The 61,108-nt window shown below is 42.0% G+C and overlaps 2 protein-coding genes across 2 annotated transcripts; one reads left to right on the top strand and one right to left on the bottom strand.

The window, feature by feature from the left end:
• The first annotated feature begins 780 nt into the window (after positions 1 to 780).
• Positions 781 to 14,064, top strand: LOC141009006 (actin-related protein 2-A). The gene is made up of 9 exons (XM_073481403.1): positions 781 to 928; positions 3,401 to 3,511; positions 5,328 to 5,543; positions 5,645 to 5,717; positions 6,306 to 6,442; positions 6,831 to 6,980; positions 8,908 to 9,053; positions 9,579 to 9,711; positions 12,467 to 14,064. Exons 1-9 carry the CDS (start codon positions 881 to 883, stop codon positions 12,635 to 12,637), a joined length of 1,185 nt encoding a protein of 394 aa, XP_073337504.1. The 5' UTR covers positions 781 to 880; the 3' UTR covers positions 12,638 to 14,064.
• Positions 14,065 to 19,995: 5,931 nt separating this feature from the next.
• LOC141009569 (sprouty-related, EVH1 domain-containing protein 2-like) lies at positions 19,996 to 45,548 on the bottom strand. Its single transcript, XM_073482225.1, has 6 exons — positions 44,952 to 45,548; positions 30,168 to 30,360; positions 29,917 to 30,085; positions 29,625 to 29,689; positions 24,573 to 24,731; positions 19,996 to 24,406 (listed from the first exon to the last, which is right to left on the bottom strand). The coding sequence occupies exons 1-6, from the start codon at positions 44,975 to 44,977 to the stop codon at positions 23,618 to 23,620; spliced, it is 1,401 nt and encodes a 466-aa protein (XP_073338326.1). The 5' UTR covers positions 44,978 to 45,548; the 3' UTR covers positions 19,996 to 23,617.
• Positions 45,549 to 61,108: the final 15,560 nt, after the last annotated feature.

Genomic DNA, 61,108 nt, shown 5'->3' with positions numbered 1-61,108 from the left:
CGCCTCTACAAGGAGTTTTTAACTTGTTATGAAGCAGTGACGAGACAATCGGCAGGAAGATTAACTAGCATTTTCTTTTTAGTTTTTCTTTACGCCTGCAGCCGTGTGCAGACTGAAAAATCCTGCGTTTACTGCACATGTTTCAGGTAATGTTACGGTGACGAGGACGTAAGCCAGTTAAAAAGTAGCAGAAGGTGATTTTTTCTTTAGATAAATTAGTTTTTGACGTTATATTTTGTGGTTTCGACAGTGGAAACATTACCTTTTTTGTCCACAGGGGCCGCCAAAATCAACCGAACGTCAAAGTTCCTTGTAGCAGCTTTAATATTACACATTTTTCACATCATGCACAGACTGACTGACTATCTATTCATTAAAATTGATATGGAAATGCTTCGTATGATGATTTTTCTCTCTCTGTCCTCATAACGCTGCAGATAATTAGCATTATTACGATATTCTACAATGTTTACAATGTTTTTTTATACATAAACTGCTAAATCAAAAATAACCACTTCAGATTTGTGCATGATTTCTGAGGACCAAGACTGTTTTAGGAACTAAAAAATGACATTTTTTAAGCCTCATGAGAAGCTTTTCACTTGTCTCAACCTGAGAAGTTGCACTTATATTGAATTTCTGCAAACGTGCACGTAGCAGGACTTCAGATGACTTTGTTTATAAGTCGGTGCCTTTGTTGTGATTGTAATTTTTAGCCTGTGCACAGCTGAGCATGTGTTATCTTGGAGGGAGTGCCTGTCACTTGAACGCACCGGATGAGCACCCTTCCCTTCCTCCTCTCGGCCGGGTTGGTGTGTCTTCCTTCCGGCTCGCCGAAAGAAAGTTGAGGGAGGTTCAGCGGCAACTGGGCTTTTATATAATGGACAGCCAGGGAAGGAAAGTGGTGGTCTGTGACAATGGGACCGGGGTAAGTTCACCGTTTTTGGTCCGACACGCTATCAATCCGCTGCTTTCTTCACATTATGTCGACCCGATTTGCTGAAACAGGAAGTGGGGCTGTCAGCGTCCAAAGCTAGCTTAGCTAGCGTTAACTGGGTGGGTAGCTAGCTAGCATGTTAGCCTGCTAATTTTCATTCATCCAGACCCGACGCGGAAACGGCACGTAGGGTGGGTTTACACGTCTGCATAAAACATGAATACACAGCTGTGACTAAAGCTCTCACACACACATGAGCCCCTGAATTGAAACAGACGAGTTTTAGCTCTTTTACCATCAACCATTACCAAGCTAACGCAGCTAGCTATCCGGCTAGTTTGCTGCTAGCATGTAGTTAACAGCTGGCTGTCTGTTTTTTTTTTTCTGACTGGCAGCTGCGTCGGTCATTTCAGTGATTTTGTTTTGCAAACGGTGCGGAATTTTTGCAGAGACATTAACGTTGTACGTTTTGTTTTAACGTTAAAGCACATTAAGTAGATATTTGTGCTGATATCCAACGTCGGCTAAGGTTAGCTAGGCCGTGGCAGGTTAATTGAGGAACCACCTTTATGTTTTCCTGTAACAGCAGCTAGCACCAACTCCCCGGAGAGAAATGTCAAATAACTAGTGATTATACGTACTTTGTGCGTTTTTACACGTATGCAGCTCTATTTTTGCTTGTAACGACAGACATTTTAGGAATTTGTGGGTGTGTAAGTCCTCAGTGTGGTGGAAAATAACCACCAGCCCAGTGTTGGACATATCTGGTCCTTTAATCACAACCCAGCTGGCTGCTCACAGAGTCCATTAAAGGCTGGTGAATTTAGGGGATTTTCAAGCAACTGAGCAAGCACTTTCTACCACAGCCAGCTCATAACATACAACTCTGCTGATCTGTATTTATGTGCAGGTAACACTGCTTCTTTTGATTGTAGAGACTTCCTTTCTGAACCGTGTCAGCAGTGAAAGAGGATGTTGGCTCAGCATGTCACCGAGTGACTAATGAGGCTTTTTTTTTGAGATGTGTCTTTTTCAAGAGCATTGTGCGATTGCCAGAAACAAACCTGCCCCTGTGTCCGGGTTGAACTGAGAAGTCAGGAGGAAGTGAGACGAGTCTGAAACCACAGCCATATATGTCACTGACACCGTTCACAGCCCTGATACGTGTTGTTTTACACCATCGGCCACTGTAAAATCTGTTAGTTTAACCTTTTTTGTGTCTACAAGCACATGCAGCTGCAAAACAGGATAACACACAACCCTGAATTTGTTTGGTTTGAATCACAATCTTTCAGTAAAATCCCCCGTGGATGGTGGACTGCTTCTGTGAGATTATTAATAGAGCAGCCACTGATTTGAATGACATTTCTACAGACGGCGTCCGTTTGTCTCGCTTGTTCCTCTTATAATCTTCAACCCAGTTCTTACGTTGCTACAGGGCAGCAGTGAACTGTGTGCACTAATTCAAAAAGTGTGCTTTAATTAGTTAAATTAAGTAGATCATCTTTGCATTTACCCAAAACACAGACAGTTTGGAAACGAGTCTTAATTAGGTCTTTCTCATTTTTACATAACTTGAGGTTACAAATGCAGAAGAAGCATTCAGTTATGAACACTGAACCATTTAAACCCAACAGGCTTGTGTATATATTATGTTTCGCAGTATTAAGTATCGCAGAGGAAGGATTGTGTGAAACTTTGTGTGTTGCAGCATCACAACTTGCATGTTGGGGAAAGTGTGTTGTGCAAGATCTCGATGTGATGTCAGTATTTTAATCTGAAACTCTGCGATTTTAGTCATCGTAATAAATACTATGATTCAGCTCAAATAGTGTCCTTTCCTCGACTCATGTTACAGTTGTAGCTTGATCTGCTTGGCGACACGGTGCGAACGATTTCTAATATTTAGAGTATAGTTATATCATACTGCTTATTATGTTATTATGTTTTTTAGGGCTTACAGGGCATGATGAGGTAAAAAAAAGATATTGTGATTATTTTTTGACATAAGAAAAGTGAGAATGATATTTTGCATCACAATTAAAAATTTTTATGAACAAAAAACCCAATTAAAATTATTTTCTACAAGTTTTATAGGCCAGTGCGTCTCAGCAGCACTACATAACTTCATTTTAATGCTGTTTTATCACACATTTGACCTTTTAATGAAGAAATGCAGCTCCTGAGATTTGAATATTGCACTTCAACCCTAGTTTTTTACTGTTAAAGCCTTGAAATCAACAAAGGTTTTCTATCATTGTGCTGGATTCACAGGGTCCTGGGATTGTAGCGTCTGTGGTGACATTTTTATCTCGGCCTGAATGCTAATGAAGTCCACTGTTATCAGCAGGGGGACGGTGACGTCTCGCTCCACTGCACCGTTTATCTCATCAGTACTTAAATGTATTTTCTCATCACTTCCCCTCTTTGTTTTTCTTGTCTCTCTCTCTCTCTCTCTTTTAGTTTGTCAAGTGCGGCTATGCAGGCTCCAACTTCCCAGAGCACATATTCCCTGCGCTTGTTGGGAGGCCCATCATCCGCTCGACAGCCAAAGTCGGAAACATTGAGATTAAGGTAAGAACTGGTCCAACTGGAACGATCGTTTTTTACGCCCAGAAGGTCTTGACTTCTGGGGCGAGTGGATCAGGAAACCTGTCAAGATATGAAATCAGGCACTAAATAGCAAAGTCAGTCCGTAATATGAACATTAAAGCCATTATCACTCTGAAAGACCTGTTGTAATTTTATAGTTGGCTCCACTAAGAGTCCAGTTCAGTTCTGAAATCAATCCTCTAACCACAAGTTCCACCTTTTAGACAAATAAGACTTCCTCCAGTGCGCTTCTTCAAACTGATGGTAGATCAGTTGATCGAGCAACAGACGTCCTTATTCTCTGAAAGTTTCCCTTTATTTTAGCACGAAGCCTTTCTCTGCCTCTCTCCAGTTTTCTTTTGTTTATTCGTCCTTTTTTTTTAAATATCTACCTTCCTCTTCCTCCATGTTTTGTTCCCCCACGATGAAGTAGAATGCCCAGAAGATGGTAAGTTCAGGTTGGTGTGTGTGCCTCCTGTTCCTGCCTGCTCCGGAGAGTTGTGTCATGTTTTAATCTCAACTGAAAATGAAGCTTTCTTCCTTTTTTTGTTTTAGATGTTTTGTTTTTGTCCTGGTGTGTTTTTCTCTCTTACTCACCCAATGATTTCATTTTACCACATCCCGACCAGTTGCAGACTTTTTGGGGGGTTGAATTTGAGTGTTGTTGGTCAAATCAGTGGCAGAGAGTCGGATAGATGTACGTTAATGCGCTCCTCGCTCCAGGCTCAAAGTGTTGCAGAGATGGCTGTAATGAATCACGGGCCAGCTGTTATCGATGGAGTGCTAAAAGAGATTTTGGACCGATTCCATTTTCTGAGTCTCTGATCTGCTGGTGCATCCTGACGGCTCCACCTCCTCCTCCCCCCCGTCATTCCTGCTGCTTTATAAGGACTGAAATAATCGCACCATTTTTCAGCTAAAGACAACTTAAAGTGTCAGCTGCAGCTGGAACGCTCGGTGCCAAATGATAAATATTGCTCATATATGCATCGCAGATCTGTTTGCTTTACTGTCATAACATATGATTTATTTAAGGAATGTCCGGTTCAGAGCATTCGCCTCAGTATCTGTGAGCCTTTCACCTTTTACAAGTGCAGAGGAAGTGTCCGAGCTCGAGGAAGCATGGCAGACAGCTGAAAGTTGGAGACGGAAGCACATCTGTTTTTCTGTTTTTCTTTTGACTTTTTTTTTTTTTTTTCTTTTTTTATTGAGACCACATGGAGGCAATGCCTGTGACTGGTACTTTGTTAATGCCAAAGCACACAGGATGAACCCATAAAATGGCTGCCTTCAGTAGGCTTTTGATGTCTCCAAATGGAACGTGAGATGCTTGACTGTGTGGCTAACACTGAGCTCTAACCCAGCGGTTGTTTACATTGCCAGGCTGCCTTGCATGCAGCTAGTTGAAACGTACTAAAACAAGTGGTTTACTGTAGCTGGAGGGAAGCACAAGTGTTTCCAGGTGTAGATGCATGGAAAATAATGGCTTGTTGTGCATGCTGGGTAACTGAGTTTTAAAAGCAAAGAAGCCACTTTGGGCGAGGACATGAATGCGCCTGTTGTTATCTGACGGATGACTCGTTTCAAGGCGAGTGAAGGCTTGATGATCCAGTTAATCTCATTTTATGAGATTGGCAAGCCAAGGGGGCAAGTTGAAATAACTAATTGTATTACCATAAACCAATACTCAGTGCTCGTCCATGCTCAAAATGACTCTGAATGATCCTAACGTGGGGGTGGGCGACACTGCAGAGCTGCTAAATATTTATCTGTGTTGACCTTTGACCTCTCCCTCCAGGACCTGATGGTGGGGGACGAGGCCAGCGAGCTGCGCTCCATGCTGGAAGTCAACTACCCCATGGAGAACGGCATCGTCAGGAACTGGGATGACATGAAGCACCTGTGGGACTACACCTTCGGCCCAGAGAAGCTCAACATCGACTCCCGCAACTGCAAGATCCTGCTGACCGAGCCCCCCATGAACCCCACCAAGAACCGCGAAAAAATCATTGAGGTATATTTATGTTTGTAGTTGTGTGAGGGGGGAAACTGGCTAAATTATGCTTTAATACTGTGGGTATGAAGATGTTTGATGTCTTCTGGCTTCTCCTGCAGGTGATGTTTGAGACCTACCAGTTTGGAGGAGTCTACATTGCTATTCAAGCCGTGCTGACACTGTACGCCCAAGGTAAGAAGAGAAGCACGCATTGTTGTGCTGCAGGTTTAATCAGAAGACACATTAACCTTTTGAGTTTGACTTCCTTTCACCCCCAAATCAGATTTACCCTGATGCTGGCGTTAAATCTGTGTTAAGCTGGTCAATTTTGAGTAGTTTAGTGGCTCAGAGACACACAAGGCTTTTCATTTGTGAAAACATTCCTGTAGCAGCATTCAGCTACCACACCTTTGTCAAATACTTTGTGCAAAGATTTGTTTTATGAGACTACTTAGATACCTGATATGATGTTCTTTGTGCTAGAAAGTCTAGACGGTCACACGAACATCACTTCACAAAATAATGTCACCTGTGTGGTGCTTTAAGCAACTATTTGCACCTACAGTGAGTCTGATTTCAAACACACAGCCCTGCTTGTGGTCCGTGTATTGCTCTCTCTGTTGTCTCTGAGTTTATACCAACTTGTTAGCAGCTATTAGCAGTTAATTGTTACATAACATGTTATCTTTTCAGGTTTTGTGTGCAGCCAACAAGGCTAACAAACACACCTCGATGTTAGAATGTAGATTGTTAACTCTTGTTTGTCTGTGTGTGTTTCAGGCCTTCTGACCGGTGTGGTGGTGGACTCTGGTGACGGCGTGACACACATCTGTCCAGTGTACGAGGGCTTCAGCCTGCCTCACCTGACGAGACGCCTGGACATCGCAGGCAGGGACATCACCCGCTACCTCATCAAGGTAATCCAGTCGGTCATGACAGTCTCTCAGTGTGAGACAAAGTGACAACGGACGTAACAAAAACTAGCACAACCAAGTCAATTAGTCATTAGAAAACTGGGTGTTACATCCGTATTTTCATTAAATTGTTAGGATGAGAAATCTGCTGGAGTTAAGTGTCTTTAAATGGGGTATAAAATTGAGAATTGTTTGGTCGAGACTTTCTAGGAAGGGGAAACGGGCATCAACATCTCTTGTAAAAAGAAGTAATTTAGCTCAGTACCAGTTCCTGTTTAAAAAGACATATCAAAGGGATCTCTCTCAGTCGCTCTAGAGAATAATGCTTTCTGACCAACTTTCTGCTTTTTCTTTCCCATTTCCTGTCCTATTTCTTCGTTTCTTGGTGCAGCTGTTGTTGTTGAGGGGTTACGCCTTCAACCACTCTGCAGACTTTGAGACGGTTCGCATGATGAAGGAGAAGCTGTGCTACGTCGGCTACAACATCGAGCAGGAGCAGAAGCTGGCTCTGGAGACCACCGTGCTGGTGGAGTCATACACGGTAAATAACCACAGGTTATAATTTTCAGTTAATAAAAATTACATGTATACATGTAAGCCACATGAATGGTTTCACTGCTTAGGTTCTTTGTACAGACACCCTATTAATACGTAAAGAGGAAGTTTTGCATGTGGCTGTTTTGTGAGAGTTGTTTCACAAAGTTGTTCAGCTGCTGCTGAGCTCACTTGTAACCTGGTGTTTGTGGTTGTCATTTAATGAGGTGTGCTGACACAGTAGCCAGTGTGTGGCCAGCCTTAAAACAGGTTGCTGCTCTCACATGGACATGATGTGCATCCTTCTCTCAGTTGGCATCAAACAGGGGGAATTGTAAATGGATTAATCAGAGAAACACAATAAAAGATAGAAATAAATGCCCAAAAGAGAAGATCTAATAGATCTTTTCTGCAGATTTAATTAACTCCAACATGTCTTCCTGTGGACGATCATGGTGGTTCATCATCCTACTTACTGTCCCCATGTTTCCTGCTGTCTCCCATCTAATAGATAAGCCTTAAAGCAATATTAAAAAAGGATACATCTTATTAAGGAAATAGAGGAATGTCTTATATCAGAAACACGAGGTCAAGAAAACCAGTCAGGACACAGTGAGACTGCATCTCAGGATAAAGAGGAGTGGCAGTTTAAAGCTTTCTTGCACTTTGCAGCGGAAGTAAATTGCATATTAAGACACGGTCACAAAATGTGTGAAGACACGTTCAGGGAAATCAAAAAAGTTTCATGTTTCAAAATGTGTCACCTGTCAGTAATTAGACTCAACATCCTGGCTGTGCCAGTATAAAGCTATTAACAATTGAAGTAACAATTTCAGACAGTTTCAAGCACTTTATCCAACGACCTTTAAGAATTTCCAATGTTTTCATTTTTGGAAATCAACTGGCTGTAATTGCTCGATGATAAAGTATTTACTCATCTATATTTCCAGCCCTCGGGCGAATTTCGGTTTTGTTTACTTTTTATGTCAAATGAGTTCTTTTTATGAACACCACATGCACACGCGTTTCCCATTTCTGCTCAAAATAGCACTGTTTGTAGAAAGAATCCCTCCTGAAGGATTTGTTATTCAAAAGTGGCAGTATTTTGACAAAACTAATGGGGTAACTAAATCTGTTTCTGCTCTGAGCTAAGTAGACTACCACATGCCTGTCGTTGGCTCTGTTGGCTGCTTCAGGACAGGGCAGCGCTGCTGACTAACTGTTTTCTCTGGGACTCAAACATATGGGGGTGCAGCGCTCCTCCACCACGCTTGCTTTTCTTTCCAAGGCCCTTTTTTCCCTGCAGAGGGAACCACAGAATCTAAACGCAGGCCCTGAAGTCTGTGTTACTGCACGCCTTACCGAGCACATGTTGTGTCTCAGAGCTCACTGACCATGAGTGTTTGGGTTAGTGTAGGCGACTGTGTGTGTGTGTGTGTGTGTGTAGGTGTGTGAACATGTATGTGTAAGTATCGTTTTGTGTGCACGAGTGTGCCGAAACAAGGAGGGCAATGTAACTGTGGCCGAAGGGCCCTGAACTGTGCGTTACATCATTTCCTGTGCAGCCACTTTGCGGCGGTGGCTGGGCTCCACTTCCTCCCACTGCCCTCGGCTGAATGAATCCTTTTTATAGTCACACACACATTCACTCTGCTCAGTTTGGAGCCCACACTCTCTGTGCTTTAACTTGCCGTACAGTATTATCTAAGCCTTGTTGAACTTGACACATAAACCTTTCTTTTAAAAGGGTTTACTGACGAGTTCTGACTTCCTTTCATCCATCACAAACAGCCACTGAACAGTATCATTCTTGATTCTTACATTCAAGATTTATGACTCTCCGTTGAGTCATACATTAAATCCTACCTCCTCAGCGGTGTCAGAATATCTGTTTTTCATTCCCTTTTCATCTCATCCCTCCTACACTTCTCCAGCTGCCAGATGGTCGTGTGATCAAGGTGGGAGGAGAGCGGTTTGAGGCCCCGGAGGCTCTGTTCCAGCCCCACCTCATCAACGTGGAGGGCGTCGGAGTGGCCGAGCTCCTCTTTAACACCATCCAGGCCGCCGATATAGACACCAGGTGAGGAAGACACATCAGTTTATACTTTACTGAGTGTTTCTACTGTAGCACACATGCATACACAAGACTAACAAGCCACAGCGAAAACACACACAGACAGAGATATGCAAATTGGTGGTGTCCACCCAGCAGAGCTCCCATTGACGCAATTCATGGTTTTGGAAATCAAAACAAAATATTTCTTGCGCACCAGAGTTCTCTATGGAAAGCATGAAAATTGATCTTTGGGCGTGTAAAAGACTGGAAGTATTCAAGGAAATGTGAGCTTGGAAATCGAATGCGACACTTTTATTATCATTATTATCTGATGTATTTTGTAGAGTTCACGGAGGGACTCCAAACTGGAACGTCTTGATTGTAAATCTTCCACATTTGTAGATCCAACATGGGGAAATTAAAGCCGTAGGGAAGGAAACTAGAAACATTACAAGATTATTTAAAGATGGTGCCTTTTTCTCTTCCTGTCTGCTTGTTGTTTTGTTTTTGTTTCCTCTTCTCACCTTCTGTATGTCTTCCCGTCATCAGGCCTGAGTTCTACAAACACATCGTGTTATCAGGAGGATCCACCATGTACCCCGGCCTGCCTTCTCGGCTGGAGAGGGAACTCAAGCAGCTGTACCTGGAGCGTGTGCTCAAGGGAGATGTGGACAAGCTTTCGGTGAGATATCAACTCATTTACGATTATGCTTCAGATGTCGCTTACAGTATGACTCAGGCTTTGAAAACATTATTTTAGCTTAACTTAGAACTTGATTAGTTGCACTGCCACCGGTGCGTTCTTAAAATAAATACAAGATTCAGATGATCCAAAGTCTTCTTTCCTGCACCAGGTATTTCTGTTGGTGTGAATTAGTGTTTCCAGCTGATTCTCTGGGTTTGTTTAAGCTGGCCTGGGTGGAGTTTCCCACATGTGAGAGTGCAGTCAGGTGCCAGAAAAGTTCAACAACCACAGGGGGAACATACTTGAGTTAGGTTTAGTGTGCAAACGGTGACTGACACCCGACAGTGTCTCCTTTGTCCTGATGACGGTAAATCCCAAACGCTGGGAGTTCACAGTAGAAAAAATTAAATGCCTTCAGTTATGTGCAGAACTGTCTCAAAGATATCTACAAGGTTTAAGAGCAAAGATGAGCGTTGTGTGATGTCTGCAGTGTACGCAGTCGACCACCAGGTGGTGCCAGAGGTTAAAATACATTCGTTTAATTAACAGAAAGCCTTAATAACAACCTACTCTATGTGGGGTTCACTTCCCAATTACACGTACGTGTTTTGGAAAAATATCACTACATTATGTTTCCATGTCAGCATCCCAAAGAGACAGATGATTTTACACAGAACTATTTTGTAAACAAACATCTTCAGATGACTCATACGCTTAAAAGGAAGTCATTATGTGCTTTACTTCGCTGCCCACAACTGCAGGCGTTTTCTTAGACTGTTTATATGTTCTTTTAATTAATATCTTTATGTGTAGTGATGGTGTGTTTCACATATATTTAAATGTGTGCAATCTTTTTTTTATTACACGGTTTACACTGTTACACCGAATAATTTGAGGCTTGACAGATAGCATGTCGATTAAAGTGGACAGAGAAGGAAAGAGGTATCGAAACGGACTTTCTGAACCATTCCTGTTGTTTATTCCAGTTCTTGCTATTCCAGATGCTCATCTTATCTTCCAAACACTCAAACTATGGCTACATACACCACAGAAACGGTGTCTTTTACCCTATTTAGTGACAATATGAGTGTTTTAAAATATACTGAGCATTCAGACAGAGAGCAAAGAAGTGGATTATTCAGCAGGAGTGATGTTTGATAGTTCCCCAGTCTTAAAAATCTGTCACCATGGGACTAAGTTGTATCTGACATGAATTGAAGCCACAGGATCAAATGTGTCACTCGTAGAAACAAAATCTCGAGAGCAGAATTACTCAGCGGTTCCCCTCAGCTTTTCTTAGCCCTGAGGCATGTTTAACTTAATTGTTTTGGTTTTACGACTTGAAATAACACTATTTTTGTCCACTTTCATTTGTGCTGATTCTACAAGCAGCAGACAGCTGTCTTCACATATTTCCCTTAGGAGAGGAGTGAATGTTGGACTTACATTATTCACTCCAAGTAAATGCTAACATTACCCGACTGAATGTCCTGAATATTTAATGTCAAACTGCTACATATGCGATGAGTATCTTCATACAAAGGTTCATTTTTGTTCCCTTGATTGGTTTTCTGTCATCCGTGTTACGTTTCAGTTGTGATGCCACGTTTCAAGTTGCGAGTTACAGGTGTTACTCCAGATATTAGTCCCGCCAGCTGTTTTAATTTACGTGCTGTACTCTTGCTAATGCTGGTTAAGCCGAGCTGCCTTGGGCACCAAAGTTATGACAGTTGGTCTCACGTTTACCTTGGCTGCTGTCATAAATTTTCATTTGCATGTAAAAATGCTGGAGGATATGTGCCAGCCCTGAAAAGTCCGAACTAAACAAACTAAAAGAGGGATTGTTTTGACAGTGGATAGTTTCTGTCGGCACCATCAGACCTGTGGCAAACACTCATTACTGTTTAGCTTAAGTAGCTAGTGAGCGTCTCTGGTTCTCTAGTTGTTGCAGTGTGCCCTGCAGTGTCGGCACTAGTCGGCCTTTATAATAATAATAACATTTATTTCTAAAGTGCTTTTCCCAGACAACAGTCACAAAGTGCTTTACATTGGCATTAACATACTGTAAGGAAACGTGACGTCCTGAGCCACAAAAATAACTTTTTGTCAAACATATTCTCAATCAGATGTGGCTAAATTAACGAGAGTGTTGGCACAAAATGCTGCTTTATCATAAAAACAGTTTGTATACTCCCCGTCCTTAGTCTTCAGGTTTTCCTTTGTTCATGACGAATACAGACTACTGCCACCTGGTGGTGTGGAGACTCATTTCCTCTCATGCAGGCACATAAGTATGAGCTTGTTGGCTGTCGGTTGTTGCCTTTGCGGTGTGTTCGAGTGCAGCTTTTTGGCCGTGACGCAGGCGACGCGACAGTTAGCTTGTTCTTTAATGTGGGTTTGATGTGTCTGGACCCTAAGGCCTCTCGATCAAATTTTAATATAAACCTCCTTGTAGCCGAGAGTGAAATTGTGCAAAATTAGGTTCACACCAATTAGAAAGAAAGTTTAAATTTAGAGAACTTACCAAAACAAAGTACAAAGAGCTTCAGTGTGAGACAAATGTATAAAATACCAAAAGAAATAAAAGAAATACATGAATGATAAGATTAAAATAATAAACAAGATATTAAATACTCAATAAAACACATCTGATTTGAGAAAAACACAATATTGGGACACACTGCAGACTACAGGACATTTCTTTGTTACACAGGGCCTTTTCTTAATGTCTCTGTGTCCTCTTGTCTTGTAGAAATTTAAGATCCGGATCGAGGATCCTCCCAGGCGAAAGCACATGGTGTTCCTGGGTGGAGCGGTGCTGGCCGACATCATGAAGGACAAGGACAACTTCTGGCTGACCCGGGAGGAGTACCAGGAGAAAGGAGTCCGCGTGCTGGAAAAACTCGGCGTCACCGTCAGATAAAGCACTGGACGGACAGACCACACACACACACCTACAAATACACACACATACACACACATACATGGCATAAACACATTTCCCCCTCGCCCACATTGCAGAGTATATATCTATTTATCCCTCTTCTTCTCTCTTTTGGCTCTTCTCTCCTCAAACACCGGAGGGAATCGAGCCGTCACCTCCCCGCTCTCCTCCTCTCTCTCCTCTCTGCCTCTCTTCTCTCCTGGTTTTGGATTGGCTCACACTTTTTCCTCGCAATCCCACCCTGAAACCTCTCCTTTACTTAGACTACAAATTGAAGGGTTAATGTCACTCTGCTGGTGTATTTTTGATTTTCTGGTAGAAAAAAAGTAATAAAAAAAAACCAGGGCGGTGAATGTTAACTCTGCTTGTTTACCTGTTTACTAGGTTTGTTGTGAATTAAATTCAGCAGGTAAACACCGCAGTGAGTGTTTGAGACGGTTTAGTTAAACCTCAGCAGAGGATAAAATTGATGCAAAGTTTCTAAGCAATTTGTCGTAATATCACAATCAGGGTCCACCACAAACAGCCACGGGCCGCTTTCAGCATCTGTTCCAGGTGAGCGAGAACTGATCACATTTTTATGTCGGTTTTTATAAATGATATCATGAGTTTTTCTTTTCTGGGAGAGGGATTACTTTTGCTTTTTCTTTTTTCTTTTTTTGTTGGATGTACGAGTTCAATTTATATCTTTTTAATTTCTTGTTTTTCCATTGACTCTTTCTTTTGTTGCTGTGCACTACTACCATTGTAAATGGAGTGTATTGTGGAAACAGAAGTTCCTCCATGTTTTTATGAAGAATTGATGGTTGATCTATAAAAAAGGGACAAATACACAAAGGAATAGCCCTTGAGCTCGACATCGGGTGTGTGTGACGGTACTTTGGGGTTTGTGGGATGCGTGTGTGTTTGGGGAGGGTGATGCTTTTTTGTTCCTCATCAGACAGCCTCGCCTCTGCCTCCTCTCTGGCTGTAAATCTCAATCTGTGCGACGACACCGGAGCACCTCACCTGTCGTATCCCTTCAGATCCACCAAAGCACGGAGGCAGTCGCAGGTCGACGATGAGAGAATCGAATCCGAGCGCAGAGCAAAAAAATAAAAATAAAACGGTATTTTCTGGATGCTGAAATCCTGTTGAGAGCACATTTAAGTTCTCCAGTCTTTCACTCTCAACGGTCGACTTAATGATTACTGGAGGCACTTCTTCTATTTTGAGTATGATAAATGTGTATATTTTTTTTTTCTTCTTTCCATGAACGTCTATCCAGTGCCAAGTGCAGTTAATGTTAACTGGATCTCTCATGTTTTAATGTCTCTTTCTTTTTGTCACGGTTTTTTATTTTCCTGTGTTGTTCATAGCATAACTGCCTAACGCTGATTTAAATAAAGAAAAGTGATTTATAAGGATGTTTGTGTTGTAGGTTCTTTATTTTTGACACTGCTGGTACCTGTTTTACATTTTTATTAGAATAACCCTGAGCGTGCAAGCCTGGGTTTTACTGTGAAAAGATATTTAATGAACCTTTTCAGTCCAAACCACAAACACACTCTGTTAACAGCAACAATATTTTACTTTTTTTGCTTAAACTCTGAGAACTTTCTCAAAATTGGAGGCAAATCAATATATTTGTGGCCAAAATTGATCAGATATATCAGTATCGGCGCATATAAAATAGTTTTTTCGGAGATAATAATGCAAAAGTGTCCACATTTGAGGAATCATGGCAGAAAAATGTGTCTGTCAGTATCGGCTTTTTTTCCTCCCTAATATCGGCTTCAAAAGTCCCGGGGCATCATTTCTGTAGTTCACAGTTTACAAAGTGATTTCTAGTTTTTAGTTTCTAATGTGAACATTTCCTGTCCTCCTGAGAAGAGTGAAAACAAATCCGTCCGTGCTGTGTCGCTACATCAGTTCCTAATTTTAATTTGGAGTTTTTAGAGAGGAAAACACCAGCGTGCAGTTACACAGACGAGTCCTGCTGCTCAGCCTGTCTGACGCAAATAAAGCATTACAGTTAATCAGTCTTGACGTTGAATAGCATCACAAAAAAACTCCAAAGGTCCATTTCTAACCTTTCTGTCAGCTTTCATCCACCACGCTGTCGTGTTCGCTCAGCGTTTTCATCTATATTCACCTTTATGACTCACGTAATCCAGCGTCTTAACAGATAATGACTCCTCTGTGTCTGTGCTTGTGTTACACTGTGTTTTAACGTTTCTCATGATCCCTTGACTATCACTTGTGGCTGTTACTCAGCAAGGCTTACATAGTCCTGCTTTAATTTAGCCACAGCTTCAGACTACAGACTGTATAGTACTGAAACATGTGTGCAGCGGTATATTTCCTTACAGCTCGGCAACGTGGGAACTTCTTTATGATTGTGATCGACGGGGGAAATGTTGACTGTTTTCTGGTTTTGTTGTTACTGTTTACTTCTCTTTATCAAGGCGGGTTTTTCTATTGAAGTCTAGATATCAAAACAAGCGATCATTCAGAAAGAGAGATCTGACATCTGACGGTTATTTATAGCTTCTTTTTTTTAGAGCTAGTAATAAAATGATTCAGAGAATGATTAAGAATCAGATTATGTGACGTGGATTTTAAGTTTTCTATATTGCTCACCATTTCTTCTAAAGAAGATAGTTTGTATGTTTTTGTTATCTATTGATAATGATTTTTTTATTCTTTGATTAATGGATGAATCATTTGTGCCACAAAACATCAGAAAGCAGTGAAAAATTAACAATATAGCGACATCGAATGTCCGAAACCCAAATGTATTCAGTTTATTGTGACGTAAGACAAAGAAAACCAGAAAACTCTGATGTTTGAGAGCCTGAACCATCAAATGTTCGACCTGTTTGCTTGAAAAAACGACAAAATTTACCACAATCTACTTATGAATTAGACTATTTGCGACTCCGGTCTTTTAGCAGAGAGCTGGAGGGGAGGTCAGATGGGCTGAGAGATAAACTGCTGCCAGAGGAGAGGATGGAGCTGTGAAGGTGACTGAGCCTCTGCACACAGACCAGAAGGAGGAAGAGGAAATGGAACAGTGGCAGAGGACTGGCGCCACCAGAGGAAGAGCCTCTCTTTCCGTGCCTGAAATAAAGATCTCACCCAGACTCTTCCGGCCCTGTTCCATTTTAATCCCTCGACTCTTGCCACTTCCCTCTTAACCCTGAACTGTTACCTCTGAAGAGCCGTTTGAAGTTTCCTCCCCATCGGAGACACAAACAGAGGCATCACGGAGGGGAAGGGAAGTATGAGGACATTTGCTAAAATACCGGGCTTCGGTGCAGTTTTCAGGGTGTGGTGCTTCGCTCGAGGCTCTCGGCATCACCTTTACGACCACTCAGGAAGAAATGTTGTACCTTTTAATCCCCTAAACTTGAAAAATCTCTTGTCACGTAAAAAAACAAACACTTTTCATGTGAATTTAAGACATTTTAGATGCGTCACCTCGGTCATGACTCAACTTTGACTCTCAACTTAAAGGGGAATTTGTACGATGTAGCCAGAAATTTAATTTAAAACATAAAAAAAAATGAACTAACATCATCAACAGAGTGTGAAGTTATGTCAAAGATGTTTATGTATTGTGCTGCAGAGATCTCTACTGAAGTTAGCATGCTAACAGCTAGCCCTGGCCTGTCCTGTCTCCTAATACCACTTTGTACCGCAAGAGGCGACAGTCTGATAGCGTAGCCGCCGTAGTTTCAGCTGGGAGATGCGAAAATGGTGAGTTTGCCACAATAAAATGTCAAGGAAGGACGTATTTTTTACACCTTTTTTCCTTAATTAACAAGAAAATACAACCGTACACCTTTTTTACCAACTCAGTGGTGTTCAAGACATCGTCGAAGGTCGGAATTTCCTCTTCAAGACCTCAACTTTCCGATCTCAAGGCAGCAAAAGTGAACACAAATCTTGGAAGACCGCAACAAAATTATGTCCCTTCGAACCCTCAGCAGTGCAGCCTCCTCGCGTTATAAACAAAATGGCACTGTTATATTCGGAAAAGTATCGAAACACTTCATTCACCAGAGTTTTACAAACCCAGTTTACAAGCAGGAATTCCGACTTTGAGCGGCGTCTCCATTGTGCTTCTTCTGGTCGGAGGTTGGAAATTTCAAGTGTAGCATAAAAGGAGTTTAATGCCTCTTTAACTCGTCGTAAAACACGCTTCATTCAAACTCAGCATAAATTAAATTAAACCCACCATAACTGTGTTGGTCTGTCTTTCCACAGTCGCCTCTGGTTTGGTCGAAATATGTGAAAAAATGATCCAGTCGCTGCAACCAAAGACAGCACAAACAAACAGTGTGGAGTCCAGTGTGGTGAGCGGTGGGAGGCGGTTATGCTGCCCCCTACAGTTTTGGAGGTACCCTTTGAATTCTGGTCATTTCTTACAAACTACACCTTTAAAGTCAAACGTGGCACAACTTCAACTCTGTGACAAACTGGACTGTTGGACTACAAATGGACCTTGCTGTGAGATTATTTCGTCAATTATTCAAAGACTCGACACCTTCAGGGATCTCTGTGTGCCTTTATTCCTTTTTGTCTGTTTTGTAATCATTTCGTTTTGCGAAAACAAGAACCGGATAAAAACCAAGAACCATCTCCACCTCTATTTCTGTTTCATTTTACATCTCTAGTTTACGTGACGTGGTAATACATCAGTAATTAAGCACTATAACTGATACGTGACACATTAATACATCAGCAGTTTAACGCAGGACTCATTCTTCACTCTCAGTACTTTAACATTTAGTGCTTGAGTGCACTTCACTGCTCAAAGTTTAACTTTTTGGAGAACTTCTGACTCTTAATTTGTATTATTTATTCTCCAACGCCTCGATAAACATCGCCGGTTGTTAAGTTGCCTTTGCACAAACCCTTATCAGCTGAAACATTTTCCACAGGGTGGGAGTAGAGGGATGTTTTCCTCGGCAGTCTTGAGGTTTATCTCAGGTGCAGGGTTGGACTCGGTCAGGCAATGCTTAAACAATTATCTGGCTCCTTGTAATCTCTAACTTCTGCAACATCTCAGCACAGTGTGGCTTTATGAGGGAGTTCAGATCTGACGGAGCAACAAAACGGACTGAAATGTTGCTAAATGTAGAGAAAAATAAGAGGAAAACATCACATTTCTTCCAGTTTTTTGCACATGAGACCGCAGCACCGGTGCAGGACGAGCCACCCATTTCTGTGAGCTTCAGCGGGAAGCGAGCGGCGCTGCTTTGTGCACCCAGAGAGGGGCCACGCTGACCCCATTACACGAGCAGATATCTTAAATGTTTGCACATGTGGACTGTGATGCTGTTTGCAGCCGTTGAGCTGCTTAGCAGGCCCCCAAAAGCCCTCAGGGACCTTCTTTTTCTTCTCTTTTCTCCCTCCTCCTCCCCTCTCTCTCGCGCTCCATCATTATCGCCCACATGCTTTTCCAGAGACATCCTGAGTGAAACAGCTCGACGTCCTCGATGGCTATCACATGTTCCCGCCGAGGAGGGAGGCAGCAGGGGAAAGACATCTTGAGGAGAGTGAAACAGGGTGTACGAGGCTGTGGTTATTTTCTTTGTGCTTCCTCTCAGTAAATACTTTACAAAGACTTTAGTGCATCAAACTATAGGAGTTTTTTTTAAAACGGGATAATAAACTTCAGGCCTCGGGTTTCTCTCTGAAGATTCTGTATTTGTTTGAAAAACCTGTTTAGGGACTTTGTATACGGCTTCAAACTATTTGTTGAATGTTTATGAGTCTGTTCGTGATCAAAGTTTTCTTTCAGCAGAGCGTTCTACTGAATAAGTCACCTCAAAAAACACAATTCATTTTACTGGAAACAACTGTCTTCTTAGATTTGTTCTGCTAAACAAAGCGATGTTTGGTTTTTAACCATGTGAAGAAGTACATTTTGGATTTTTACATTTTGGTTTATGATCAAATACCTGCAACACAAACGACTTTCCCATCGGCAAACCATGCAAACCTTCCTGCGGACCGCGGATATGTTGAATACGTTTCTTCAAGTTTCATTTTCAGTTTTATGTTGTGACAACGCTGTGCTTAAGCTCTGGTTAGGTTCAGGCACAAAACCCACTTGGTTAGTGTCAGGAGAGATCATGTTTTGACTGGAGATGTCTCAACTTCCTGCTTAAAAATCCCCCAAAACACAGCTGGAGATTGCCCCGAGGTCTCCTTAAAAATATCTTATCTAATCTATATTTTAGAAATGATACAAAAAAAAAATGAGTTTCATGCTTTCAAATGTTGAATTTGTTGAAATGTCAGAGCGGTGTGTAGCCAGTGACAAATGTGAACATGTCAGTGGTTAACGACCATCATGGGACTTTATTTCAGAAACAAATATGTCTCGTAGGAAATGGCAGGAGGTAAATAACATGTTAATCCTTTTTGAGTTGTGTGGTGATGTTTGTCAATTTAAAAGATCATTTTTCAACTTGAGAAAGTCTCAGTTTGTCATAAAAACTAATCAAATGTAAGTTAGTCAGTGACGTCGCCTCGTTTAAAACTCACCAAAACCTGCAACTCAAACCTTGTAGAGCTGCTCCTGTACGTTAGCTAGCTTTCAGACTCTCCTGTCATTAACTGCAGTTGTCAATATGAGCAGATTTATTGTGATTTTCACCTTTTTTTAGTACTTTTTCTGTGTCGAGTTGGCGGCCGTGTTGGTGCTGGTGCCGTGTGTTGTATGACACGATGTAGTTCACTGAGCGGCTTAACACAAAACCAGATGATATTTTATTATCTTTACAACAAACTGTGACTTTCTTGACTTTAAAAAAATAGCTTTTAAATTGACAAACATCATGTGTGTAGTTCACGTGTAGTTCATGTGTTCGTCTCCCTCCATTGACGATATACAATTTCAGGGTCCAATGGGGGACGCCGGACGGGGAGTGTTAGCATGCTAATGTCTTACACTGAAATTATGAAAATGGAAACATTACACCTGCTGAATATCAGCATGTTAGCATGCTGTCAGCAGCATTTAGCATTTAGCCAAAGGCCCCTATATGGCTAAGAAGGACACAGCTTCACAGAGAGAAGTTGTCTCCTTTTATTTATGACTGTTTTTATTCTTTTTAATTCGTCTCCATTCACAGAAATCCTCTGATTTTTTCTCTCATCTCGTTCATCTAATGAGCTGAAATTGATGCACTGATATGGTGAACTGATAGATTGCGTGGCTAAAAATAGAGGAACGTGGAGGTAAATGATATGGCGTGCAGCAGAGAGGAAATGACTTACAGTGGATATTTAAGGGGAAGCACCTTCAGTCCGAGAGCAAAATTAAGCAGCAGACTCACGTGTGGTTTCACTGTTTTCTCTCATTTTATTGGAGGCGGAAGGTAAGACACACATTTCACTTTAGTTTTCTCACAGACCTGGCCACCCTTCAGTATCTACAAAGTACTTCCTGTTCCTTCTCGAAAGCAAGAGCTACATCCATCGTACATGTTAGAAACAGTTATTTAAAAAAAACAAAATAGAAATAAAAATGTACAACATACACTTGATATATATAATATAATTTTTGCTCTTTTTTTTTTACAGAGGTAAAAATACTAAGCGTAAAAAATGGGTCTAATTCATTACAGGGAGTCGTTTCTTTAATTTTTTCAATTTTAAATACACAAGGAGATAAAGAGGATGCGTTCAGGCACTTGTAAAATGGCTCTGACATGTGAGAACACACTCAAACACCAGACAACGAGAAAAAGATTTGACGCCGACTCACGAACACGCACGCACAGTCTTTCCAATCTGATTGGCCCCCGTCCCTGATACATCACATCATCAAAAGGATCCGATTATAATAGATCAGTGTTAGTATGTGATAGCATATTCAAGCCGATCCAAGTAGCTTTTGGATCAAGGAGCAGGAGAGGGGAAAGGGATGTGGGATAAACACACACACAGACACACACACACCAAGGACGTACTGGTACAGAGGACAGGATGTATGAAACAGACACAACCAGGGAAGGAAGAAGGACATCCTCAGGCATTCTGCATTTCAACTACAGTAAGTGACATTTCCTTGGCAAAACAATCGGGGATGGATGTTTGTTTCCAGGATTTCAGCTGTTTTTCAGACTCCCGTTCTTTTCCAAAGGGACCTCACTGATGTCCTGCTTCGTTTTTTTTTTTTTTTGTTTCTTTTGTACTTCTAAAAGCTCATTGTGTTACCGGTCACATCCCCAACGCTGCCATCAACAAAAAAAAAAAAGCACCCGGGCGGTCGTCAGTTTAGTGTTGTGCTGTCAGTGTGGGGGCGTGATTGGCTGGCTCGAGTGTCACTTCAGCGCCAGGTGACACAGGCAGGAAAGGACAGCAGTTTTTGTTTTTCCTCCCGTGCCGGATGTTTGTACATCGACACACCCAGTGTGACCTGAATGACCAAACTTTAACAGTTGCTTTCTTATTAAAAGGACACGTTCACGCAAAAAAATGAGAATTCAGTCACTATGTATGTATTCTCATGTCGACAGAAAGTCCCGTGAAGTTTCGTAGTGCATTTTTTGAGTTTCATAGCAACTGAAGTAGCTGGAGATTTGTATTAAAACATGTAAAAACAACTGAAATAAATCATAAAGTGGCTCCATACAGCTGATCCAGTGTAATCCAAGTCTCCAGGCGACCTGAAAGCCCAAATTGATTTGAAAAGACATTTTTTTACACCCTCAAAAAGGATTAAAATAACGTCTTTTTGAATTGATTTGGGCTCTAGGGTCTTGAATTATGCTGGACCAGCCGTATGGACCCATTTTTGTTTTTTAATGTTTTGCTGTCAAGCTCCAGAAATGTTTTGTGGACTACGAAACTTCACCCGACTTCTCCATCGACATGTGGGTCGGTAAATAATGACTGAATTAATTCATCCGAGCTGTTGTCGAACATCTGGTGTTATTCTTTGTGGGCATGATGATGTACCAAATCTGGCATGGAGGGAAAAAGATGCTGTAGGACGGAGAAATAGAGCACGCCAGTCACAAACTAAAAAAGAAAACTGTGGTTTTAGTTTTAGCAAGTTTTCTCTCATGTTAATGTCCGATAGACAGAACAACATTTTGGACTTAAAGGATTAGTTTGACACTTTGGGAAATACTAATTTCTAACCAGAAGAGATTCCAGGAAGTCACTGCACCCGGACAAGAAAAAGTCCAACATAAAACCACAAATTCTCTTTTTTTTAACACTTTTTTAAAACAAAGGGCATAAAACATGTTGGTTAACGAGCTGTAGAAGTGCTGGTCGGTGGACGGAGCCAGGCTAGCTTTGTGAATGCTAAGCTAAGCTAACTGCCTGCTGGCTCAAGGTTAGCTTCATATTTAAAACACACAAACATGACAGTAGTATCGATCTTCTAATCCCTTCGCAAAAAAAGCAAAGTACTTCCCAAAATGTCTGATCACGACTAACACGCAGGCTTAACTTTTACAGATAATTGTGAGATAAGACTCACTACACTGCCGTAGTGACACTGTACTAGTCAAAAAATCATACATAATTATGTTTTTTGCAGAAAAAAAGTCTTCATACTAATTTTCACTATAGTAACAAGATTTTAAACCTATATTTGTTTTTAAGAAGTATGTTTTTGTGTGTGAGTGTGACTGGCGTGCTCCGCTGGAGACGGGGTCGGCTTAAAGAGGGGAGCTGATTGTACATCGCAAGCAAACTAGAGTCCTTAGTTTACACACTTGATGTGAACTTTTTTTTAAAGAGTTATTTTCATTACAAAAATAGTTTAAACTAAGTTTAAAAGAGTGTGTGGTGAGGCTGATTGCTTTGGAGCCGTTAACCGTGCTCACACGTTTCATTATAGCAGACATCTTCAGAGGGACGGGGGGGGTGACGTTAGGAGTTAGACACTCCACATTTTAAGGCATGACGGGCTCCGACGTTAACGGTATCTCTGATTGATTTTTTTAGTCCTTAAATGAGGAAATCAGAGCCTTAAAATCTCACACCGCTTCGAGCGCATGTTAAGTAAAATACGCCAAAAAACTGAATTCTGGATGGGTTCCTGCTTTAGGTGATAGTTTAGGCACTGTTTGTAATAACGAGAAAGGAGCAGGGAGACGGGTGCTCGAGCACCGCCTCATCGAGTGAGTAAATCACAGCCCAGCGCCCTGTTGCTGGTAGATTAATTCAGTGAGAAAATAAATAGGATAAAAACACGAATCTTTGGGATATTACAAGATTAAGATGAGTACCACGTTTGTTTCAGTGAACAGAGAAGATGTCGATGGTGGAGAGCTATGCAGACTATATACATTAGCTTTACTATAAGCTGCGGTACAGACAACAAAAGGCCTCGGCGCACATTGTAGGCATGCACATATACCATCCACGCACACGCACGCACACACACTCGTCGCACACACACACACACGCAAAGAGGTGTAGTGTCTGATTTCTCTTGTAGCTGGAGTCGAGCTGAGCGGGCCTGATATTGGAATATAAACAAAATGGCCACGCGTACAACAAAGGAGAGAAAAAAAAATAGGACAGAGGAACAATTTCAAGTTCTTTGACGCCGAGTCAGTGTACAAAGTATAAAGTACCTGCATATGTGATACATGACATATAGGTCAGCTATAAAAAAAAGGCCCCCTGAAAAAGAGTGCTCTCTCACTAGAAACAGAGCTTGAAATGGCCACGTGGAGAGCTGAGAGAACTGTCTGCCGTAAGGGGGAGCTTATCTTCCCAGGCCGTTCAGAAAATGCACCAACTGTTTTTTTTTTTTGGCTTATTTCAGTGTCTGGAATTTGTAGAGAAACCCAGAGAAACCAAGGCAAGAGAGCGAGCAGCCGTGACCACATGTCCCCTCTGTGTGTTTCCCCATCCTTCCCTTTCCCTGTGCTTGCGTTGGGTTTAGGTTTTTTTTGCCGTTCCCTCCGAGAGGTTTTCCCCGAGCGCGGCCGCTCAGCTCAGAGCCTTGTGTCGGCCCCCGCAGCACCCGCACCTGAGCCCCGCCCGGTGGCAAGCGTGGAGAGGCGGGTAGAGGCAGAGGCAGGGCGCCACCAGAGACAAGCCGAGCAGAGCTAACCAGCGCGAGCCGAGTCGGCCTCCCCCGCTGCCCTCGCCCCCGTCACAGGAGCAGGGGTCTGAGTAGTCCCCCTCTGGGTCCGACATGCAGTGGTAGAGCATGGTGTCTGCCAGCCACATGCAGCTGACCCGCTGGATGCACGCCCGCACAGGGTCCGGCGCATCCTGGCACCGGCCTCTCCTGTTGTCGGAGATGTAAAAGGGCTCGCCGCAGTGCTCGCAATGAGCGCGCTCCACCCCGTCCTCCTTCCGCCCCTTCCCCCCGTTGGTGGACGGGGAGGAACTCGGGAGGAAGGAGCGGGGCTGGGAGGAGACCACAGAGGAGAAGCCTTGGCGATACGAGCCGCCGTGGCCCTTATTTACCAAGGGTCCAAGGGCGGGGTCAGAGTCTGAGGGCGACAAGGCCGGTGCCAAGGGGTACGTGTAGTCGTGCTTCTGCGCCTCCGGCTTGGCAAAGTGGACGTAGGACTCATTGTCGTCCATTTGGATGAACTTGTCCCGCACAGTGGCGTGGCGGTAGTCCTCATAGCCCGTGAGCCAGGGGCGATCTGACATGCGTCCATGGTGGCGCTCGGTCGTTCGCTCCCAGCTGCGTTCTCGAGGGTTGATGCGGACGATTTCCTCGTCCTCCTGGAAGGTGACGTGACGGGGAATCCGAGACAAGGGCTGAGGACAAAGACACAATGAAACTTGTAACCGAATACAGTTTGTTCAGCTTTAATTCAAAAATCATGACAAAAGTTTAACCAGTAATCCAAAATATGTAATCTTGGAAGGAACACCTGGTCCTTTGCGTTCTTGGTGTGATATAACTGGATGTTCTTTGTCTCACCTGGTCCATGAAGTAGTGGTCTGAGAGCCGGTAGGGGTCGTGGAGGTCGTGGCGATGTCCCAGCATGCACTTGTGTCTCTGCGGAAGGGGCGAGGACTCGAGCGGCTGCAGAGAGCTCTCCAGCTTCTGGGAGGAGTTGGATGAGCTGTCCGTGGTGTTCTGAGGGGACAAACAAACACAGGATGCGGGCTGAAAGCTGCACTCTGATTGGATACGCCAAACAAATAGTTAGTGCGAGAGGACGCCATGATTGGACAAACAAAAACAGGAAGCGTCGGCGCAGCTCTGATTGGGAAAAACAGGAAGCGGGAGCTCACTGCGGATCACTTTGTGTTGGTCCAACTTTGAAAGCAACATCTGACCGAAAACATCAGCAACAGTCCCTCAGACAAACATTAAAAAAATGTACCTGGTTATCACGTTTATTTATAACATTTCTGATGAATGAGGTTACCGTGGAGATGCAGGAGTCAAGTGATGTCAGGGCAGGAAGATTTATTTCAAGATTAATGTATTAGACTCCTTCTACCACAAACCAGGTGTATTGTAGGTGCAAAAAACATTTTTAACTTTGGCTTAGCCTTAGCGTAACTTGATAAATTCACCCAAAAAAGGAAATTTTGGTCGTTATGTACTAAAAAAACCCAACGCAAAACAAAACAAAAACACAAAATGGCTCCATACATCTTATCCCAGCATAATCCAAGACTCCGGAAGCCCTCAGACCCTAAATTAATTGGAAAATAAGTTATTTACACCATTTTTCAAACCAAAAATCTTCACTTTAGCCGCTAAGCTAAAAGGGTTAGCGTGCACGCCGTCTGAGGTGGTTGCACAAGCCCGACTGTGCGTCGAGTGTGTAAATATTGTCTTTTCAAATCAAATTTGGGATCTCAGGGTTTCCGTTGACTCGGATTATGCCAGACGAGCTGTATGAGGCCATTTCATGTTTTCTTTTTACATTTTAAAACAAGTCCCCATCTACTTCAGCTCCAGAAATGTGTTGTGGACCACGAAACTCGAATTTCCATCCGCACGAGGGTGAGTAGATAAAGACTGAAATTCCCTTTTTTTTTGATGAACTAACCCTTTAATTCTCCTAGTTGTTTCTGCACTACAACGAATAGAAATAATCGGCACCTACACCTGTTAAATACACCTTAACACAGACAACTGTTGATGTTGGAGCGACTTGTTATTAAGAAGCCGGCGTTCAGTGTTCCCAGTATCACCTCTTTTGGCCTCTCCTCCTCCTCTTCCCTCTGTCTCCCCCCTCAACAACCTGTCCTCCTTCCCTCAATCTCACTTCTACACATTCCACCTTTCCTCTTTTCCACCGCTGTGTGTGTGTGTTGAGTGTGTGCGTGTGTGTGTGTTTCTGTTTCTGTGTGTGAACAGTATCCTGTCCCCTTTCCGCTAAAGGCTGTCAGGGCTCCACTCCAAGTCAAACCTTGGCCAGACACTAGACAGTCGGGCCGCTGCCGTGTAGCGCTCAGACAGACAGATTTCAGACAGGCACAGAGGGGGCCAGCCTGCAGTGTACCAGCTGATAGGCAGGTCGTGAGGACTCCCGTCTCATCGCGTGTGTGTTCATGGACGGAGATATTCACAATGTGTTTGGCCTAAATGAGGAGGCTGCAGGTGTTGTTGTGTTGAAATAAAGTTTTAAAATCACTGTCTGCGTCTGTTTCATTTGCTTCGAGTCTCACATGGCCAGTCACCATAGAAACACGTATCAAAGGTTAACAAGCGTCTCCGTCACAGAAAAAAGTTTTTACTCGGTCATTTTCTGCCAGCAGTTTTCAGATTTATGTGCCTCGTTTTTTTTTTCCTGCTGATGTGATTTCATTCCACCTGACGAGCACAAAAAAAGATTTGATTCCAGTTATTCAAAATGTTCTCATTCCACTCCGACATGTGCTGGAAAGACTAAAAGAAATAAATGCCTCAGAAAGATGTAGCTGCAGCTCGGCTGTTAGAGGAGGTTGATGGTTCGAACTCCCGTCTTCACAGTTACAAATATACAACAGAAGCACAACGAAACAAGGCCCTGACAATGGTTGCATCCGTCCTTTGGGTCAGTGGGAATCCCTCAACTTGAAGTCCAACAGTCTTCCTTGCAGTGTTCACATGAATCATAGTCAGATAACATATCACTCCTCAACTTTTCTTAAACTTGATGAAACTGACAAATTTCTCACTTCATGTGTCAAAATCTGGCACTAAAACCAACGCTATAGATTATTCGTCAGAGGTATATGACCCAGATCCGCTGTGTGTGTGTGTGTGTGTCTGTCTGCTGAAGCTATCCCTATTATATCCTGCTCCCCACATGGATACCGCCATGCAGAGAATTTCCCCCAGCTTTCTTACAAAGCCCTCAGAGCAGCCGGCCAAAAATAACATAACATGCTGCCTCCGCTCCGGCCCCGCCCCCCTGGAGAAGACATTACCGGGGGGGAGGAGCTGATACGGTTTAAAACCAGTCCGACTCTGGCCTCCACCGCGGCTGCAACTAATTCAAAACACAGACCAGACTCTCTGCTGCGAGCTCGAGCTGCACAAGAGGACAGAGAGGAGTTGAGGGGGAAGAGTTTATATTTCTGGACATCCTCCCTCTATATATTCTCGGCTCAAGGCTGGACAGAGGGCATTTCAAGTTATTTTCTGACACAAAACATGTCCCGACTCAAAGCTCGGGAGGATTCATCCTTCAACAGGCCCGTCTCGCTCTCCTGGGATGAGCCCAGAATTGCTTCAATAGCTTTCACTCCCCCTGTTGTGAATGAGCCAAAATAGAGACAGAGAGAGGAGACGTGCTGAAGGGAGGGACAGAGGAAGGGTTGGGTTAAGTTTAGGTTTGGCGAACGAGGAATAATTTAGGGAAGTATGTCCATCCTAGCTCTCCCCCAGCTCTCCCACCATCCTCCCTGGTCCTCCCTCCCCCTCCTCCCCAAAGGCTGTAAATCTGCTGCAGCATTTCCCTCTGTCCACGACTGCCGGCATCGCAAACTCTGCCGCCACCGCTAACTTTAGGAAAGGTCATTAGCACAGGGGTAAGCAAGCGGTACCGTGTGTCCCATTATTATTAAGTTGGTAAAAAGTGAAATAAATGAGCCATGTGTCGACATTGCATCGTTCACTAAGAGCATTTTCTGTCACTTTAAGATCTTCGTACACTTTGTTGTCTCCTCATGTCTCCTTCACTTCCTCCGATTGTACAAAAATGAAGGGTTAGTCAAAGACATACAGACAAAATGGACGTTATCGGGTTCTGATGCACCAAGCTGACAGTGTTTGCCGACGGTTGGCTATCATCGGGTGCCTGTTTTGCCGATCGTCGCCCAACCATTTTCCAGTTTGTCCGGCACAGTTCGCGTTAGTTCGAGATCCAGGTAATTTCATACCCTGGAAGTCGAGGTTTTTTAGCTTCATGCGTCCACTGAGCAGCTTTCATACGAATGGGATAGGTCTCCACCTGAGTAGCTGTTTGAGGTCATCAGTGGATGTGGTCAGTGGAGATTTGAGTTCTGATCAGACTTAAAACTGAGAAACGAGCATTTGTGTCATGAAGACTTGACCTGAAACACCCGGTACTGTCAAATTGGAGGTGTGCAGCAGTTTGGCTCCACTCTTTCCCTTTTGTCCATCTGCTGTAACTAATGACATGATTGGGAGCCGATGACGGACTCCAGGACTTGGGACCAGTTGAATGAATAGATCTATAGTGAACTTTCTTACTGGCTATTCAAGAACACAACCTTTCACTGACAAAACTAATGCACAACTAAACCTGAGAAAGTTTAAAAACTGTGGTAATGGTGGTAAATTAGAAATATGAAGGCTAACTCACCATTTGTTTTATTATGAGCTTCTCCTCAGCCTTGCTAAAATGGAAATGAGCAGCTGAGAGTCTTATTTGTATGAATATGGCAGCTTTTTGAGTCACAATACCAAGAAATTGCTTTGGATTTATTGCCCTCTACTTTCCTGAAAACCCGACGCTCCATTTTCAGGGATTGCTCCACCCTCCCTCCACCCCTCCTCGTGTGTTTGTATGCGTCTCTGTGGTGGCTGTACACTCCCAGCAGAGCACCTATTAGTCTTGGCCCTTACAGACAGCTCGAGTCAAAGATGAACCACGAGGCACTTCCTCTCGTAAATCACCGGCCCTGCACTAAGCTGGGAAACAGCTGCTAGCTGCTAGTTTGGTGGCGACTCTCTTTTTCGACTGGGAGGGTGGAGAGGGTGGGTGAGGGGAGGGGGTCAGCAGGAGAGAGCGAGGTGGTGGGATACAGGAAGTGACCCCGTGACCCTGCCTGCTGCTCCTGGTGTCAGGTTGCAGCGTGGGGGGAGGGGGTCCTTCATACTAACTTAAGGTAGAGAGGCCTTGACACACAAACAACACACACATACTTCATGTGCTGTGGCAGGTATACGTGACAGGGAGGGGATCCTGAGTGGAGTTTAAATACTTTCTGCTGGATGGAGGAAACAAAGTCTTGAGAGTTTAAGGGTCTTGGCTGAATAGTTGATCAGCGTGCGCTGGCAACATTTACTTCAGTGCTTACGAGTAGTACTTCCTTTTCAAAGACGGATCATGAGGGTGTTTAGATGCGGACTGGAGATGTTGAAGAAGTACTGGAAGAAACTGCATCAAAAAACTAGTAGCAACGAAGGCAGACTGTAGCATTGCCTGTCTCACGATATGATAAAGCAGCGTTAACCCGTCATTTTCACACCACTGTCGCTAATAAGGCCACTTTTGATCGAGAATATCACTGATTTTAAAGTTAAAATTGCACTGGCAAAGAAGCAAAGGGGCCTTTTGACTTGATTTGCTGAGCTGAACAACCAATCAGAGTACTTCATTTGACTGACAGGCTCTGCGGCGCGGGACAAACCGCAAAAAACTAGCGAAACACATCAGAAAATGAACTACAGATAGTACATGAATGAGGATTTGTGGCAGTAACAATGGCCAACCTGCTGATGAAGTAAAGGACTAGACGTCTATAACCCATTATGCATGTAGGAAACAGTAAAGCTTACTGTAAAGACGTCGTCGTCACCCAGCTCGCCCTCGTTCTGGAGTGCTGTGGAGGAGGTGGTGGAGCCTACACAGAAGAAAACAGGAGCAGGCTTTAATTCAAGGATCCAACACTCTCCGGATGATGTATGTGTGAGGGTAACCCTGAAGCTCATCCACTGACGGTGAACAGGAGATGGACTTTGTGGGCACATTAACAGACGCCACAGAGGTAGTACAGTGATGCGGGAACATCTTGCCGTCCTATCCTGACTTATCTATAACCACACTTAGTTACACTGTGGCACAGCGTACCTTCAGCCAGGTCCTCGATGGCTTTCCGTACCCCTCTGTCGAACGCTCTGGCGTCAGCTGGACTCTGGAAGGACAGCCCACACTTCCTGTCCTCCACCTTCCAATGGTGAAATGTGGGCGTCGCTATGGTGTACACAAGGTCCTTCCTCAGCGGACAGTCCAGGATCACCTGTTTATACGACACACGTCAGCCATATTTTCTATAACTCATCATTAACTCTCCTAAACTTTGACATTTTTGTGTGTTTTACCTGTTTGTCCCGCAGCCGCTCACCGTGGATGAGGAACTGCGAATAGCTGGAGGCCGGCACGGGTGCCAGCTCTGGTGGCAGGAGGCGGCACACGCCGACCCTGCTCAGAGCTCCCCCGTCCTGGGCCAGCCAGCCCCCACTCGAGTCGTCCCGCGTCATCACCACCGCTTTCACACGCACGATGTAGCTGTCACTGGAGAGAGAGAGAGAGGAAGAGGGGAAGAATTATTAGAATGATAACTGACATTTGTTTATATATTACCAGAAAGCAGCTTATTACGACACATATTTATGTGTCTTGTAAGGCGGTGACCTCTAGTGGGAGAAGTAAGTATTATGGCGGTAAAGGAGGAAGTCAGGTGATGTAGTATAAAGAGCAACAAGTCAGCATACCAGCCGCAGCAGTGGCTCTCATGAAAATACCTCTGAAACTTTAACATGACGACACAACTCTTCACAGAAATGCAGGGTAGCAGCTCTTAATGATAAAACCGAGACCTTTAAAACACATCAAATGAGCAAAGTTCCCAGTAGGTTTCAGACTTTTCTGCATCTGATCGCTAACTGATCACCTGATTTTCTGCATTCAAAGATTCTGTTATCACCATTTCATTTTCATTTGTATGCTTGATAAAATCTTGGCGTTGCCACCAGAACAAATTCTTTGACGTTTGTTTTTGCTAACTAGATGCTGTATCTCATTCATTTCCATGTAACTCTACTTCAAATCACTGTGCATCAACTACATACTTCTTCAAGAGGACTGTGAGTGACGCCCGTAAACATTTCAGCTGATAATGAAAGCATTGAGAAGAGCACAGGAGGTTTCAATCAACACCGAGGAGCGCAGCAACCTCAGCAAACATGTTTGGTTTCAGAAAATAGTCCTGATGCCGACGCTTAGCTTGCATTTCATTATTTGCCTAATCAGCTACATCGATGATTCTTATTTTTCAGTTTGGCTTGTATAAGGTGTCACGTGCAGAGAAACAACCACCACAGAAAAATGTACAGAAACATACACATAGTCTGCCAGTTCTTGGTAACTCTGCCTATAGATGTGTAAAGTCCACCGGAACAGACAATAAACAATCAAAGAATGGCAAACGCTGATGGTATTCAAGCCTCAGAACAAACTCTTGTTCCTACCATTTCATCCTGACCTCTACATGCAAGAAATGACTCTCCTGTAGTCTCTCTCATAGTGAGTTAATGCCACAGCAGTTTATTATAGAGCTGGAATCACACAGTGGCAGAATGTTTGAGGGCGTCTCAAGTCACGACTTCGCCTGGTCCTCGCTGTGCTGAGGTGGGAGGTGTTGCACCGGGACGAGTCAGACAGAAAATACAACACAAAGCTACATTACATTAAAGTCAGTGTGTGTGTGTGTGTGTGTTTTCATGCTTTTTCTTAAGAGAATTTCAGAGGAATCATTCAATAAATGAAACTTAAATGCACTTAAATACACTTAAATGACCAAATAAACCTAATATGAATTAATAAATTAAATTAATCATGAGACAAGATGAGTCATACTCAGCATGGGTTACCATCTCTGCAAAACATTTTCCTGGGTTAACCCTGTAACGATTTGTATAAATGATCCTTCCAGTGGTCTAGTATATAAAAATATTATACAATTATAATTGCGATGTCCCTAGTTCAATTCCTACATGCCTACACTAAAGGAAAAACATCAAAATAATGACATCCATAAGCTGTGATGGTCCTCATTCATCAAGATCCATGCATTATTCCAAGCGAAAATGAGGAAAAAAATTGAAAAACGCCCTTTCTTGCATTGTTAAAGAAAGTGGCAAAAAACTCCTGAACCCGTACCGAAAGTTAATGGGGTCTATTCTGGGCCAAGACCCATCCTGCACCCAAGTTTGGTGGAAATCTGCTCAGTAGTTTTTGTGTAATCCTGCTCACAAACCAACTAACCAAAAAAAACTGACGGGGACAAAAACATAAACTTCCTTTGCTGAGGTAATTATATGATCCATATCAAGAAAAATGTGAAGATTTGAAGCGTCTTCACATCAAATGTTATAAAAAATAAATAAATAACATACAAAAACAATTAAATTCAGAATCACCTGATATAGTTATTCAAAGACAATACTGATTGTTTCCTCGTCCTGTTTTATATTGTTGTTAAAAGTCATTACCTTGGGCTCTGGGCAGCATTTTCCACTATTTTTCTGAGATTTTATAGACTAATTATTATCACTCAGTAAAAGGAAATTAACAGATGATTTGATAATGAATATTATGATTAGTAGCAGCCTCATTATCACCTAAACCTGAGAAAATCTTATTCCAGCTTTACACGGGTTAGTTCGTGTACATGCAGCAGATGAGGAACCAACAGACCGGAGCCGTGATCAGACGCACGTCGCACAAACTGACAGATAATACAGCTACAGTTTAGTCTATATAGCAGCACAACACAATACACGACAAAAACTCCCTCTGCAGTCAATAGAGACGTCAGTGCTTCTAACATGAGACGACACAATGGAGGCTGAATGGTAAAATACAAGACATTCTCAAGCATTAGCATGACAGCCACCACCCTCACAGGGACACAATGAACACAGTCAATCCACATGAATGATCTGACAATAACAGGATGTACCTCTGTGGATTGCATCGATGCTGCACTGTGTGTATTTGTGTGTGTGTGTGTGTGTGTGTGTGTGTGTGTGTGTGTGGGAGAGGGTTGAAGAGAGAGAGAGAGAGAAACATGGAAAGAGAGAGGGAGGGAGGGAGGGAGGGAGAGTGGGAGTGAATGAGAGAGGTGTTGTTATATAATTAGCTTACAGACAGTCCCAGGGATTTGATGTACACACACCCACACACACACACACACGCACACACTCACTCACACACAGGTGGCAAAACTGGTTCACCAGCTCCCACCCACACACATTCATAAAAGTGACTGAATGACAGACTGACTGACTGGGTGACAGCAGACAAACAGCTCGTACTGGAAAGCAACTACAGATTCACCCACAAGGTGTGCACTTTTATGTAAACACACACACACACACGGGCGCACACACACACTTAAAATGAATGCTTCCTCTGAGTCCGCTTTTCTCTAGTTAGACTTTTCCATTGAAATATTAATTATGTTTCTTTTGTTGCAGCATTAAAAACAGACCAAACCTATCTCAGACAGTATTTAAAACAAACTTGGTATTAGCAGACTGAAGCTGCAGTGGCACAGAACGTAGGCAGGTATGATTTTATTTGTCATGTCAAACCACAGCGGGTGGAGGCAAACAGTCATTCAGGTTTTGCCACGTGGGAAACTTGAATGGCAACAAAGGAAATAATAGACGCTCAAAATAGCAACCGTCTATTTATATTTCTATCATTTCATCGTCTCGGAGGGTCTGGCTAGCAAACTAGCGTACTAGCTTGAGTATTAAATTGCAGCTGGGTGTCTGGTAAAATAACCGAGCAAGATTATTTCATGTCTTCACAGTCGGCTAGTTGTTGTCAGATGTTGGTTGACACAATAAGAGCGGTTGAAATTCATTGCTACATCCTGCCATGCCAGATTCTTTCTGGTTAGGTCTTTGGATCAGTGTTGCCAGATTGGTTGGATGCTTTCCAGCCCAATAACAGCTCAAAATCCGCCCAAGTACGAAGGATAATAAACAATACTAATGAATTCATAAACAGTGGCAACAAGTTACTACAAGTTATTCAAATAAATCACCCTGGTGTTGAAATAATCTCACCTGCCCCTTGTGTGCTGTATATATTTTATTTGGACGATGTTGGTGTTAGTCAGGTTTGCTAAGCACTTGGCCTTATCTGACAACAAATACTGTAATTAGAACAGCACGGACTACTCAACAGACGCTTTGTAAGTCATAGTTTGTATGTAGGTTTTGGTGCTTGTGAATAGCCAAACCTTTCAGACCCTCATAGGTCAGCAGTTGTCTTTGATGGCATTTATGTAAACAGATGCAACCGGACATTTCCAATATGCCGTCTTCAGCTGTGGAGATTTTGTGTTTGTTACTATGGCAATCTTAATATTATCACAATGCCATTTGCCACATCTGATGGAGATTGAAGAGCGTGGCCGGTCGCAAAATCTACAACGTCATGCTAACAATCAAGTCATCAGATAAAAAAAGAGCTTCATTACCTGGCCACTCACGGGGCTTTTTAGGAAACCAGACAAATACATAATCGGACTAAAACAAATGTCACGTAGCGACATAAAGAAATGAAACTAAAACGAGTCAGGACACCCTGCCCCTATTGGTGTGACAGCGCAATGATGAATGGTATGGCTAAGTGGTGGACGCAAGGGGCTGTTTTGGGATTGGGCCATGATTTCTGCTTCCAGAGCAGCTCTGACACCGACAAATGTTTAAAGTGAAAAATCCAAATTGCTGCTTTCAAATCAAAGTACCACAGCGGTTTAACATGAGTCAAACACATGTACGACACATTCACATACAGAACCGCACATCCAGTCCACCCGCATACAGAAATAACACCAAATTCTCTGCTATATAAGCTCATGCGCTTTAAGATACACGATACCGGCTATCAGCTCCCTGAGATGAACTTGTCACATTTTGGGCTGTCTTGTGACCCGCGTACAGAGCCCCGTCTGCCGACAGGCCCTATAATCTGTGGCTGGAACACACAGACAGCCACAACCAGCAGCAATGCGCTACTTTAATACACTTGGGAGTGACCACACATTCTGGCACAAATACACACAGACACACACATACATTTGGGAACTGTGAATCTAAATCTGGCCCCACGAATGCGGCACGAGGTACCGATGCTGTAAAAAGGACTGTGACGCCTACTTTAAGAAAAGGTGGTAGATACACTATTTATACTCATCTATTTGGGTGGAATTCACATACACCATCTTTACCTTAATGCAAACTTTTTCAAACATTATGGTTGCCTAATATTTGGACACAAAAATGTGTCCCGGGTGGTTTACAGTTACTACAGACTGTGCTATGTTTAAGGGCTGCAACGTCTCTGTGAGAGGGAGTGAGGATGTAAGTGGAGGGATGACTCAGTTTAGTTGGAAGACAAGTTGGAAGTCACCACCTCACTGATAAGGAAAGAGCAGGTAATTAATGTGTCACATCCTTTTTTTTTTTAATTCAACATGAGCTGTTGTCATCAGGTCAAAGGTGCAGGGTGCGTCTTGCTTCTACTTCTCTACTGTAGTTGCCAGACATATTGCACAACTTCTTTCACCGTACTGTTGCGTGTTGGCAGTCAATGGCCTGTGACTGTTTTTTTTATGTCTTTATGCCACGTTTTTGATTTACTGCGAGCTGACTTCCTCCCACCATGACTCACAAGCTCCTTCAGTTAGGATGGGCACAGGCCAATATAATAATGATTATAACATATAGTTTGAGTGATAGTACAGTTGGTATTATGGCAATCACTCACAGTACCAAATTTAACAGCCTGATATGCAAACATACCAACGTTTCATTGACCACACTGGAGCCATTGCCTTCTCTTCACCCACAGATGTAAAACAGGTTATGGTGCCCTATTTCCATGTTCATAGCCACTTGTATACTTTAACAGGGGAAGTGATTGTTTGTTACTTTGGGTACATCTCAGTGCTATAACTGATGTCTAGTATGCTAGTTTAACATCCTTATCGCCAGAATAAATGTTGGCAATGTATGTTTCTGTATGTTACAACTTCAGGTTTCTCAAAATCTGTGCTTACGCTCTGGTTAGGTTTAGGAAAAAATTATGTTTTTAGCAAAAAGTACCTGTTTTCATTGCCACAAACACAGCTGCAGATGTCCCAACTTCCTGTCAAAAATATGTTTTTTGCTGGAAATTGTCCTGAGCTCTCCTTAAATAATATCCAGTGGTGTCACACTTACAAATTTTGAAACGCCGTCTTGAACTGTGGTCACTGGCTTGACGGCCTTCTCATGTAAACGCGAGTAGAAATGTAAGTATGATACGCACGAGTGGGCTGGGTGAAAACATGCTGAAAACACAACACTGGTGTGTTACCATCTTGATAGATTGATACGACTAATGTGTGCGTAAACTGTTGACAAGCATGACCAACCAACTGCAACCGACCCACCTTGTTCCAAAGAACAGGCTGGCAGAGTTAGTGACTGGCTGGTAGTCACTAACTCTGCCAGCCTGTTCTTTGGAACATGCTTTTCACAGAAAACAGCTGCCTGAGCTGAAAGATGTTTAAAGGCTTTGTAGAGTTCAGGGGAAGCCCAGTGATAATTCAAGGTAGGTTCATTATGAACTTGTACAAACACATAGTCATGGTTTCCATAGTAAATAAAAAAAAATTGGATCATAGCTGCTTTAACAAACGATTAAAGAAAAGAATTATTCAAGTTTTTTGTTCAGTGGCATTTATTTATCTGGGCTGTAATGTGAAAAAATATAACAAACAGCCAGTGTGGAGTGAAATATAACCTGTAGCCAGTTGATTGTTTCCCTCTACTGTAAATGAGGAACAAACAATTCTATATCACACAAACCTTTAAACTGCTCATCTTGGTTTCTGAATGTCATTTAGTCATCGCAGCACTTTTATTTTTACACCTTGCCCACACCTTTCAAGCAAGTCCGTATCATAATGAGGAAACGAGCTGTGGGTGGAGGACACACCTGTGGCGTCTCTGCCAAGTCACTTTAGTGCTGCACTGTCAGTGAACTCTGAAGTTCCTTTTGTTCATTTTATTTGCCTGTAAGCCAACACCACCGAACGATAGCTGGAACGAATAACTTTTTGCATTCAGAGCATGTACTATTAGAGGTGCAACTCACTGAGTCGGACCCTGCAAATACCTGACTGTGGTCTGTGCTTAACAATATTGCAATAAAACAGTAAAGGGGGCTGGGAAGCAGTCTGGTTATCAGGTCTGGAATCCAGCTCATGTGTGACAGATAAAAGGGCCAGTGAGGGCAGCCCAGCCATGTGTGATAAGGGCGGCTATACTTCCTCTGATAAGGCATGACTGGCCGCGCCTCTGCCTGATCAACAGAACCACACACACACACACACACACATGCACGCACACACACGGGGTCTGCCTATCTCTGTGGAGCTCCACACACGCAGTCACATCTGCAACGATCAGGAAGTGACTGAAGAGTGCCTCACAATCAGGATGATTTCATTATTGGTTTGTACTTTTGATGCACTGAATGGTGACAGTGTTCTTACAGTACACTTCTGGTAAAGGGATGGCAGCCATGCCACATGTTCTGAAACAGTTTATTAAAGGATATGTTCATCCAAAAATAAAACATTTGGTCTGAAAGTGCTCTGAAAGTCAGGTGAAGTTTTCGTAGTCGACAAAACATTTCTGGAGCTTCACAGCAGAACAGCGTTGCAAATAAATAACTGAAGCAGCTGGGGACTTGTTTTAAAGCAAACAATATATGTCTCCATACAGCTTATGTAGCATAATCCAAGTCTCCGGAAGCCCCAAGATCCAAAATTGACTAGAAAAGCTGAAATCTAAGATAAGCTAAAAGTGTTAGCACACATCCCGTCTGGTTGCACAAGCTGAACTGTGCATCGAGGGTGTAAATAACGCCTTTTCAAATCAGTTTTGAAGCTCCTGGAGACTTGGATTTTTATTTGTATAGCTTCACAATTCATTAACTAATTAAAACATTACTTTTAGTTTTCATTTCGTTCCCCCTGAATTTACAGTACACACTGAAAGGTTCATAGAAAATGTGAAAGAAACTATTTTTTCACATAAAATATGTACCATACATGCACAATTACCATGCACAACTACAGATTTATTAGTTGATGCTGGACAACTTAAAAACTGCAATTTTATGGAGTTTTGTATTGGCATTTTAGTCTATTCCTGATTTAAAACGAGTGCTAGGAAGGAAGAAAAAGTGGGAGCTGATCAAAAGCATGCGCAAAAATGTGTAGAGGGATAATGAGTCAGATTTTTACTGCAAAAAACAGTCAAGTACGACAAAAGAAGGTGAATTGTGTAAAAGTGATGCATTTCATTGTGGCTTACATTCATAGTTTCATTTCAATGTGTGAATGGAAAGGAGGAGAGAAACAGAAAGGGAAAGAGAGAGCGTCGGGGTGAAGCGAGTTCATTCACAACTATCGACAGTTGAGGCTCCTGAGGGGATGTGTGATCGGCTTTCTGTCAATCAGCTGCTTACACCGAGCGCTCACATGTCCGGGCAGCACAAGACTCGATGCTGCTGGTGAGAGTGAGTGCGAGTGTGTCAGTTGACATAACAGAGAGGTCACTAATACGCAGAGGAACGTTAATGGAAAACATCCCATATCCAACCGACCTATCGCACTGCAAGTTCAGACCCATTCATGATTATGCTGTCACAGTCTTACCGTTTTCAGCTCTGCAGTGTAGGACAAAAAACTTGCTATGTGCGAATCAAGACTTTTCATATGTGACTAACCATCAGGATAATCAAGATACTTTGATGTGCGTATGTTCAGGCCTGTTTTGCGGCTCAAAAACATGTTGTCCAACAACCTTTAAAGTGGATGCCGTCATCCCTGAGGTGATTCAGCAGTATGAAACCAAACAGAAAATAAGCTGATTGGGTCTAAACCTATTAAAAGCGACTGAAAAGCCAACCAAGACCCTTTATAATGCCTCATATCCTCTTATACTGCGTTAGGCTTACCGCTCTGGGTCAAATATAAGTGAGGAGGGCTTTTCTAATCTTTCGATTTCTAATTCTCTCTGTATTTTGTGATTGGCATCTGTCAAAGCGTCAGCTCGTTTGATCAGGTATACGTCTTCGTTTACATAAACTGTCAGACGTCAAAGGTTTATCTTGTAATTGGACGGCCTGTGATCTAGCTCGAGGGCACCAAACCAACTGAAAATTATTTGCATATTAAACACTAGGAAGTCTGTTCTCTGAGGGCTTCCCCAGTCTAAATATGCTGGTACATTTAGCACTACACATTACAGGCTGCAATGTTTCCTGTCGCTATTTACGGTCTTATTAAAAGGAGAAGTTTTAATTTGACGCAAACATGAAAACATCCTGTTTTCAAGGAGCCTCCGTCTGAAATAATTTGAGCTGTATATGATTTTTCAGGACTGTAAACCCTTTCGTGGTGCTATAAGCTATCGTCTGCTATAAGAGTGACTGAACTCAAACCAGGACAGAAGAGGACTGAGACTATCTTGTGTGTTGCCAAGTCATCAGCAACAAAACCAAACTAGATTAACTTTTAAATACGTCCTCCAAAATCATCACCCTTCCTTTTGATAAATATCATATGTTGAGAAAATTGGCACGGGTGGAAGATAAGCTAAATCATAAAAACGTTCGGCCTTGGTCTCATCTCTTTTCAGACCGACGATCGGCCCGAGCAGCCCGGTTACTGAAGAAGAGAAAGTTCACCAAGTTCATCCACTGGAGAGCTGAAAAGAACCTGGATTGTTGTATATGGAGTAACGAGGAAAAAACACCCCCTAAATGAAGTGAATGAAAACTCAAGCTATTATAATCTTGGTCATCCAGTCAGCTGATGAGCAGAGATTAGTAAAAGAAAAACAGGCAAACAATCCGGGTCCATTGTTTGGTCTCTAGATATAAACAGCTCAGGCCATTATATAAAGGCTCCGGATAGCAACCAGTGATGAGCTGCTCTGTAAAACACAGGAAATACTGTGAACAAGGATCTGTTCCACATGATGTGTCTGCATGTGTGTATGTGTGTGTGTGTGTGTGTGGAGGGGGAGTACAGAGAATAGAGAGAGAAAATGCAAAGGGTCTGCAAAGGAAGTTCATTTGTGGACATGAAGCGTGTGTCGATATTCTCTTTCTTTGTGCGCTTCTTGCAATCGGTTGCCAAGCTTACGATCCGTGCATCTGTATACTTTTATTCATCCACATACATCCACTCTAAGAGTCTGTTTCTCTAATTAAAATGATGGAAAAGTGCCGTGCCTATCCTGTAGCTTGTCATCTTTCTCTGCCGTTCTCTCTTTTTCGAAATTACGCGATCATTCTGCCTACAGCAACAATATAAAAGCGTGTGTAGCGCTGCTAAATAAGCCCCATTCAGTCTCACTCTCCACACGGTCTTATGAATAGTTACATTTATGTAGTCCTGTTACAGTATATGCAAATGCTGTACACATACAGCACATGTTAGCTCGCCACAAATAGAGTCTGACAATAGGAAACCTTTCAGCAGCCTAAAACATCAACAGGAAATGTCGGGTTTCATGGTCAGTCACTCAGAATAATCGCAGAAGAGAAAGCCAGAAAGACCATTTTCTACACTACTAGTAGCCTCGATAGACCAGAATGCAATGTAGCTCCAACACACGTTGCCTTTAAAGTCAGTCTCAAGGCCCTTACTACGATTAATCTTTCTACATACAGTTCATTCTCAACTTACGGATGAATGCAACACAACCAGGTTCTCTGGCTTGTTGATGTGTTTTGGGAAATGTAGGAAATAACTCAAGCAAGATGAGAGAAAAGACGATTGAAGGAGAGTCATTTTCAGAGTCATGATTTTATTTTGGGTTTGTCAAACCTCTGTTCCGTTTTCGGCTTCCAGTTAGCTTCTGCCATGAATATAGGCATTAATTATGCAGATGTGTGACATGGTGATGCGTGAGGCGTTTCAGGAACAGTGTGTTCTGTAGGAAAAAGGAGCTCCTGTTGGTGCGAACTATAGCCTTTTTAACTTTCAATCCTTTTACATGAACAAGAACCTACATAAAACACTAAAGGAAATGAAAAAAGGAAGGGAAGAATGTGAAACCTCTTCTGTAATAACTATTATTTATTACAAGTTGTTCTGCCAATTCTGCATTGTATTGGTAATGAACTTTTTCCACTGTCCCAAAAATCCACACCTGTCAAATTTATTATAGTCTCGATATGTGCGAGGAACAGAACAGTCCTGCCGAGGGAACATGCAGACCTGCTAACGCCTCGCTGCTGTGTTTGCCAGTTGATGAGTGCTTTTTGTTCGGCGATGGATTATATTTCGTAGCTACGTTGACCTTAGCTGAATGTCACCGGGCATCTTCTGTCCAATACTGACTGTGCACATGCTGACCCTGCAGCAGCAGCAGCAGCACACACCGGATCAATACATCCTCTGCTTGTGTTGTGACTCTATCGGGTGTGTGTGTGTGCAAGAAAAATATCGTAAATGTCCTCGGGAAGGACAGGGCAAAGAGGCACATCCTCCCAATTTAGGACACGGTTACAGTTTAGGATATGTGGTCGACGAAACAGAGCATGTGTGCGTGCCTCTAATCACATTGCCTGCTGATTCAGATGTGTGCATGTGACTCAATCTCCACAGCGTGAATCAATAGCAAACCACTGCTGAATACAGTCATAAGAGAGGTGGTGATATATCGCACCTTTGACACAGGCAACATAATCAGGTGAAAAGTTAGACTGCTGCACCTTTTAACACGACACAAAAGGTATAAAGGTGCGTCTTTTATCTAATGACCCTCCTTAATCCCATAATGGCCTTCATATTTGATAAGGAAACCACAATATACAAACTAGCAGATAATAACACAATACACACTTTGGCGTGAAGCAGCACTGTAGCACCAGAAATAAGTCAAACAATCTGCAGAAGACATCTTACATATGTACAGAACTTATTATGTACAATGCAAACGGGATAACGATAAATTAACCTAAACTGAGACTAAAAATAAATGTTAACATTATGTTGAGTAGACATTTAGCATTATAAGATTACAGTAACTCATCAATGTTTTAAAACACAGTTCAATAACCCTTAAACATACTCGTCTGGAAACCGATGATGTGCTTTTAGCCGTTAGCTAGCCTAGCTAAGTGACATAAACAAGCAGCTAATGATAGATGATTGCAGTAAATGCATTCATATGGCCACCAATCTGCTGCTGTTGGACGTTTTAGGACAGCCCAGTCTGGATGTTAGTCAGCCAGTGAGTAAGTTATGTTAGCGGACTCTAAGCTAATGTTAGCTCCTGTTGCTCTGCGGACGTGCATAAAGTCACATCCTTTGGACTGTGGCGGAAAAATCCAACCTCAGTCCTTAGTCGATGTCGACTGATGTGGCTTTTTCAGGGCCGATACCGATTATTAGATGCCAAGGAGACTGAAAACCCATATTTGGGACCGGGTGTCTTAATTTAAAACAACCTGTAAAAAAATAAACCAAAGCATAATTTACTCAAGTACTGTTCTTAAGTACAGTTTTGAGGTACTTTGATTGAGTATTTGTATTTAATGCTACTTCCTCTCCACCACATTTATTTGATATATTTAGTTATATAAACGACAAATCATTTTTTGATCCAATCTGAATTGTGACATGATTTACACACATGTTCGGCAATTTAAAAGATAATTTTTCATCTTGAGAAAGTCGCAGTTTGTCATAAAACTAATGAAATATAAGACTGTGAAAAAACATAAATTAATATTAATACACAGCCAACAGTAGCGTTGTGAAACGGTCACCAAAACCCGCAACTTAAACACTGTAGAGCTGCTTCTGTATATTAGCAGCTCACAGAACTGACTAACTCTCCTTTCACATAACTGCAGTTGTCAATATGAGCAGTTTTATTGTGATTTTCCTCTTTTTTAGTATCTTTCCTGTGCCGAGTTGGCGGCCATGTTGGTGTTGGTGACGTATGTTAAGCGGGACAATGTAGCTCACAAAACTAGATGTAATTTTACTTGAATTATGACAAAACTGTGACTTTCTTGACTTGGAAAATTATCTTTTAAATTGACAAACATCATATGTGTAGTTCATGGCACAATTTAAGCAGGATAAAAGAAAATCTCCATTCACTGTCATGCAATGTTTTCCCGAAATAAGGTCCCTGAGGGTCAACTGTAGCGCTGTTTAATAAGTCACAAACTTGTTTGACAGTTCTATGGGAACAAATTGTACTTATTTCTTGTTAAATATCTTTATATTCCGAGGACAAACCGCTTTTGTTTACTTACTAAAGTCATTAGCACTTAGCTAGCTCTGTTCTGCGAGTACGTGGTGGGCGTGGCCTACGAAAAGATACACCATCGCCATAGAAACGCTTCCTGGCCCGGAAGTGAAGGGCAATTAAGAGTTCGGCTGTTTATTTTAGAAGTATATGACTCGGAACAGGGTCATAAAGACACATCCAGTCAAAGAGGAGTTTTTTAAAAAAGGTACAGGACAGCTCAAAGTGGATTCAGGTTAGTTCAAACACCTGTTTAATTTACATGAAAGCAGCTAGCACCCCCCGGGCGGCGCCTCTCATGTGTTAGCATAACACTAAGCTAACAGCCTACATGACAGGCACACACTGAGGTGCTAGGTGTCGGCCCCGTTTCTTCCTCTCCTGTGTGACAGACAAACACAGCGTAGCTTAGGTACGCTAGCTCCGTTGAGCCGAGTACGGCCAGCAGGCATGAATGGGGACGTGCTGAAGGTTAGAGGGCTTTTATGAATGAGCCGGCGTCACGCCACAGCAGCGCAAACATCCCCTACGGTGCCCTTCGCCCTTCCACCCCGCCGCCGACCGAGAGATCTGCAAGGCAGGCATTCCTACCGAGCACAGCCCCGTGTAGCCTGACGAGAGACAGAGGAGCTGTGCACACGGGCTAATGGAGCTGTGAAAAAAACACTATCGTGATCTGCTTTTTAACAATACGTTGCACATGCACACACCTGCCCAGTGTAAATGCGATTCGCACGAAGCTGCAGCTCCTTCTCGGTGAAGCTAATTTTACGCGTGCAGCCAAACCCTCCATATAGGCACAAGCAGGTCTGCGGGCCTACACGTTTGCACGGCTCTGCATTAGCTTCATTTATACAACAGCCCCCCCGGATCCACTGGGTCGTGTCTGTCAAAAGCACGAGCGGACGGACACGCCAGCTGACGAGCCTCGGTTTCACGGAGAAAACAACAACACGCGTATTTTTCATTCGTCGTTTACAATCGGTATTTTTTTTTTTTTTTTATGAATGGAGCGCGGTAGGCTATGCAAATGAGGGCGATTGAGAAAGAGATGGCGGATGAGGCATATCGGATATCTCATATCCTGTGAGACTTCCCCCTTCGGTTGGAAGCAAACATACAGATGTGGCCAAATAACCTCTGTTAAAACGCCGCAGGCTTTTTCTCGTTTTTTTTTTCTCCCGAACAAACGCACAAACGAGAGGTTTGCGTGAGCCCGCTGCTGTTTGCGTGTTTATAAAAGGTGTAACTTCGGGGCGTGTTTGAGTTTCTAAGTTACGCTGCAACAGGGCCTGCTCTGCTCTCTCTCGCTTCAGATCCTTTCAGAAAATGTTTCCGATCCACCCACGCTTATTCCCCTCCTCCTCCTCCTACTCCTCTTCTTCTTCTCCTTCTCCTTTCTCTCTCTCTCTCTCGCCTTTTCTCAAGACCTAGTCTACACCAAAAGGTGGGGGCCCTAAAAAAAGAAAACCCCTCTTCTTTTACAGCACTGTCAATGCATTTGCTTTTCCAGCAGCATCGAGCACCAAATGCTCATCGACACACACACACACACACACACACAAAAAGAAAACATGCAGAAAAACACACATGAAAGCCAGCTTTGTGAGGAGGAGGAGGTGGTGGTGGTGGTGGGGGAGAGTTTAAGGCTGCACATTCCGCCAAGTTGCCCTGATCATCTCCAACTTGTAGGCACAGGGTGAAGCGAAAAAAGACACACGGATAGGGAAAGCTTTGAGGCACAGTACTTACTCGTTTGGGTGTGTTTCTTCTATCATTTTCTCGTTTCACCTCAGGTAATGTACCACGGCGGTTGCATACTTTTCGCTCGTCATTCTTTCACCGCGGCTCCTCCGATTCTGTCTCCAATTCCGCATAAATCCCCCCTGCGCCTTTGTGCGAGTGTCGGCTCTCTGGCTTTGCCTTCGCCTGGCTGAGCCTCCGTCTTCTTTTTCCTCACTTTTTTCCCCCCCTCCGGAGCCACCCAGCTCCTTCTGGATCGCAAATGCCCCCTTGTCCTATAACTTTAATCCCCCCATCGCCTTCAGTAGGTAACGTAGCCTATACAGACAGTTTAGTAGCCGAATCCAGCTCTTCTCTTCTCCTCGCTTCCCCCCCCCCCCTTCCCCAAACACACACACACACACACACTCACACACAGACACACACACGCACGCACACACACGGACACGCAAGGCACACACTCCGTTTTTAAGTCCTAAGGCGCATGTTTTCACCGACGACTCCGGTTCCAGTTGTGCGTAAAAAGCGCGTCGTCGCTGTTGTTACCGAGGGGTGGCCCCGCTAGAGCCCCATCTCTCTCTACTCCATGTTGGATTGCAGGCAGCAGCCGAGCTGCTCCAACGACGCCGGGGGAGGGAGAGGGGGGAGGAGGCGGAGGAGGGGGGTGCTGGGCGGAAGCGGTGACGTCGGTCTACATTTTGGTGAAGGGCCCACAATGGTTGCAAGCCGGAGGGGCCCTTGATAAATGACCCCCCCACACCCTCCCCCCCTCCTCCCCTTCTTTCCCATCTCCGGATCCCTGATTTCAAATCCGGACATGTCACCTTTGTTCTCCCATAAAAAAAAACCCTCTGCATCTACTTTGCTTTATTCCTCAGGAAACCAAAAATAACACAGTGCCTTAGAGAGATTATAAAATATGAACTAATCACAAAAAATACTAGAGGGTTAGAATAACTATGTGAACCAAACGTAGCCAATAGATTGAGTTATCATTCTCTTGAATAACTTACAAAAAACAACAAAAAACCCAACAAAGTGAAGTCTGATGAAACAAACAAAAAAAAAGATTAAAGGGATTTTCAGGTTAATCTCGTTAACTTTTTACCACCATATCTTTAAGAGACTCCCAGGTAATCCATAGCAGCTGTGTGCGGTCCTTAAGAAGTAAACTAGTCTGCAGATTTAGCTTTTTAACACCTATTGATCTCCTAAAGTGTTGGGAAGTTAGATGATTAGCCACTTTTGTTTTCGTTGAGTGCTGCCAGATTTGTGTTCCTGCTTACAAACAGTTGCCAGCATTGTTTTCAGGTTCATGGCTGGGCGAAAAAATCAACACGGCTCGGTTTTAAAGCTGGTCGTGCAGCTCCCTCAGCTGGTGATTCATACATCCTACATGCTGAGAGGACAAGACTGAAGTGAATCCTTTTATTAAATTATCCTTTAACAGCAGTCCTTGTTTATTTTGCAGTATTTTCTAGTTTTGAAAACACAAATTGCCTTTTTTAAAGGCGTTGACTTGATTTGATGACATAAGCTTTATTATAATCAGCCCATATATTATGCTAAGTTGCTTCTAACAGTACATTAGACCCGTCAGAGCTACTAGAGCTGGACTGATACTTGATTTTTGTGGCCGATGGCGATAGAAAGGCCTATGAGCGTTAAAAATAATCCAATATTGATATATTGGTCAATACTCCTATATTCACAGATTATATAGGCCTACATAGACACATTTTTTTGCAATGATCCATGTACATCCTAAATGCTTAGAGACAAGGTTTTGACCAAAGGATTGCAGTAAACAACTACACTGTGTTCTTTTATTAAAATTATCGTTCAACAGCAGTCCTTGTTTATTTGGCAGTATTTTTTAATTTTGAAAACACATATTGTACTTTTTGAGAGGCGTTATACAACTTTTTTTGATGACATAAGCTTTATAATAAGTAGCCATATATTACACTAAGTTGCTTTTAATAGTTTAACACTGGATTTTTGTCGCCAATGCTGATAGATATAAGCTTAAAAACATAAACACATTTTTTTTGCAATGATCCTTCAAATGTGTCTATCGAACATGTGTGACTGAGATATGTGTAGGCCGACAATGAAGGCAGGATATTTTATAGTTTAAACTGTAATTTTCTAAATGACATCAGTGCACCAAAACAGGAAACTTCACTGGGCCTTTTTTCTGTAAAAAGTATAAAAAGTCTTCATGTTGGAGCATATTGGACAACATATACGCTGATACCGGCCAATATCAATGACCTTTAGCCTGGATCGGCCCGGATCTAGTTAGTAAACATTGTTGATTAGCCATTCTACTAAAAGAAGATAAGGGAGATTAAGGAGAAGCTCAGCACACATTGTGATTGTGGCCTATCAATCAGAGGAGCAACTGGAGTGGATCATAGGATCAATGGCAAAAAAAACAATTCTTTCATCACAACTGGAGTTTTAATTGGCATGCTTCACAGTCTGTCAGTAAACTTAGAAATCACTGTCAGGATGTATCTGACATTTCCTGTTTATCATTAAAGCAGTTTTTTGGGAACAATTTCTATCTTAAAATCCAGTTTATCAGCTGTCTAATCAATATACTGTAAAGGTACATTCCAACACTGGGCATTGCTACTAGCTGCTGCAGATTCACCTCATTTATTGCAATTACATGTTGTTGTTTGTTCATCCAAAAGGGATTAATTGATTTTAATTTGTTGAAAATGGCCCATCAATGTTTTTTCCCAGTTTGTTTTTGTTTGGTAGAAAACGTACTTGCATTTGTATAAAGTGTGTGATATGTACGGGTGACTGAAATTTCATATAGAGGATTTTTGGGTATATTTAAGTTTTCGACCTTCAAATTGAGCAGCCAACATATAAACCTGCCAGTAAAGTGTATTTTTTTTAAGAGAGGATCACTCATAGTTGCCCTCAAAACAACAGTTTTCGTGTCCTACACAAAAAGTTTAACAGGGTTATTAACATCTTCATTATTTGTCTACAGAAATAATTGGAGAAGACCTGGCGCTGTCGGAGGATTCGGATGCTGGAGTACAAGAATCTGCATGCTGACGTTTTAATTGTTTTTCTTCTGAACAGGTAATGATGCCCAAACTTGTTTCACATGTCATACAACATTGTTAAAACTGCAACCACAATCAGGTTTGGAGAGTTAACTAAGTTAAAGTGTAATAATCTCACAATACCTATAAGAGTTTCATGGAGTCAGATATTTAGATTATCAACCCTGTAGATTGATATTTCATTGTTAATTTGAGAAATAATGACATCATCTTGTACAGTCATCTGGGGTCTACACTGCCACCATGTGGTGTAAAGATGAAACTTCAGACTATAGGCAGTCTTGACAGCTGAAGACCATTAAAAGGAAAATGTTTTCTCGTACTGCCAACATGATTCATCTTAGATTCTGTAAAACAAATAAATATGCATGTACACCATCAGTTGTATTAGTATTTAGCAATAGTAAATCTATCTTTAAGTCATTACGTCTCATATCATGTGAGTCTTAAGATGTTAAATATACATTTATTATCATTCTGACATTTTATAAAATATGGTATAAAGGTATTAAAAGAAGGCAAATCTGTTTTCTGTATTTCAATATCCACACATTTCTTTTTTGGTTGCTAACCCTGTTTTTTTTTACTTGAATTGACTTTGGCTTTTAGTATATGAACTAAAAAAACACAAACTGTTTTTGAATGATCAAATAACTTTTCTTCAAGTTGCAATTTCTGGTTAAGAGCTGTCTTTGTTACTGTAAAATGTACACCTACGTGGGTATAGTGTGTTTTTTTTTAATGTTGCTATGTCTGGTTTCTGTCAGTGCGTGTTGTTTTTGTATCGTTATGCTGTCCTAATATTTGCTTTATGTTCTGTATGTACTCCATGCAACTGAAATTTCCCCTCAAGGTATTGAAGGGTCATTTATCCAAAGCTCCCCTGTGTATATAAACACTTAATGAGTCCACTCATACAAAGTCAGCCTCCCATTCATCATCATGGGAGTAAATACTGCAAATTTACTCAAAATGTTCGGTTTCCCAGCTCTGGGAGAAATTCATAATATTCTAATTTCACAGTAATATAAAATAACGTCATTGTTGGTGGGTTTTTCTCCGTAATGAAGGCCACCCAGTCAAAGAAGTCGAATTGATAGGATCATAAAAAATAGTACACAATACTGTAAAGGAATAGTTTACTGAAAAATGTACTTTGTTGTTACTTTATTTGGATGTTTGACCGATGATGTGCAGAATGAGTTTGACATAAAAAAGTTGTTTTCAGATTGCTGAAGGAGGAAAAGTTGCTCTGTACCTTTAAATCTGAGTTTAGCATGTGGACGTCCACATGTCCATATACATCCTACACATCATGTGAAATTAGTACAACTGTTAAAGCTGAAGATATTTGCATTTTCGTTTTTTGACCAAGAGACCAAGGAGCCTCTGTTTATATGATTGCTATCACATAACAACCATATAGTATTTCAGGGTTTTTTTTCTCTCCTTGTTTAAAGGTAAACAGGGGGACTGTACCTGTAACTGTCACAGTCTAATTATTGAGTCTGTATGCAACACAGGGCATAGCGTGGATGTGTTGACAACACAGAATTTGGAAAAGGGTGTTAGAGACTGCGTCTGTGTCACTATAAGGCTAATGACCAAGAGCTTACCGCATTTGCAGTAGAGCTATGGGTGGGTGTAACATGGTGGTGCTGGAGGAGATGTAGATGAGGGATCCAAATTGGAAAATGTCCATAATTCCCAGTGGCGGGCCTGTCTTATTTGTATGGGGCACTGTATTAAAAGTCAAGCCTTTTGCACTTTAAACTACCTCCCCCACTGAGGGGTTCACTTTCTGCTACTGCTAAAATCTTTGGCAACTCAGTGCATGGGCGATATAAGGTTGGCAGTGACAAGGATGCAGAGGACTTCTCACATTGGAACGAAAAATATTTTTTGCAAATAAAATAACTCGACTGAAATAACAGTCCTTTTCGTTATCAGCTTGACTCTTTCTTATTCTTTCACAATGTTTTCCCTGCTCAGTTCAGGAGCAGCTCCAGTCACAATACTAAATACATAGAAGATTTTAATGGGGTCAATTTGTCTCTAATTCAAACCACACCATGTTGCGCTCCCCCACCTCATAGAGACCCCTTCTGAGTATCACAAAACATTCATCAGCCCTGACTCCCTGACCTCTCTGCATCCCCTGCCTCCCCCCCCGGCCAATCAGAATCAAACCAGACAGCGTCTCTCTGTCTGTAACTTTTGTACATGTACATAAAAGCCTCCTTTCCCATCAAGAGCGCTTACGACCCCAAAGCCCCTCTTCCTCCTCCCTCCAACCCCCTATCACAACACTCCACATCCAGGTGATAAATGAGGTTGCCCCAGTGTGTGGTATCAGGTCAAAGGTCGGCCTAACAGTTCTTGTGGGGTTTGAGGGCAAATTGAAGTCACTGGGACGTTCATTACCATTGTGGTTCAACTGCAGCCTCGTTTTCCTTCATCACAACAGCGCTGTGCTGCTCTGTTCCAGCAGAGGGAGACAGAGACTCACATGACTACTCACTCCAGTCCAAACAATGAAAATGCTTCTGGCAGTATACAAATAGTAATGAGTAGTTTTTTGTTTTTCTATGAAAATATCATAAATGTGTTGATTTGAAGATTTTGCAAATAACACATTGCTCTCATAAGCCCACTCCCCAAGAAATAAAGAAAAGAAATTGTATTTGCCCCCTTTTTACACAATGTTAAACTTCCTGGAAAATGGCATATTTCTAGAGCTTACTCGTCATTATATAGTGATAGTTATCGGTCAGTCCCACGTCAGTCGTCTATTAGAGCTGAAATGGTTTTTGATCCTGTTGAAGACACGGTTGTAAACAGTTGTTTGCACAATTTAAGGCTGCAAATCAGTCGGTGTGCAGAGATCTCTGTTTCAACTAGTGTTTATTGATTTGTCAGTTAGTCAATTGACAGTAGGGCTGTTCGATATGGTAAAAAAAAAATACTTATATTATTTTGATAAGTATTGTAATCGTGATATGATTCACGATTGGTAGGAATGATCATTTTTGCATCACAAATTTCATTTTCACTTGAAATCCTCTTAAAGTCAGCAAACAAACATGTTTTTAAAAACTTTTTTCTACATCTGGAGAACAAGATTATGCAGCTTCTTGCGATTTGGATATTGCATGTGTGACATCGTGATGTCTGAAGATGGGCATTAGCTCAAAACGTCACACATGGAGGTAATAAATGTTTATGGGAGCATTATCTGGTGTGCAGACTTTTTGTATTTTTGACTTTTGCTTTAGTCTAGCACCTTGTGTTTGACTATTTTGGATGTGTGCGCTTCTAACTTCTGTTTATTCATTATAAATGCAATACCCAAATCACAAACAGCATTTTTTTAAATAAAGGTAGGTATGTAAATGTATGTAAATCTAGTGTGGACTGTATTTTGTATTTAAGTTAGTTTTTCTCTTCTTGCTGTACCATTTACCAAGAAGTTGTTGGTTAAACTGACCCATTGAGACAGCAGGTCAGAAAATGCTCATTTGTGTCATGTTGGCGGTATATGTGTGTGTGTGCCTGTGTTCCTGTGCATATGTGTGTGTTTCTGTGTGTGTGTGTGTGTGTATATACAAGGTCAGCACTGGGGTCATCAGTGTTTAGTCTGTGTTTTTCTCCAGAGTGGCGACTCCAGCTTTCTGTTCGTATTACAGAGATTTATAGCTTTACCTTCTCAACAAGGACTTTCTTGGTGATGTGTAAAATTACTTCATACTGTGTAATCAAGCTGTAGACACAAGCACACCATAGAACAAAAAAAACTACAAGAACAAGCATCACTGAGGTTGTGAAAAGGAGAATTTTAATTTGGTAGATTCAAATAAACATCCTTGCTTACACTGACGTTATCATGTGACTGTTAGCTCTGACAAAAGAGGCAACTTTAATAACATTAAATCATCTTGAACCCAAATACTAACACATGTACCTACACCCTCGCTTACATATCTAACTCATGTCCTGCCTGGCCCCCAAAAGCTTGCAGTACTATCAAAATACACACTCCCTCTCCCACACAGCTTGGCCTCCGTGGCTCCAACAGGCGTAGTAATGGTTCTGGGAGCCAGACTCTGTCTCCGTCGCCAGGCCCCGGCTCCAGACCCGGCTCCAGCCCCTGCGTGTGCGACAGCAATTTCCTAAAGAATCCACAGCGAGCGCAACACTTCTCCTTTTATTTTTACAAACACACCACTGACCCCCACCACACACACACACACACACACACGCACGCACACACACACACACACATGCACAACACAACCACTTCTGAGAAACACAGAACAGTCACTTGCAATTACAACTCATCCAAGAGTATGATGTACAGTCCTGTCAAATAGCCAGCAGGCCCACAAGGGGAGCAGAGGGTCATTTTTTCTCCTTCGACCATATTCAGTCTGTCTTTCTCTTGTTCAGAGACATAAAAATACATAAAAATACATCAATAACCCTAACCCTTATATTCAAGTGCACAAGAAATTGATCTACCTGATATGTGGAGAACATGGAATTTATTGTTAAACTCTCATCTTCTTTTGTTATGGTTAAAGGCCATCCACACAAGAACGATAACTATAGTAACTAAATATATATATGTTTTAAAATTGTCCACACCACAACTACCAACAAACAATATCTTTGGGATCACTTTCAGGGCGATTTGATGAACGATAGAGACAGAAACAGTGTGTGAAACGAGTAGTATAAAGCCTTTTGTGGCTCCAGAAGAAGCTGCGTGTCATTTGATAAATGCCTCCATTAATGTCACACAGTGGCTAAGTTGCATTGTGGGCAATGTAGGCAACAGGAAAAGCAGTCCACTGGTCTAACATTTCACTCCTATAGCTACTGTTGGACTCATTACGGACAGTTTTAAGACAATGATCAAAATCGGTACAGCAGATTCTTCCTCCTTACAAACCCTGGCGTCTACATTACCCACAATACAATTTAACCACTAAGTGACATCACCGAAGGCAGTTTATCAGATTACATGCAGCTTTCGTCTGGAGCTACAAAAGTAGTACCCTTTAAGTTGCATTCTGACATAATTTACATTTAGATGTCAAGTCAAATGTTGGTTTATAAAAAAAGGAAGATGTAATAAACTAAAATGTTAGATAAGAAATGTTTTTTTGGGCAATCATTAACCTTATAGATGAAATTGTGTTTTCTTTCGTTTAAGCTTAAATATTAGGAAAATACTTGCTAAAAATATGTTAGTAGAAGAAATTGGAAGCTGTCACAAGGTTGAAATATGTTTTTAGACATATTATTTTATGGCATCACAACACTCTGGGTGTAGAGTCTGTTTTTAAATCCTGTATTAATGTCTCAAACGGTATCACATGTTATTTTAAAAATGATATAGAATTGCTGATTGCTTATCTACACTAATATAAAGCCCCATCACATGTGGCCTCTCATGTTTCACACATAAAAAGGTCCAAACATTTGCAATTATTCATGACAGATCTGACATAAACAGCTTATCATCTGTCTAAAGCCTGCTCCAAACAAATCCACTGGTGATCAACCAACCTGATTTAATCTCCCACTTAGATTTCCAAACAAACCACACAGACCTGCATGTGCCACACACACACACACACACACACACACACACACACACACACACACACACACACACACACACACACACACACACACACACACACACACAAACGCTTCACAGATCTGAAGTCTTGAGTCCGTCAGCAGAGGACAAGCAGAAGTTTATGAGATTAGACGTTTGGCATCAGCTATCAAAGCGAGCAACAGCAGAAACTGTGTTCCTTAAGAAGGGATCTGTGTGTTTCTGTCCGTGTGTGTGTGTGTGTGTCTGTGTGTGTTAGAGGGTGGGGGTGTGTGTGGCCCTATCTAAACAATCCCCAGCAGCCCCTTTGTTGGCGAGTTGCTCCAGGAGAGCGTGTTGATGGAACCGCATCGATGTTCGGATTAGGGCACGCCTCCGTGATCAAGTGCTCAAACACTAGATAAGAGCGACAGAAACACCCTTTAATCCTGGCTAACCCTTTTCTAAATAGGATGGGATCCTCGCAGGCTCACTGGAGGGGAGGAGGGGTAAGAGTAGCCCAAAGTTTAGCTGCAATCTGGCATGGATGATGCTATGATTTATTTTGTTAGAAACAGCAGAAAGTAAAGTGTCAGATGTGAAAAAGTATAATCGAAAAAATATTTGCTAAACACGATTAATGTTTAAAAGATGTTAAGTTCGATATTTTGGGAAATAACTTTATTGTCTTACTTGTGATGGGTTACATGAAAAGATCAATACTATTTCTTGGCTTGTGAGCTTTCGCTTTCAAGGCACATTTTTCTGCCTTTGGTCAGAGCCAGGTTAGCTGTTGAATGGTTTGTGGAGGGTAGAGGTTGGGCAATGCCTGCCAAAATTGGTCCACATGTCCACAATAAAACACTGTAATGGACGAGGACATTGTTTGGGGGGTATTAAGATGTATTTTTTGTGTTTGTTTGAGGCTTTGTGTCCCCTCAGTGTTGCTGCAAGACAGCAGCTGCTCATTCACATTGTAGTCAGTGCTTTTTCCCACTGTCGCTCTGACAGCAACCTCCAACTGTCTCACCCTGTAGAGAAAATGGTCTCCCATTACCACAGAAATACATCCCTGTGCTTAGCTGTCTAGCTACACTAAGGGAAAAAAAGAAAAAAGAAAACTTTGAAAAACAATGGCGCAATTGGAGACCCGGTTTGATAAGAAAATAATAAATGGGACATGGAGACGTAACATTAGCTCACTTAGGAGCAACAAACTAATTTTCATTTCCTCTCCCACATGCCAAAAACAACTGTATAACTCTTGTCTTGCGTCAACTCTGAGGGGACACACTACTTTTTTTGTACTCTCTGGTGGGGCGCCTTTTAAATCACGATGTTAAGATGGCCAGGACTCAGTAGTCGACGGCTGTCAGCCATCGGTGATGGACGATGGCATCTTTCATCGGCCCAACCCTTAGGAGGGGTGTCACGATTTCAAAATCGAAAATTGATCAAAACTAGCTTAAAATTTCAATCTGGCTTTTGTCCACAGGAAGAAAATAATATTTAAAAGACTCTCCACTCCAGTACCCAAATGTCCCCCTTTTTAACAAGCAACCAATGATGTTGTTTTCTTCGACAGTAGCGTATACTGAAAGACTTACTCTGTCCAAGCATGGCAGTTTCACATCAGAGCTAAATGCAGCTCCAAAGGGTTTTTCTCGTGTTGTCTTTCTGGTGGTGTGGCTTGCAATCATTTATCGCAAATCTCTTGGAACAATACCATCCAGCACTCTTAAAACAACTGCTTTTCCTTTTCAGTATAAGTCAGCATTGACAGGAGTGAGACACACCCCTGATTAAAGGTATTGGTGTGAGGCAGGTCATTTTTTTTCTATAGAAGAAATGACAAAAAAAGAGAAAAGCTCCATCCATTCCCAAGTTTAGGTCCCTCTTTCTCTCTCTCTCTCCTTCCATTTTCATTTTCACCCCTGGTTTCGCACGATTGTGCCACAAAACTGTTGAAATTGGTTGTTAAAATACCTTTGCTTTAGCAACCTGTCAGCTTCAGGCTGACGTGTGAAAAGGTAATACAAGCTAGGCCTCTCACTGAGGGTCCCCCCAATCCCCCACCCAGCCTTCACTACTGCTTCAATAGCTGCACCAAATTCACACTATTCTTAACCAAAGAAGATCACAACCCAAGTGTTTCAACACCTCATTAGAGAACAAACAATCCTGAGAGTAGTTTTTATTTGTGCCACTCAGTATTTGTCTGGTTGTCAGAATTACAGAATATACAGGGAGTCAAAAATAATAAACGTGATAAATTTATTTCCCATCGGCATCACGTCTGCTGAAGGGAAGCTTCAGGGAGCGACCATGGACAGTAACACCTCACAGTGTCATTCAGTACAATAACACTAATTAATGTTTTAAATGTAAATCATTTATAAGGCTGGAAAAAAAGTGTTGATACATATCGCATCAATCGACTAACTGAGTAATCAGCAACTATTTTGGTAATGGACTCATCATTTGAGTCTTCTTAAAGTGTGAGGATTTCAAAATGTCCCAATATCCAATTTTGGTGCCACAAACAAGGCTGGATAAATGTTCCATCTTCTTGTTACAGATATCCAGTTGTTTCATGCTTACAAATACCAAAATGTCTCCTTCAACTTTGGTCTTTGGCTTGGCAGCCTTTGTGATATGACACAAATTGTAGAAATGTTGGTATGATACGTCTTTTAATACATTAATCTTCACTCTAGCTGAATCTATGTCTAGATTGTGTGTTCATTTTATTTTAATTTTTTTAACACAGGGCTGTTTTCAGTATGAATCATGTGTCTGTGGTTGTTCTTGTAGATGTAACTGTGTGTAACCTTTTGAGAGTGAACAATTTACACAACTTTAGGGCTGTATTAAAATTCAGTGACACACATATTCATCGTTAACATCCCTTAGTTAACACTAAGGGTGGGAATGTCCACTCGTAACAACGCTAACCAAACATTTCTTGTAGACACGCCTTGTTCTTTCTGAACTTAACGACTTAAAGCACTCAATTAGGATGACACGAGCTGTTGACAAGAAAAACGGCAAGTCATTACACCTCAAACATGACAACCCCTGAGCGCCCTCACAAACGAGGATTGTTAATTCCTGCCTCTAGATTAAAAACACCTGTTGGTAAACAAGACAATTATTCTGTTCGGTCCAATGGGGAGCGCTGCGTTAATCATACATGCATCCTCCCCTGTTAAAAGGCAACCTGATATCTCCCCACAGAGTTCTCCCTGATTAACTCGATACTCCTGACTGTTTAAAATTCATCCCACCAATGAGCGAGAAAGTGATCTCCCGTGTGTGTGTGTGTCTGTGTGTGTGTGTGTGTGTGTATACAATTGTGTTCTTTCCCCAAGATCCTGGAAAGTGTATGCATAAAATATCCCAGAGTCCCTGGCGTCAGCACAATTAGCTGTTAAATAAAATACCTACTCCTCGACGCTTTTGCAACATTTTAATTAGACGAACCAGCTGAAGTGAGGGCCCGTTTTAGTAAAATAAACAGCACTGTTTGCCAAGAAAAAGCTCCCTGGAGGGAAAGGCACTAAGTGAGGTTGCTTGGGGCAGGAAATGAAGAGATAGCGGCAGTTTACCCGAGGAGCTAGAGGATGTTTGTTTCTTAGCAAAAAGAGAAAATGTGTGAACACTTCTTTAAGCCAGACGTGTTTACGTTTTCCATCTTCGTACCACCACGGGTCAGCACGTGTCTTAATGTTACATCTGAATAACGTCAGTCTGGTTTATGACTGACACTTAGATCACATCACAAGGTTCTGAGAATTATTAGTTCTGTCAGCGTCAACAAATATCTAAAAATGTCCAACAAATATATAAGAAAGTGTCATTGTGCGTAATGACAGCAGTTTTAACAGACTTTAAGACTTGAATAAGGGCTATGAAATACAAGGATTTTACTACGTGTTCATCTAGAAGCTTTTAGCCAACTGTGTTTATACTGATTGTTTACATGCATGCAGCCACACATACTGTTTAATTCAGGGTTTAATTGCTGAAGTCAGTTTAAAATGCCTGCATGTTTAGAGCACATAGACATTTAGTAGTTTCATGTGAAGAGAATAACATTACAGTTAGAGTTGTTATGGTATGAGAGTTTCACAGTATGATGACTGTCTCAGAAAATATCACGGTTTCACAGAAAACAGTTTTACACTATTGCTTTACTGTCATTTAACAAAATATTGTGTCCTGGCAGACACGAAACTTGATTTAAACTTGAAATATACATATTTTTAAGAGCACCTACATCGTAGTTTGATAATATAATATTCATCAGCAAATGTACATGGTAAGATAACATCAATTTTCATAACACAGTTTACCTCGAAACTGGTATATTGCAGCAACCCTCATTACAATAACTCATTACTGTAACGAAGTAGCATTTCTTGTGTAGTTGTACTTCATAAATCTGTATTCCTCCTTTTGTAAATGGAGACTTTTAATAAAGTAGTGTGGTCAGGTTTTTTTTTGCAAAGACAAAAACAGATTATGGTCAAATAGTGGGATTTTCAGTACAAGTCTGTGATAAATCCTAACATGGCACCACTGAATTGAGGGATTAGGGATGAATTTATAATATACAAGTAACATTCAAGATGTCATATGGGCCGTCTCACACTGACAATATGTGAATACATTAGTCTTGTCAGAAATATTGATACATACTGAATATTTAAAATGTTTTCAGTACTCATTTTCTGCAGTATTAATGCACCGGTACCAGCTGTGCCTCCTCATTTTCTATTCTCTCTGACGGGAAGTTGACACACACACACACACACACACACACACACACACACACACACACACACACACACACACACACACACACACACACTCTTCTGACTATAGTCACAAGTAAATTAATTTAGATGCTGTTGTGCTTAACACAAAATAGACAAACCTTGTTCTATTAATCTTTATATAAAAATCTAAGTTTTAATGCCCTCAGTGTTGTGTCAGTTTTTCTCTGTGGTATCAAACATATCAGTTTTGACTATCAGTGTTTTTAAGGTATTATGACAAAGTTAGTAATATTGTGACACACTAGATTTACATCATTTATGGTGTCTTACAAAAGCACTGCTTTGATACTTGAGAGTTTGTCATCCCATGTAATCATCCGTGCACTGAGTAATATTTAAATTAAACAAACGTTCTTTGTGTATGATACACTCTCCACCCTGTCACCACCTCCACCTAACAGTATGTATGATGTTAATGTTGTGTAACTCTGAGCTGCACTGGACTGAAATGCACTGAAGTGGAGGAAGTCGAAGCACGAGTAGATATTTTGAGACGGATTTGCCGTAACCGCTCAGGTTGACATCCGCAGAAAAACGGTTGCTTTAACATTTTGTCTGCAACAGGAGCCGAGTGGCTGTTCCAGGTTACATTTCCTGTCCTGACATCTGCTTTTTCACCTGTGGTAACAAAAAATACTGACCCGAAACCCCTTTGGAAAACTCCAGCAAATATCTGTGGTTTAAATTGTGGATTCTGGTAGAGAAAAGTAGTGGAGGCTAAACAGGGGAAGGAAATCAGCATCACACAGTTTGTGTTGACGTTATCTGTGTCAAAATCCGGCATCAAAATGTACTCTCACACATCAGGGTCTGGCTCTGTTTTATTGTCTCTTAACGAGATTTGTCCTGCACTTCCTTCTTTTGGCCTCTCCATCTCGTTGTCCAACTGTAGCAAAGAAGGAATTAAATCATCGTGTCTTTCTTTGCCGTTGTCGTACACTTGTATTAACGCCGGTTAATTACACCTCCATAACTTACTTGTTTCTTTTCTCATTCTTTATCCTCTCAAACTCTTGCACATCACATCACTGCTCTTCATCTCTTGTCATCTATTCTCACTCCTTTGCTGCATTGAGACGATCATTCTCAACATTTTCTTTCCGTTTCTCTCTTGCATTCCCATTTCACTCTTTTTTCAGACTTTCCCTTGACGTGACGACTGGCATACTGTCACATCTGTAACCATGCTGTCGGGGCCATTTTCAAACATTGTCAATCGCTTTTGTTACGCGGAGGCTGTCAGGCGGGAAATATGTCCAAGAATCGAGAAAGAGTATTGTCAACACATAAGAGAAGAACTTAGGAGATTCACAGGTATTTTTTTTTTTACTGAGGTGTGTGTGCAAGTGGGTGCAGACATGTGGTGTATTTGTTTCAGTATTTTAATTTGCAATTGACTCGGCCAAGGAGGTCATGTTTTCACCCACACCTGTTTGTTTGTTTGTTTGTTTGTTGGTTTGTCAGAAGGATTACATGAAAACTACTGAACAGATTTCCATAATACTTGAATGGAGGATGAGTCTCAGCACAGAATAGACCCCATTTACTGTTGTTGTGGATCCAGATAAACAGAAAGATTCAGGTTTAACATTGCACGATGTGATTTTTTTTTGCCATTTTAGTACATTTCTCAGGGAATTAAACGTGGATCTTGATGAAAACAATGAGGTGTATTTAGGTGGCTGGTAGCTAAAGAGAGATGTGAATGGATTTAAATGTATTTTATTTTATATTAGTTTAGACTTGATTTAATTTAAAGGGGTTTGTTGGGCCTTGGCGGAGGTATGGGCTCTACTGAGTGCCATTCATGTTTCCTGATGCGTTAGAGATATCCAGTGTCACCTATGACATCAAAATGTGTTTCTATACGAGTGTTTCTGCCTGTATGTCTTCATGTAAACAAAACTGAATAGGAAACTTGTTGTTCCTTCATTTCTCCCCATAATCTGAACTGATAAATGTGTGTACATTTTGTACATCCAGCCAAAAATGTGTTGGACAAACTCTGCACACATTGTTGAAAAGAACGATAACAGCCTCAGCAGACTTCACGTTGTAGCTTCACGATCTCAGATACTCCCACACAGCTGGATACTCAGTGCTTAAGTGTCCTTGAGCAAGACTCTGACACAGCTTGTAACATGAGACTGAACACACTGTTATCTTATGTATGATGCTATGATATTGCAGAGAATTGTGCTCACATTATGTCCACTGGGGGGCAATATAACCCCAGTGGTAAGCCACCAGTGGGCCAGAAGAACTCCCCCTGGATGTCCTCAGGTTTAGTGTCAGCCTCTGAGGGACAAAGTGGAGTGAGAGAAACCGCTCACACCAAGTATCAACTTCTTTATTTTTGAAATAATGATTCCTCACCAGTAATGAAATAAATAGTTTTGCAAAGTGAGTAACATCAGACCTGAAAGTAACATTATTTCTATAAAATAAAACATTATAGTTCTATGGAAAGGACAGAATTGACACAGTCTGGTCTGGTCTGTGTTGTTCTCTGTAGATTAGTTTAAGTCCAGTTTTTTTGTTTGTGTTACCGAAAATGGGTCTTCTGGCTTTCTAGATGTTATTAGTCGACAGTGGAGAGGAAAGATAAGACAGCCTGATAGACAG

Source organism: Pagrus major, chromosome 15 (assembly GCF_040436345.1).
Source record: "Pagrus major chromosome 15, Pma_NU_1.0".
NCBI classification, from domain to species: Eukaryota; Metazoa; Chordata; class Actinopteri; order Spariformes; family Sparidae; genus Pagrus; species Pagrus major.
The sequence above is the reverse complement of the archived record's forward strand: the minus strand, read 5'-3'. Positions and strand labels throughout refer to the sequence as shown.

Excerpts from the sequence above, each read along its gene's own strand:
- LOC141009569 (XM_073482225.1), bottom strand. The coding sequence starts at position 44,977 with ATGATAGAAGAAACACACCCAAACGA. Across the intron at positions 30,086-30,167 it reads AGCGGCTGCGGGACAAACAG|GTGATCCTGGACTGTCCGCT; the intron begins GTAAAACACACA and ends TCGTATAAACAG. Across the intron at positions 24,732-29,624 it reads GTGACGACGACGTCTTTACA|AACACCACGGACAGCTCATC; the intron begins GTAAGCTTTACT and ends TTGTCCCCTCAG.
- LOC141009006 (XM_073481403.1), top strand. The coding sequence starts at position 881 with ATGGACAGCCAGGGAAGGAAAGTGGTGGTCTGTGACAATGGGACCGGG. Across the intron at positions 929-3,400 it reads TCTGTGACAATGGGACCGGG|TTTGTCAAGTGCGGCTATGC; the intron begins GTAAGTTCACCG and ends TCTCTCTTTTAG. Across the intron at positions 5,544-5,644 it reads ACCGCGAAAAAATCATTGAG|GTGATGTTTGAGACCTACCA; the intron begins GTATATTTATGT and ends CTTCTCCTGCAG.